The sequence below is a fragment of the Cricetulus griseus genome, chromosome 8 (assembly GCF_003668045.3).
Source record: "Cricetulus griseus strain 17A/GY chromosome 8, alternate assembly CriGri-PICRH-1.0, whole genome shotgun sequence".
Taxonomy (NCBI): Eukaryota; Metazoa; Chordata; class Mammalia; order Rodentia; family Cricetidae; genus Cricetulus; species Cricetulus griseus.
In genome coordinates, this window is record NC_048601.1 from 358,484 (window position 1) to 420,896 (window position 62,413).

The window sequence follows — 62,413 nt, forward strand, 5'->3', positions numbered from 1 at the left end:
TCTGAATAGGTGTCTATGGTGTGGTGTACATACTTTAATTTTCCAAATTCTACAAAATGGAATACATTCATTTGCCAGATTTCATTCCTTTGAGTATCCTTTGGGTTACTTCCTGCAGTAGTTGGCTGTATAAAGAACAAGTAGGACATTTTGTTATAATTTCATTGGCTTGTTAGCTAGTGATGGAAAAGTCTTTTTTCAAACCTTTGCTATTGACATGGTGTTTTCTTTATGAAATTCTGAGGCTTTAGCACATTTCCTAACAATAGTTGATCAATTTCATCATTACCTTGTGCTGAAGGGCCTGGAAGCCCTGTATGGGATCAGATGTGTGTTATATATATGGGATGATTCCTGTCCCTGATTATCTCTTGTAACTGAATAAACAATAAAATCAATTCTGTATCACCTGGTAAAGATTCAGTGATTTCAATATGTAAAACAACTCTATCTGCACATTATGAATCAGTAACTAAGTTGAGAGGTTCTTTATGATCCATTAACACCATGAGAATAGCACATAATTCTGACTTTTAGATAGTCTTATAAGGACTTCGATCCACTTTACTTAAATTTTCTGATTTGTAATCTGCCTTTCCTAATTTATTTGCATCAGTATAGACTGTAGGGGCTCCAGTTATTGGTGTTTCCCTTACAACATAAGGAAGGATCCAGTTAGTTTAAGTTGAATTCTCTTGCTTTTAGAATAATTGTTGACCTCTCCCAAAACACTACTACTAGCTCTTTGCCAGGGTTCACTTTTTTTTTTTTCAAGACAGGGTTTCTCTGTGTAGCTTTGGAGCCTATCCTCCTGGCACTAGCTTTGGAGACCAGGCTGGCCTCAAACTCACAGAGATCTGCCTGCCTCTGCCTCCTGAGTGCTGGGATTAAAGGCGAGCGCCACCAACGCCCGGCGCCAGGGTTCACTTTCTACCCATAATTTTTCAATTTCATCATTAGTAAAAGGTATTATAATTTATGTGGGATCTATTCCTTTAATTGACAAAGTCTCAATTTTCCTTTTAGAATCAACTCAGAGTTCTTTTCCACATAAGCTTTTAATTTTTTACTCAGGTTATGTGAAAAAAGATCCATTCTATGATAATATCTTCCCTCTGCATTAATTCCTGTAGGGGAATGCTTAGAGGGTAATTATGACTAGAATGCAGTTAAGCTTTGGAGCTATTCAATCCACATGTGCAATCTGTAACTCATCGTCCACTAATGCTAATTCTCTAGCAGCTTTGGCTGTTAATTTCCTGGGACTATTTAAGTCCATGTCACCAGATGAGGTTTTTTTAAAATTAATCAATTGATAAGATTATTCCAACAATGTGCTGAAGATAGGAAATGTCTCCTAACAATCTTTGAAAATCATTAAGAGTCTTCAATTAATCCCTCCTAATTTGCATGTTTTGGGGTCTAACATTTTGTAAACCTATTTTATAGCCTAAATGATTAATAGAATCTCCTCTTCTTATTTTTTTCAGGAGCAATTTGAAATCCCCAACAAGGCAAAATTTTCTTTACTTCTTCAAACATTCTTTCTAAATTATCTATATTTGAATCAGAAAATAAAATGTCATCCATGCAATGGTAAACTATAGATTGGGGAAATTGCTTATGTATTATTTCCAAGGCTGCCTCACAAAATACTGGCACAGGGTGGGGCTATGTAACATTCTCTGTGGGAGAACCTTCCACTGATTAAGAGCTAGTGACCAGCTGCTTTGCTTTTCTGATATCCAACTTGAAGTCTGTAAGCATTCTCCATTTTCCTGATTTCTTTTTAATAACAAATACTGGAGAATTCCCAGGACTGGTAGATTCTTCAATATATCCAGCACTTAGTTGTTCTGGAACCAGCTGTTTTGGAGCCTCTAGTTTCTCTGAAGTCATAGGCCATTGTTCCACCCAGACAGGATTGTCATGGTTAGGGCAGGGCTTTTGGTCCCGCTATGAGTTCAACACTAGTTTTGTTTTTTTGTGTTTTTGTACAACCTGAATGGTTGGTGTCTGTATTATATATTTCCTTATAACATTTTTTCATAAACATGAGTTGGTTTATGGTTTTTATTCTATAGGAATGTTAATCTGGGCATTCCATTGCTGCAATAGATCACCACCCCCTAGAATGATTGTTCATTAGTCACATATGGCCTCAGCCTTCCTCTTTGTTCTTCTGGCCCTATACATTCAACCCATATTGTGCTTTGTTTTAGCTGAGATAGGGTTCTAATCCCTAGAAATTGAACATCTACTTCCTGAAGAGGCAAACTTGGCTGCCAAGATTCTGGAGTGACAATGGTGGCATCTGCACCTGTGTCCAGTAATCCTTTGAGTATAACATTATTTAATTTTACTCTTAGTTTTGGCCTTTGGTCATTTATAGAAGTCTGCCAAGATACACATTTTCTGCTTCCTCCTTACATTTTTTATTCATCCTCCAAAGCTATTCTACCATCCAGAGCAGTATGATTTTTTACAATAGGTACTAGATTTTCTAATTGTTCTGGGGATGATTGTCCTCAACAGTGACTGGGAATGACTGGACCAATTTTGACGTGGGGGCCACTGAGAGACCCCCCAAGGCATTTCCAGATGGTAAAGGGTTGGTTGCATTGTTTGTCTCTTTTCAATCTACATTTGTTGGTCCAATATTGGCCTTTGCCCATCTTCTATACAATCCAGAAGGTTGGGGTCTTCTATTTGGGTTATTCTCAGAAGCATTATTTCTAGGAATTCCTTGTCTACAACTTCTTCTCAGATGTTCTATTCTACCGAAATTAAAACATTTAATATTTTGATGTCTCCTCATACCTTTGGAGATTACTTCTCCTACCCAAGTCACAGTGTTATAGTCAACAGACTCAACATTGGCTGTGTGCAAGAGCCATTCATCTATTGGTGCTGACCGGATCTTTAAGGGCCCAAGCACCTTTTTGCATTCTAAATTAGCCAAAAGCTAAAGATTCAACGAATACTCATCTTGTTTCTGAATCTGCTATCCCCATTTATACAGCTTTAGTCAATCTTTGCAAAAAGTCACTAAGGGGCTTTTTTGGGCCTTGTATAACCTTAGTATATAACTCAATTCTTTTCGCTGGTTCTTGAATCTCGTTCCAAGTATTCAAGGCTGCTGTACAGCATAGGGACAAAGGTATGGTCATTGTATGTAGCTTGAGTATCTGCATCAGCATAAAGGCCCTCACCTCACCGAAAATTTGATCTTGGGAAGAAGCCTCATATCCTTTGATTCTGCCTTGATGTTCAAGGGCCTTATCCTATTCCTGCCAATATTGATTTCCACTGCAGTTGTGGACCAAGTTCTAGAACAGCTGAGACTAATTGAAAACCAGTCATTTGGAGTTATTCTATGTCTTGTAGCCCATGCCTTTACTAATTGCCTCACATGATGAATGCATGCCATTAGAAACTGCTGCCACCTTAATACCTTTTAATCTTTCATATGTATAGGCTCCCATTTGCATTCTGTATAACCTCCTGAGTGTTCAGTATTTGCTGGCTTTTTAGTAATAATAGTAACAGGATATACCATAGCTGGTGATGATAGGGCCTTTGGTAAGTCATCAGTGACTGAAAGGTACTGACAATGCTAAATCTTTTTTATTCTCTTTAGTTTGTACCTTAACTCCTGGTGTATCAGTTTGTTTTTGTTTTTTTAGGAGGGTTGTGGGGATTCTTGCTTTTTTTTTTTTTGTTGTTTTCAAGACAGGGTTTCTCGGCCTAACAGTCCTGGATGTCTTGGGACTCACTTTGTAGACCAGGGTGGCCTTGAACTCACTGAGATCCACCTGCCTCTGCCTCCCAAGTGCTGGGACTAAAGGCATGAAACACCATCACCCGAACCCTGGTGTATCAGTTTTAAGAAGGTCTTCTATGGCCTATAATTTATGCACCACCTGAAGTGTAAAAACTTCCAATGATTTCATTAAATCAGTTTCTTATTCTCATCATTTACATATGATTCCAGAGATTTAATATTGTTATCCTTAGAGATTATATGTATGGCATGCAGATTGCCTTCCAAAAACAATTTTCTATCTTCATGGAATTAATTTGTTCTGTTAAGAGTTCATTACCATGTTCCATTTGGTGAATTATTTGTCAAATTATCCATTTTGCTAAGCTCTCATTACAAGTCTGTAAAGTGTGTATCATTTCTATAAGTTCCTCATTCTTAGTTCTATTATGAAACCATTTCTTTATGGATATATACATATTACCAAGCTAATAGCAATTATGGCTAAGAGTGTATAAGTCCCAAGTAGGTAGTGTACCTCTTTTAAAATTCCATCCCTTGTAGAAGCGAAAAGATTTTTAAATTCTGGGATGGTAATATTATCTGCCATTGTTGTAGCAGGAGTTAACAAATTGTAAGAAAAATGTGTTAGTTTATTTACTAGCTTAAAATGCAAAAATATCCAGTAATTCACCTCAAATTAAATCCTCAGAAAGTTGTCTGATAGTCTTAACTTTAAGTTGCAATGATGATGTTTGGCCAGCAAGTGTCGTAGGTATACCGCCAAAGCAAGTCCAAGGACACTGATGCTGTGATATGACTTGTTCCAATGTTGTTCAACCTTTGGATTCTAACCAAACTTAATGGCAACCTGCAGGTGCTGATTACCCATCACCAATCAGAACACAGCAGGCTAAAACCATGAGCAGCAGGTATGCAGCAGGCTGAAGCCATGGACAGGATTGGATGTGCTGGCTCTAGGAAATCTCTAAGTCTGGAAGAGTGTCTGTCCCTTAGTCTCAATTGAAGCTGTGTAAAACCACCCAATTCAAAGAAATGGGTTCTAGGGATAGTATAACCCACTGGCGCTGGGTGGAGGTAAGTAGCAGGGAGTCAAGCTTGGTCCTCTTGACTGAGTGAGCCCACAGCAGCTGGTGGCTGATGGTCCTGATGTCTCTCCACGGCAATAGAAACCCCAACTAAGGCAAGTATATTGTTAAGAAAATCTGACTTCATACAAATGTACCTTTTTGTTTGATTGAGACAGGATCTTACTCCTTAGTCCAGACTATTTTTGAATTAGCAGCAATCTTCCTGCCTCAGTCTTCCATTCAGTGTTTTTTCTTTCATGGAAAAAAGTACAAAAGCATTTTCAAATAATCATGTGTACTCCTTGCATAAAAAGCTAGTAAGTGGGTGCCTCCTCCAAGATTGGTGGCAATATGGAAGGTGAATGTACAAGAACTTTCTGCATAATTCTCTTAAAATCTTGTCTTTTTACCTTCAATGTACTTTCATGTTTCAATGTTTATATATACAACACTAGGGCTGAAAAAAGAAACAGGACTAGGGGGATAGTTAAGTGGCAGAGCACTTAAGATGCACGAGGTCTAGAATTCCATTTCCACCACTGGGAGAGGGAAGAATTTTCTAAAAATAACCAATGATCTCCTAGAGGTAAACATTGTGTATCCTTCATAGCAAAGGCCACCTTAGCCTCCCTGAGGGTGTGCCACCATGCCTAACTTATCCAAATGTGTCTATTAGTAAGGGTAAGAAAACAAAGAGAAATGGAACCATGAAGACTTCAACTGTAGTTCTTTAAAAAATAAATGTTTATTTCAAGTATGAAAAGTAATGTCAAGACATCTTCCAAAAATTCCATTCAGTTTAACAAAAGTATAAAACAAGACTTCTGAAAAAACCTATACAATAAAGTACAAAATACTTAGGAATATACTTTGACATTCACAGTGGGCATTTTCTGAAAAATAAGTTTTGCTAATGTGCTTAGGAAGCAAAAATATATTTACAGCTCCAGTCAAACAAATCTCAGCTGATGAACAGTTTATGTCAGGATGTCAGCATTTCGGAGTATGATTTGTGTTAAGTCACCTACATGTTTTTTTTTGGTTGCTGTTGTTTTGTTTTGGAGATGGTCTCACGTAGCCTAAACTAGCCTCAATGCTGCTGAAGACAAGCAATTCCTGATTCTCTTGTCTCCATGTGCCAAATGTTAGGATCACAGGTGTGCACCACTGTGTCAGCAAGACTTAAAACAGTAAATATGGTTCAACAATGCAGAAGATCACACATTTTGTAGTTCCCAGACAAATACAAACTATTTCTCTGCCTGCTCACCAGCAGCTAATCCAACATTTCAGTCACACAGTATCAATGAGAAACATAAGCTGTAACTGAACTCCTTGGCTGAGAATTCCAAATGTGAAAGTCCTGAGTTATTTCCAGCAAGGGAGCCTGAAAAGAAAGATGACTTCCTGGTGGTAAAAGCAAAACCACTCTATCCCGAAGCTACTTCACTGGACTGCTCCCCAGGCTCCTGCTTCTCTTCTCCAGGTACATCTTTTTGAAAGTCCGGAACATGACATTTGAGTCTTTTACTGGGTTTTGTAGAGTTTCAAATTCATCTGCACTGAAGCTTCTCTTAGAGAGTCTTGAGTCAGCCCGATCTAAGAAAATAAAACTGCTACTTAGTGTTCAATATAATAAACACAATGAAAAATGAGAAGGGAAATGTACAGTATCTGTGGGGGCAGAAAAATGAGCTATATAGCTGAAATGGCAGTAAATACCTATAATCACAGCATTCTCAAGGCTGAGGCAGGAGGATCTTCAGCTCAAGGCCAATCTGAGTTTCAAAGCAAGAGCTTGCCTCAAAAAACCAAAAAAGGAAATGGAGAGATGATTCAGTGGTGGCTGCCTTTAGTCCCAGCACTTGGGAGTTAGAGGCAGGTGGACCTCTAAGAAGAGGCCTGCTTCTACAAAGAGTTCCAAGTCAGTCAAGGCAACATAGTGAACCTTGTCTGGGGAGGAGTGGGGGCAAGAGAGAGACAAGTTTGATTCCCAGCACCTACATGGTTAGGGGATCCAATGTCCTTTTCTGGACTCTGAGGGCCTGCACCCACAAACACATAACCCTCTCCCCCCAAAACAAAACAAAGTGGAGAAAATACAGAAAGGTATCCAGATACATGATGCAATGCTGCACTAAGAAGGTGGACATAGGATGACCAAGGTCAGTATCAACTACATACAAGGTTCAAGGTCAGCCTGGGCTATATAAGACACCATCTTAAAAAAAAGAAGGAAGGAGGAAGGACAGAAAGAAGGAAGGGAGGGAAGTGAGCAATACAGAACTTGGCCAGTTCCAAACAGTGAATGGAAAAGAAATAACTTTAATATTCTACTCTGGCAAGATAGATAGCCTCAGAAAAGCCTGTACCTCCCCTTTTCATTTAACCCTTTAGTTCAATGTTCCACAGGCCTTGTTTCTTCTGCTTCCAGGCATTTAGAGCTGCTCTCTCTCACTTCAGGGTCCTCCTTCCCCTCTTCACTTTTAATCCTGCTTTAACCATTCCTCTATTGGGCTAGCACTGAGTATCAAATACAGAGCCTCGATAATGCAAGCCAAACACTCATTATTTCTATTACTCAATTTGTATATGCTTGCCTATATACATTTGAATCTCTATACTCACCTTTGTCAAATTTCCTCTTTAAAAAAAAAATACAATTTTAAAAATAGTACTAGTCCCAAGATCTATTCCCATCACCCATGTTGGTGGCTAAAAACTGCCTATAAATCCAGTTCCAGAGGATCTTACACCTCTGACAGCACTTATGTGCACAGACGTAGAGAGCCATACTTAGACACTAATTAAAAATAATAAATTGTTACACCAGGTATTGGTGGAACACTAATCCCAGCACTCAGAGCCAGGTGGATCTATGTGAGTTCCTGCCTAGTCTACAAAGCAAGTTCTAGGATAGCCAGGGCTACACAAAGAAAACTTTTTTTTTTTTTTTTTTTTTTTTTTTCCCAGACAAGGTTTCTCTGTATAACAACCCTAGCTTCCTGGAATTCAATTTGTAGAACAGGCTGGCTTTGAACTCACAGGGACCCACCTGCTTCTGCCTCCCAAATACTGGGATTAAAAGTATGTGTCTTTGCCTTTTAATCTAAGGAAAACTAAGATATAACTCCTGAGCTCTACTCTCTGAAATATATTCATTCCACTTTAAATTAAACAGATAATGAGGATCCAGATAATACAATTCTTGCCTACCATGCATGCACAGAGCCCTGGATTCTGCTCTTAGCAGCACATAAACCTTCAGCATGTGAGAGGTAGAAGCAAGAGGATCAGAAGTTCATGGTGAATACAAGGCCAGCCTACCAGATAGTTACTAGCCCAATCTCCAACACACTAAAAGCTACCAAGACAATTATTTACTCCACTATCCTCAATGGACTTGGAAGAGAGAGATCAGGTTCAAGTCCCTAATGTAGCAATGTAATAAATCAAATGACAAATGGGAATGTTCTTGATGACCTTGTTTAGGGAATTGAATGAGTGAGCCTGCAAATCACCAAATGGAGGTTGGGAGACATTATTGGAGGCCAATACAGCCTGCCACAGATCTTACACAATATTCTTATTTACATATCATTTGTAATGTCAAAATTGAGGTCAGCTCAGATCCAGAAAATTCAATACTTTATGTTCTGGTCCTACTCAGGTCAAAAATACAAAACTCCCTTCCCTAATCCAGTATGATAGTATTACTTTTCTATTAAAGGGAACTAGATCCTGGCCTCCCATTCCATACTGACAGAGAAAACAGAGCTCTTTCTTACCTTCAGAAACAAACACCAGGTGACTAAAAAAGAATACAAATAAAATCATGGACTGTGATAATACTATATCAATGTTACAGATAACCTGGTAAATGAAAAACAAAATAACAAAAGGAAACACATGGGGTTTTACCTGTTTGTTCACTTGATTCGGGCATCTTTGTCCTTGTTGGGATACATTTTAACCAGTCTTCTTTTGTAGTTTTTATTCCTGAAACTGTTTAAATACTTGTTTTCAGATATATCTTTACTCCTCTATTTTAGCACAATGGAAAACAATCCACCAAAGTCTTTCTAATACATCATAGGTTAAGAAATGCTTTTCACAGGGCAGATTCTTAGGGTTTTAATAAAATATGTGTCCAGAAAATGTCTGGAAAATTTGCCAGTACTAATTTATTAGAATCTAAAATAAAAGGGCAACAAACACAACAAATGTTGCTCAATGAACACTGATTCACCGTCGCCCCAACTCTAGCCCATCCCACTCACCCAATCCTAGGACTACACCTCTACAGTGCCTCACACATACACAAAAAACACTACCTAGGCCCTGTGGACTACATTTCTACCACATGGGAGACAAGAGGATCAGAGTTAAAAGGCCAACCTTGATGATATACAAATTTAACACCAGCCTGAACTGTGTGAAACTATCTCCTCCAACACCATACCCCCAAAAGAAAGTTATACTGAACCTTGCACAGGTGCTCGCTCCTTCTCAGGCCCAGGCCTTGGATCATCCCCTTTGTCAATGGAGCTTGTATTCTTCAATAGCACATCTGGACATAATTTAAACTCCAACATGGGCTTGTGTGTGTAGTCTTTTGTCATGGGTGCACATGCTGTACTCTTTTCTTTCTCTTTACTAAGCTTCTTGGATGCACTGTCCAATTTGGTGAGACAAATGCTTTCCTGTTCTGTGCATTTGAATGCAACTCGATTCAGGTACTGTTTCCTTTTTTCCTTTACCTGGAGCTGGCTGGACTTACTACTCATACTGGTCAATCTTTCTAATTTAGCTTTATCAATGTAAGATTTGTCTGGATGTGTCCTATAAAATTTCTCTTTACTATTTGACACACTGTATGGCCTAGTCTCCTCAGAACGGTGGGTCTTGAGATTTTTGCCATGGCTGGTGGAATTATGTTCTACTTCTTTTGAAGTCTCTGCACTGACACCCTGGCCCTCAATTAATTTTCCCAAACTAGGTGATGCAGAATGTTTACTGGACTTCATGGGTTCAGAGTCACATGGCACATTTTCTACACAGATGTTTTTGGAGGCATTATTTCCTATTACATGTTTGTCTTTTTTCCGCTGTAAATATTCCTGCACAGTTATAACTCTAGTACTCTTAGAGGAGCTTCCCTTTGAGTCTGAGGGCTCAGAATTTGTCACTATCTTTTCTTTAGCACAGGCTCTTTCATTTGGTTCAGTCAGAGTACTACATAATTTGAGTGTGCCTCCAGCATTTTTGTTCTGCTCTTGTTTTTCGTATTTCTTCTTTTTTATTTCCACATCTGAGATAAGCAAATGGTCCATTTTTCTTTTTTCAAAATATTTCAGTTTGGAGCTACCCGATTTGAATTTTAACTTTTTCTTTTCTGGTGATACTGACTGTACTAAAAAGGTATTCCTCCTGCGTGGATCTTTATTTGGCAAAAGCCATACATGTCCTTTTACTGGATCTGAGTCTTGGAATAGGTGTTTCTTCTGCAGGCTTCCCTGAGAATCTTGTTTAGAAAATGCTGGCATATTTTTATCAGAGTTGGAAGTTACCACATTAAATGTTTCAGGGGTTGGTATTTTACTGCTTTTTAAGGGATTTGGTTTGTCACATTTAGAAGAAAGATTTTTTATTTTTTGCTCTGTTTTCAGTGAGCTATCCTGTTTTGTTGTAGATTTATCTTTCTGGTAACATTTCATTGAAAAATGACCAGTTAATTCCTGTTCTACCCTTGGTGAGCTGCTGTTTTTTGTTTCAGATGTTTTTATCTTTTCACCATGTATGTCAGAAAAATGGCCTTTCTCAGATTCTTGGATCAGAGGACTTTTTGAGTTATTAGAAATAGGATTAATTTCAAAAATAGTGATTCCACTATTGCAGGCCTGCTCTCCTTGTTTGCAATTAGAGATTTCCAAAGAACACTGGTCTTTCTCTTTCTCTTCCATGGAACTGCACTGACACTGTGGCACACCTTCATAAACCATTGAGAGCCAGCCCAAGGCACAGCAATGGATTTTATCTTTCTCCAGATCCAACATTCCAGGGTTGTGACTTTCTTCTCTGGGGACCTGTGAATCACACAGGCTCTTTACTTCTGCAATGATTTTTGTATTCTCGGATTCTGCCAATTTGTCTACATCACATGGCTGATCCTCTTCAGGAAATAATTCTTTGATTTGTTCTGAGTTTAATACTGTAATTTTTATTTGGTCTGTGTTATCCCCAGACACATTACCAGTTTTACTACCAGTTTGATTTTCTAAGATTTCATGTGTCTTTTGTTGGCCCACATAAACTTCAGGCCTGGCAATAGTTTCAATGCCATAAGGAAACTCTTTTAGAAGTTCTAACAGCTGGTCATGTAGGTATGAGACAGGTTCATTTTCATCATTAATCTCATTTACTGTAGAAAGACTGTGTCCTGACTTACTGCTGGCTGTGTCAATTTCCTGAGGTTGAGGATCTTGCTGAACAGCAGCTGGTGAACATAATATGTCCTTAGTCATCTCTTTTTCACCAGGATTCTCCTTACTGCTTTCCTCTAGGATTTCTCCGTTTGCTTCAACATACTCATCAGATGTTGTCTCTAAAGGCTGCAGTGGCTCTGGCTGTTCAGTGACTTCATGAGGAACATCTGTACACTGCATACACTTGTCTTTCAGAAAACTTAAGTCTTTATTTTCAGCAACCTTATCTACTTGTTCTTCTTGTTGACTATTAATTACCTGCTGATCAGGTGAAGGTTTCTGGGGCTCATTTTGTACAGAGTTGAATATCTCTGCTATTTGGGAATTGTAAGATACATCACCTTCTGCAAGAGAACAGATACTTTCAATCTGTAATATAGGCCCACTCACAATGGTGCTGTCCCTAGGGTTAGGCAAAGCTTCAGCACCCTGGGGAGAGTGTTTCCCTAGGCTGCCATCAGCGATGTCTAGATCACTCTGTGTTGGTTTGTGCTGCTTTTCTTTATGCCCAGGCAGTGATAGCTCAGCTGATACAGTAGCACTTGCTACTGCTCTGATAACATCAAAGGGCAAACCAGCAGTTACTGTTGCATTTTCTGCCTGCTGGTTTTGTAAGCTACAAACACTGCCTTCCTTCACAACTGGATATACAGTTTCAGATACGACTTCAGGAGCTAACTCTTTCCCAGGTACAGTACTGACATCTGAAAGAATTAAAGGTGAAACCACAGCAATCTGAAGCTCTGTTCCTTTTCCAACAGCTACATCTGAAGAATCGTAAACTGGTGTGAGAACTGACAAGACTGTTTGTGACGAGGTGGTTATTTTCTGAGAATTTCTAACACCTGAACAAAAATTCTTCACATGAACTTCATTCATGGGATTTGAAGGGCCAACCGCTGTTGTACTAGTTCTTGATGCATTATATTGTTTTTCTTCTAAAGGTTTTGAAACATTTTCTTCTGTGGTTTTTGGAGGTTGGTTTTTCCAAAGAGAAAGGCATGTTGCTAGCAATTCCATGGAGCACTGATTGTCCCTTTTAGCAGACATTTCTTTTGCTGAAAATTCAGAATGCCGAGTTGGTTCAGTATAAGAAGTATTAGCTGTTTTACTGCAACCAGCTGCCATCAAAAGCTTTTTGTTGATTTTAATTTTTCTTGCAAGTTCTGAAAATTTCTTTTTAATTTCTACTAGTGATTTAATATCCCTCACCAGCTTTTCTTTTGTGACATTTGTGTCTAGTATTTGATTTGTACTTGGATTATAAGAATACTTTCTTTCTTCTTGATTATTTTGAACAAGAGTATGAACACCATCCCCAGAAGAGCCAGCAGAGTCATTGTAAGACTGTTTTGTATTAATTTTCAACTCACAGAATTTTCCTATTGTACTGACATTTTTACTAGTGCTCTGCCACTGCTGTTGAAAGACTTTGTAAGCATCTTTCTTTTTTTCAGACGAGTGCATTTCTGAACTCTGAGGAACTTCCACAGGCAAGTGTCTAGAAACAGACTGAGAATTTTGCACATGTTGGCTTCCATATCTACAGCTGTAAGGGGGGGGAGGGAGTCTTTTGCTGGTTTCTGCAGCATACTGATATGACGACACAGGTACAGGGCGCTTTGATGGTAAGGTCTGTGTAGAAGGTGGAAGCTGATTATTTTTAACTTGTAATGATGTAGATGACACAAAGTTTTGTTTCTGAACAGAAGTGTCTTGCACAAAGCTTTGTGGTAAATAAGGATATTGCTTTGGAGGTGGTCTGTAATCTGGATAAGTAAGTTCACTGGATGCACATTGTACCCAGCCAAGCTCACCTGCCATCGAGTGGTTAAGTCCCGGATTTCCTTGATAATTTCCTTGGTAAGTTACAGGGCCTCTTACAGAGTTTGAAGGAGTCATCTGTAGTTGCACAGAGTAGGTGTCTGATGTGACAAGATGACTCTGTGGTGCATGCATATATGGCATACTAGGCCCACCATCAGGTTTATGAGATATGGTTGCCTCTGTAAGAGAAGGCATAAAATTCCTCATTGTTGAATTCATCCAGGCATTTTGCACAACTCCAGAAGACACTGTTTGCAAATTGTGGTTTGGTTGTTGGGCTCCTTTAACATTTGTATATGTGACTCTTTCTACTGAGGTCTGTGAGGCCACAACTGTCCTATTATGCACATTAGAAACAGAGATCGGAGGATTTATGAAACTCCTGACGTTCAGAAGTGGCTGTGAAACTGAATTTGAATTAGTGGGATATATGCATGCTTCTTGGTTATGTGGGAGACAGCTGAAAGAACTTTGAGAAGTTGTGGAAGGCATTAAAAACTGCTGCAAAAGAGACGACTGGCTTTTAGAATATGGTGGGTTTGGGGCAGCATTCTCTGGTTTTGCATTCCAATTCATATTTGACCTGGTTTAGTAGTAGTGTTGCATAGTCTGTGGTTTTGAATGTCACAAATCTGCAAGAAATACAAATAAAGATCTTTTATTAAAGCTTTCCCCTTTAATCCCAGCACTCGGGAGGCAGAGGCAGGCGGATCTCTGTGAGTTCGAGGCTAGGCTGGTCTCCAGAACAAGTGCCAGGCTAGGCTCCAAAGCTATGAAACCCTGTCTCGGAAAAAAAAAAAAAAACAAAAAAACAGAAAAACAAAAAAACTTTCCTCATCATTCCCTGATTGTAGTTGTTAAGACAGTCTTTCTGGCCTAGAACTCCCTTTGTACCCTTTGTAGAACACACTGACTTCAAATTTGTGGTAATCACTCTGCTTACACAGAATTTCAAAGAATAGAAGCAAATTATGTCTACGGTAACTAATAATCTGTACCAAGATAGTAGTAACAGAAGCTGTAACAGTAATTGAGTCAATTGTCAAGATCAATGAAATGTGTAAAGATTCACTCCACAAGAAACAGCTGTCACCTGTTAAATTAAAGTGGCACTTAACTGCTTTTATTTACTATTATTTGAGGTGAGGATGATGGACTTAAAGAGACTTAAGCATGCTAAGCATTTACTCTACCCCTAAACTGTGTGTGTGTGTGTGTGTGTGTGTGTGTGTGTGTGTGTGTGTGAGAGAGAGAGAGAGAGAGAGAGAGAGAGAGAGAGAGAGAGATCTCCATGGCCTGTTACTCCTTATTTTAATACTTTATTCTTACTGTACATTCCCAACTTATAAATTCTATTGGTGTACACAATGTTATCTTGTTTTTTTGTAAAATTTCTAAGCATAAAGACTATAGAGTTTCATGCTCTATCCTCAACTACTCAAGAGGTTACACAGTATTGTGAAAATGTCTGGAAAATATAGAGACCCTATCTGAAGAATGAAACAAAATCTAAAACAGCTTTTGAGACAAACACAATCTACTGTATTTTGGGGTTTTTTTCTTATCATATACAGACAGGTTATTATTACATTTCACTAAAAATTATCTATCTGCACAGCATTCAACTTTATAGCTATGTCACCTGTGACATACCAATAACTTTATTTGAGCCAGGCCTGGTTGTACATGTCTATAATCCCAGCACTCAAAAAGCTGAAGCAGGAAGACATCAAGTTCAAGGCCTACCTCAAGTTCTGTGAAGCCCATCTCAAAATAAAAAGTTAAAACTGCAAGGGTCCAGATGGTCTACAGTTCCTTTCTCAAGCATGAACCCTGACTGAGTATGCTACATGACTTCAGAAAGCTACAGGCATGAGATAATGTCTAAGTCTAAGGAAGAATGTCCTCCAGTACACATAAGACCACAAGAACAGAGAAGTGTGGAAGAGGAACTTAGGGAATGGGACAAAGGGGACTTGCATTCAATTCTATCTTTAGTAGGTACCTAAACTGCTATAGAAACAGCTGTGGAAAAACAAAACTTACTCATTCTTGAAGCGAAGCCAGAGTCATAGTCTACCACTGCCCTCCTTTCCAGGACCCTGTGTTGTCTATGGCTGTGCTAGCCTAGCCAAAAGAACAAAAAAGAGAAAAATATTATTTGACCCTTGTCCCTGGTTAATAATAATAATAATAATAATAATAATAATAATAATAATAATAATATTACAAAGTCACTTGCAGTTCCTTGAATGACAGAAGTACCTGTCTTTTACTTTCTTTTGTTCACAGTTGAATATAAACTACTGAGATAAGAGGAAGAACTCAGTGCCATCTCAGGAAGCACTCAGTGGCAATGGCACACATTTTCAAAATCCACCCATAGCTTTAGAAACCATGAAGAACCAGAGTTTAACACTGCAAGTAACAGCACTGAGATTTGATACAAGTGCTCAGTGAGTAGTGTACTCTACCTAGAAACAGAATCCCCACCAACACCTTAAAAACAGCTGGCTGTTATCCATCACATCCTTTGGTTTTTAATGAGTATAGCAAAGAAGGGATTGTTATAAGACACCCCTTAAATTGTTACAAGTCACCAGAAATGCAGGACTCTCAGGACTGGGAACTGGGACAGTCTTGTGGAACCCAGCCCTTCATCAAGTAGAATTTGATGATACAGGACTGAAAGGGAAATCAGGATACCCAGAAGGCATTTGCATAAAACTAGAGAATAAGTTGGCAAAGAGACAATCACCGCTGTCACAAGTGTTGTGTAAATGTAAAAATACAGCATTAAAAACAGGCGGGTTGTGGGGAGGGACATACTAGAGTTGCTGACACAAAAATATCTTGCAAGGAATAGGCCATGGAGACAAACTTTGGGAGAAGTTTAATTCTGTACCTCCAGGCTATAAAGATGAGAACACTGGCTGAACACTATGTCACCCGGTAGTTTAGTACAAAATGTATCACTAGTCTAATACTACCCCAGTTCTGGACAGAGGTCCCCAAATACCTAGAGATTTGAGACAGGGTCTCACTATGTACCCTTATCTAACCTTAAACTTGTAGTGATCCTCCTGCCTCTCTACTTCTCAAGTGTTGTAATTACAAAGCATGTTCAACCATGGCCAACTAAAAACATAGCTATACTTGCTGATAACCCCATATTTGAGGTTGAAGGATGGAGACCACTGGATGTGGGAATTCTATGGCCGGTTAACCAATTTGAAATGGCCATGCCTAGCTTTTATATAGGTGCTGGGGATTTAAACTCAGGTCCTCTTGCTTATATATTAAGCACTCTTATCCATTATATATTTTATTTACTCCACATGAGCAAGTGGAGATTTGGATGAGAATGGTCTACACAGGCTCATGTATTTTAGTGGTTGGTCCCCACCTGATGGTACTTTTGAAAAAGATTAGGCAATGTGGCCTTGCAGGTGTGTCACTGGGAGTGTTGTTAACAGAGGTGGGCTTTGAGGTTTTAAAAGCCCACACCCTTCCCAGTTAGCTAGTGTTTATGGACCAAGATATAAGCTCTCAGCTACTGCTCCAGCACAACCTGTCTGCCTATTGCCATGCTCCCCACCATAATGGTCATGGACTCATTCTCTGAAACTGTAAGCTCTCAATAAACTGTTTCTTCTTTAAGTTGTCCTGGTCATGTTGTCTACACAGCAACAGAAAAGTAACTTAAGACAGAGCACAAGTAGGTTTTTTGAGTCAAAACATTGGGTTTTCTTAAACTGTAGCTACTGAAATACAATATTTAACATGTTCAGGGGCTTAGTATAATTTGACAGATGTTCTCAATGCATAATGGTTAAAGGCTAAATGAGACAGTAAGCCCTCCCACCTAATCCTAACAGTTCAACAGCAGCACACAAGAGACCCACCGACCTCAAGCAAGGTAGAAGGCAGATCCCCCAAATTTGACCACCACACTCATCTACACACAAAAGCAAACAAAATACAGAATCCTGCCTATCTGTAGGGGGTCCCTTCCTTATTTTCTGCCCTTCAGTTTGTAGTGGCCACTTTGTAGGAGTTTGTAGGAGTAACAAATGTTCTATTTATCTTTCTGTATCTGGTCTAGTTTACTTAAGATTGTTCCATATGTGGTGATATACTTATTTATTAAAGCTTGCCTGGGGTGGGGGGCACTGAAGAGTTAAGAGCACAGTCTGCCCTTCTAATGGTCCTGAGTTCAAGTCCCAGTGATCACATGATAGCTCACAGCCATCTATAATGAGATCTGGTACCTTCTGGCCTGCAGGCATACATGCAGACTTACTGTATACATAATAAATAAATCTTAAAAAAATAAAGCAGCCGGGCGTTGGTGGCGCACGCCTTCAATCTCAGCACTCGGAAGGCAGAGGCAGGCGGATCTCTGTGAGTTCGAGGCCAGCCTGGTCTTCAGAGTGAGTGCCAGGATAGGCTCCAAAGCTACACAGAGAAACCCTGTCTCGAAAAACTAAAAATAAATAAATAATATAAATAAATAAATAAATAAATAAAGCTTGCCTGAGTATTCAGAAAGCAGAGTCAGTCACGAGCCATAGAAGCCAGGAACACACCTTTAATTCCATCAGCCAGAAGTTAGGAGGTGGTGGTACACACCTTTAATCTTAGGACTCGGGTAGACAGATCTCTGAGAGTCCAAGGCCACCCTTGGACTCTCAGAGATTGAATCAGTCTGAAAGAGTAACAGATCACATGCCTTTAATTCCAGCACTAGAGGGGTATAAAAGATAGAAGCAGGGTCTTCATTATTGAGTAGGAGGCATTCATCCTTCAGCCACGCTAAGGAGAGGTTACAATCTGAGTCTTGGTGAGAGCTCATGGAGAGAGGATCAGCCCATTCAGTCTGAGCTAGTGGCTGGCTGCTTTCCTGATCTTCAGCTTGAAGCTTGAACCCCAATATCAGTCTCTGGGTATTTTATTTGTGTTACATCCATGTGCTAATAAAAATGATAGAATTACCTTTTCTTATGACTAAACAGCATCCTAATGTGTACATATCCTATATATTCCTATCTACTACTCATCGAACTTTTTCTTTTTTTATGTATTAAAAAAACTACATTCTTATACCAGCTGTTGGAAATTTTCTTACATTCTTCCTATAATTATAATTGGCTATAACTAAAGAAACAAAACTTAAAGTTAGTCTCTAGACAGGCAGTATTCCTTATTTTGTGGCTTTGCTTTTTTTGTTTGTTTGTTTGTTTGTTTTTTCTTTCTGTTGTTTGTTTCAATTTGGTTTACTTAAAAATGGCCCCCCAAAGCATGACAGTGAAAATGATGGTAATTCAAACAAGAAAAAAAAAATTGCTGTGAACCACTTCTCTAAGTAGGAACATGACTTTATTATTCTGTATATGTAAGAAAAATCCTAAGAGATCGGTGCATAGCTCAGCTTCGTAAAGCCCTTGTCCCATCCCCAATACCACAAAATAAGCTAGTAATCTCAGCAGAAGGATCAGAAGTTCAATGGTTTCCTTCCCTCCCTCTTTATCAAGCTGGATGCCAGCCTTGGAAACATTAAGCTCCTATCTCCAAAACAAAAATAAAAACAAAACACACATGTATAACCAGGTGTGATAGTGTGCACTTAGGAATTGAAAGGCTGAGGTAAGAGGACCACTTAAACCTCAGTGCTGAGATCAGTCTGGACAACACAGTAAGACACTATCTCAAATAACACAAAACTTAAACGTTTAAGTAGGCAAAAGTCTACCATTTAGTTTTCCAAGGAGATTGACTCTTACTTGGCATTAGTACTGTTAGTAGTAGTTTCCTATGAGAAACCTGAGAAGATGCTGGGGGGGGGGGAGTTATAAATAGCAAGCTGAGTTAAAGGAGGCTGAAGAGAGAATGAAGTGAATAGGAAAGGATTTTTCACTTGAAATTTTTACAAAGACCTTACTACACTGTTTTGATGGTTAATTTTAACAATCAACTTGATACAACCTAGAACCCGTCACCTGAGAAGAGTGAAATTGGGATATCTAGATCGAGCTGACCTATGGAGATGTCCCTGGGGTAGGTCTGAGCTTCATACTGTCTAAGAGAGCAAACTGAGCACGGGCATACAAGTACTCATTCTCTGCTCCTGACTGTGGATAGGACCTGCTGCTTCAAATTCCTGCTTCAACTTCTCCACAGTAACAGACTGTAATCTGGAATTGTGAGTCTTATAAACTCTTGCTCCCTTAATGCTCCTTTTGTTGAGCTGTTTTATTGTGGGGACTTGACAGCCGGCCCTATGGTACTGTGTTTCTGTCTGCCCAAAAATGAACTGCTCTATCCCAGTCACTACAGTGCTCAGACTCGAGTGATAATTTCCACAGGCTCCCTGTGATGACTAAAGAAAATTAATATGGAGCCAGGCATCATCCCTTTGACCTTTTGCTCTGGAATAACTGGGAGCTCCTGCAGGTGAGATAAGAAGAATAGAATAAGGGGCTGTGAGGTATTAACTGCTGCCTTTGCTTCTGTAAAACTTGAAATTGCTATGGGACGGGGATAAAATGGTCTTCATGTTACCATATAGAAGGAAAGAAACAACTGAGGGACATAAATCAGTTTTCCTGCTCAGCTGTGGATTCCACTGATAGCTGAGATGCACACCTTCTCCACGTCCGCCTTTAAAAATCCCATTCACCCCGCCTCCAAATAGCATGCTGCATTGGCTCTAAGGCTGCCATCCTTCTGCCAGCAGTAAGAATACATTCATTTAATCTAAATTTGGATTGAGTCCAAGTATTTGGCCTTCCCAGTGGATTTGAATGCCTCAACATTATCACAGCAATAGGAAGAAAACTAGGGCAGGTACTATTAATAGTCACACGAAAGGCATAAAAGTTCTAACTTGGGGAGCCCAAACTATACATGAGACACTGTCCAGTAGACACCAAATGTTTGCTAAGTGAATATTATCAGAAATCTCTGAACACCAAGAAACACCATTTTTTAAAAATATAATAAATTTAATCAACATTTTATGTGACAGAAAAAAAGCAGAAATGAATATTCAGAGAAAGTGCGCCTTTTTATGCTTATATTTAAATGAACAGCCATTTAGACATGTGACTAGATAGGGCTGGAAAGAGAGTTCAGCAGTTAAGAGCACTAGGTGGTCTTCTAGAGGACCCAAGTTCAATTCCCAGCACCCAAATGGTGATTCACAACCATCTGTACCTCTAGTCCCAAGAGATCTGATGCACATTTCTGGCCTCTTAGGGTACTAGGTACACACATGGTGCAGAGACATACATGTGAACAAAACATAATGCATAAGAGTAAATTAATTTAATTTTAAAAATAAGATAAAAAAGGTAATATCTAATGGAGGCAAGTCTGTCCAGCTAACTTCTACTTGGCCTCCTGTGGCTTTTTTTTTTCCTTTTCTTTTGAGACAGGGTTCCTCTGTATTGCTTTGGAGGTTGTCCTGGAACTCTCTCTATAGACCAGGGTGGCCTCAAACTCACAGAGATCTGCCAGCCTTTGCTTCCCGAGTGCTGGGATTAAAGGTGTGAGCCACCAACACCCAGCTAAAGATCACCTGGCTCAGTTTATTTCATTTTTTAAAATATTTACTTTTTATCTCATTTGCATTGGTGTTTTGCTTGCATGTATGTCTGTGTAAGGGCATCAGATACCCTGGAACTAGATTTACAGACAGTTGTGAGCTGCCATGTGGGTGCTGGGAATTGAACCTGGGTCCTCTGGAAGAGCAGTCAGTGCTCTTAACCACTGAGCCATCTCTCCAGCCCCTCCTGTGGCATTCTTTCCTCTTTGGTTTGGGGCAGGAACCCCTGTGTGAGAGCTGACAATCTACTGTCCTAATAGGTCAGAGAAACTCCTTATAGCCAATTCTTAAAAAGTAGAGGGTAGGATAGAATGGTATTCCCAGGATCTGTGGTTGGCTTCATGGAAGACGGGTTTAGAGACAGGAAAAAAAAAGTGGAGAGAGACCCACAAGGTGCTTTGGGTCCTAAGTCACCAAGAATGTTGACAGTGTAACACATCACAGGTATTCAATTTGTCAGTGATTTTTGTTTTCACTCCTTATCTGGGTCCTAGAACAAATCCCAAATCCCTACAGTGGCCCTTGCACATGCCCCCTTAACACCTGCTCCAAAACACTGAGCTTTCCCTGCACATACCACACATTTTCTGACTTGCCAGTCTCTGCTCCCTAACAAGCTTACATGTTACAAAAAGTGTAATTACCACAGTACACTGATAGGTTTAAAATGAAAGCCAGTTTTTCTATTAACACTCTAATTTGCAATAAAAGTACCAGAAAAAAATACAGAATTCCCAATAAAAATCAGCAAATTTACAAATGCCAACAATCCAAGGTAATGTCACTTTTCAGTAATTCCAAAAGTATTAAGATTTAGTCAATCTACAGTATCTCTGGCCTTCTATAAAGAAAGTCAATCTAAACAGGCTTCCTCTGGTAGTGTTTGGATAATCAATTTTCCTGAATTTCACATTATAACATAACTCTAGTCCATAATAACAGTCAACCTTTCAGAATCTTATTTTATGTACTAACAGCTGTAGGTGGGCAGAGGATGTAGAGGGTTACAGCTCTGAGGCCAAATTTGCCTGTGCTTCAAGATCCTGTCAAGAAAAACAACTGAACAAAGGAACAAAAGAATTGTGAACACTTTAACTACAACATCTTATTTAACATATTAACAAAGGTAAGCAGTTGGTACTGGCAGTAGCACACAGTTAATGTGGCTGGAACAGGTCTCTACATTAACTTGGTCATAATCAGACAAAACACAATCATATACAAACTGAAAATTTAACCAAAGATTAAAAGAGAAATTGTGTTGATACTGATTCTGTCATGTTTCTAGTCCCTAAACACTACAGCACAACAACCGTCTACATAGCACTTACTTTGTATTAGGAATATTAAATTACTTAGAAACGATGTGAAGTACACACAGGAGGATAATGCAGAAATTATACACAAAATACAAATGTATGCATCCTCTGGTTTCAGTACCTCAAGGAGTCTTGAAGCTGAGAATGGAGCTCAATGGTAGAACACAAAAGGCATGGTTTTACAATAGTTCACAAAAATGGGTAAGAATTGATCGGTCAAAATATGGGCTACTGAAAAGTCAACTTGGAAGTAGGCCATTCTTTTTTCTTTGTTTGTTTGGTTTTTTTGTTTGTTTGTTTGTTTTGAGGCAGGGTTTCTCTGTGTAGCTTTGGAGCCTATCCTTGCACTTTCTCTGGAGATCAGGCTGGCCTTGAACTCAGAGATCCGCCTGCCTCTGCCTCCCAGTGTTGGGATTAAAGGTTATGTGACCCCAACGCCTGGCCCTCTTTTTTTTTGGGGGGGGGGAGTAGGCCATTCTTATACCTGGGATAAAGGGCGGAGAATAAAGTCCTGTCAATAGAGCTAAGAAAGCAGAAGAACAATCTGTGGCTGTCTCTCCAAGTCTTATTCTTGTGGTGCTAAGAGTTCAGTGCCCTCACAATCCCCATAAGGTATGCAAGAAGTGATCTATGTTGGGTTGACCATTAATAAGAGCAAAGTATTACACATTATGGCAACTGTTATCTCACAAAGACATTTTAATGAATCCAACTACTGATGGGGGAAGTCTTTCTGTGTCTATGCTTGTCTTACTGGATGATATATAAAGCACTATTGGCCAATAGGGAAGCAAGATAGGTGGGACTAGGAGTCAAGGAGGATTCTGGGAAATGTAGTAAAGGAAGAGAGTCACCATGTGTTCCCGGGAAGAGACGCTTGAGGCTGGTGTCCTCATTAAGTCCTTATAAAATATATAGATTAATAGTTATGGTTGATACTTAAGACAGAGCTAGCAAATAAATCCTAGTCATTGGCCAGTCCAGTGTGTTATTTGGGGGCCCTGAAGTGGTGGCAGAATTCAGGCGGCTGGTGAAGAGTTATCATTACAAACTACAATACAAATTCCATTCAGAAGCATGGGCCACTCAATCACAGACCAGACAACATCTCAGTTAACAATACACCACATATGTATGAGGCTATGTAGTTTTACTCAATGTTGTATCCATTGTGGCTGCATTACTATCCTACCACAGAAATCAAACATTACAGAGAACACATACATATGATATCATTCTTAGAATTTTGTCCAGGGTCTTATTTATCCCAAGGAATATGATCCCCTAGAGAAGTAAAGACCTTTTAAAAAGATACTTATTATTTATGTTTGTACCTATACAATGTATGTGCAGATGCCCTCAGGTCACGAGGTCGGCGTGAGAGCCCACACAACTGGAGTTGCAGGAACTTGCAAAGCTGCCCAATATGGATGCTGGGAACTAAACTCAGGTCTTCTAGAAGAGCAGCAACTCCCTTAACTGATAAGCATCTCTGCAGCCCTGAAGAACTTTTTTCTTTTGAGAGAGGGTCTCACTCTGTAGCTGAGGCTAACCTCAAACTCAAAGAAGCCCTCTTGTTTAAGTGCTGGAATCCTCCCTAGAATAAGTACTAGGATCAAAGACATGCACCACCATGCCTAATAAGCTGGTGGTCTTAATTATTTATAAAGACTTAACAACTACTTCTAAGTATACATAGTAGGTTACTGTGTAGGAGATAGAGGCAAGAGACTCAGTTCAAGGCCACCTTGAGTTATCATTTCTCAAAAACAGAAAAAGACAGAGACAGGCACACAGACATAGTTAACTGAATTTGTTGGAATATAAAAAGTCTTAGAAGGAACAAGCTGATTGTACCTCTTGGGGTAGACAGAACTCCTTGCCTAGAACTGAATAATTCCTATTTCAGATGTTTCAAAGAGACATCGGATGAGATTGCTTTTTCTGTTATTTATAGGTCTCTACAGCCCACACTCCAGGGTCTACCCAGGTTATTCAGAACCTGTTCAGTTAGCTGCTTATAAGAACTTCAGCAGAGGCCTTTGAAGCCTAGATCTAACAAACTGAAGGCTGGAGTTAATGATGGGAAAAGTATCTTGATGGTCCCATCAGCCAGAGACCACCTTCTTGTCAGCATAGAAGGGTGTAACAGACCCAGTCATCTGTTCCAAGTCACAGCTGTAATCCAGAAGTCATATAGAGTACTTCTGCTTTGTTGGCACAAGGAGACCATGGGAAACCATGACTAATACAGCAAAGTTGGTATTTCCATTCATTACTAGGTTACAAAGGGTTTGGCAATCAGCAAGAACTTGGAGCATCTAATGAGTAACAGGATTAGCCCCCAGAATTTCCATTTTTCACTTCTTAGGATTTGCAGAACTGGGGCCAGCAAAACGTCTCAGGAGGCAAATGAGTTTGCTGCTAATCAAGGAGGATGACATTGAGTTCAATCCCAAGGACCATCATGGTAGGAGGAAAAAAAACAAACAAAACTCTAGCAAATTGTCCTCTCAGGTATTCAGGCGTGCACCCCACCTCTACACATAAAATGTAAATACAGGTTAAGATGATCTGCAGAATTAAGCTAGGGATAGTGGTACTGCCCATTTGCAATCCCAGCACTTGAAAGGCTGAAGCAGGAGCTTCACAAGTTTGAGATCAGCCTCGCTATATAGCAACTTCCAGGCCAGTGAGGAAAAGACAGAGGAGGATACAAAGGTAGGAGGCTGGGGTTGGAGAGAAGGAAAAGAAAAGATAGGAAGAAATGAAAACCTAAGTCACCCAATGACTAGGTAATTAGAATTAGATGGGCTGCATCCACATCTGTATGTGAAGATAACCAGTGTGGGAACACCCACTGCCTTATATAAACTACCCTAACCAACTTCTCGGAAAGACAAATTTTATGACCATCTTAATTACTATTTTGCTGTGAAGAAACATCATGACCATGGAAACTTAGAAAAGAAAGTATTTAACTAAGGCTTAATTACAATTTCAGAGGGTTAGTACACACCATGTCAGGAAACATGGAGGGCAAGATGATGCTGTGACAGAAGCTGAGAGCTACACCCTGATCCACAAGGGGAGGTGGGAGGGGTGGAGGGAGAGAGACTGACAGGGCCTGGCCCTTCACTTTTGAAACCTAAAAGCCCCTCCCCTGTCAGTGACACCTCCTCCAACAAGGCCACATCTCCTAATCCTTCTCAAATAGTACCACTCTCTGGTGACTAGGTATTCAAATCTATGAGCCTATGGGGGCAATTCTTATTTAAAACACCACTATGACAGAGTTGTCCATCTTCTCCTTGGACTATCTTTCTGAATAGTCACATTTTGCCAAAATACCTTGCCTCTTAATTTAATTGGCCTGTCTCTTGGGGTGGAGACAAAAAAAAAGAAAAAGAAAAGAAAAGAAAAAACATACCAGTTACTCAAGCTTCTCACAGCTAGCACACAATGGGAGTTCCTGAGAGTCCTTCCACCAGCCAACAATTTTGTTCCCATAAGGTTGTGGGGCTAGAAGGAATGGAAATTGCTAAAACTTGCTAAAACTTAAGCCACCCTAGTCACAGTATTTACCCACTGTTTAGGCATGTCTTGTGTGCCAGACTGTTTTGGGGGTCTGCTGAAAGGACAAGGGGAACTAGCTCTGTGCCTTGCCCAAGAGCAGACTTGGTAAAGGGCCATGGTTAAGGTTTCAGTTCCTAAGGAAATGACTTTCTCCCCCTGAAGAAGACAAGTCTCAAGGATGCTGAATGCTCAGTCAGTGATGCACCTGAGATATCCATGTCTCTTACACAACGTTGCTTGATTAGCTTCTGGCTGACTTCGCCCCATTGTATGATACCTTTCTCCTGACTCCCATTTCCGCCTGCAAATCATACATAAGATGATGTTCTTAATAAACTTGCTTGGCATAAAACATAACTTACACAACACCTCCAGACCTCAACTTTCCTATCTTCTTTATTTTTCATCACCTCATCCTCTCTCTTAGGAACTTGTCACTTAAGAAGTGACCTACTGGTCCAGGTCAAGTAGAATTTAAATATACAGACTTGTCAGGATTTATAGCAGTTCGTCTTTACTGGCACAGTGAACAGTAAATTTCAGTCACAATGTCTAGTCCAAGCTGGCCAACAACTCATTACATAGCAGAGTAACCTCATATTTGTGATCCATAGGCCTCAGTCTGAGAGCCCTGATATTACTGGCCTATGCCAACATGAGCAGTTTTTAAACACGAAAGGAAAGAAGGAAGGAAGGAAGGAAGGAAGGAAGGAAGGAAGGAAGGAAGGAGGGAAGGGTGTGTGTGTGTGTGTGTGTTGAGACAGGGTCTTACTACATAGCTCCGGATGGCCTAGAACTCACATTATAGACCAGGCTAGACTCAAACTTGGAGCTCTACAATCACTCTGCCTCCCAGGTGTTGGGATTAGAGGCATGTACTATCATGCCTTGCTCAACTATTTTATAATAATAAGCCAACTATTAGCAGGATTTAAAAAAAAAAACATAGAAACGCCACTATCTTATGGTGGGTTGAAAAATATTAATGTTAGTATCTAAGGATTGTTGCAGTTTAAGAAAAGCAGCACGTGAGAGTGAGCCACCATTCGACAGATTTCAAGCAGAGGGATTTTTATAAAGGAAAAAAGGATTGTAAAAAGGGGAAATGGGAGGAGGGAGACCAGTCTCCATGCACAGGAGCAACGAGAAAAGGAAGGGGGGCAGCAGCAGACAGACAGAAAAAGGGAGAGAAAGAGAGAAGGATGGCAGGTAGGCAGGACCCTTTTCAAAAGGGAACAGTGACTATGCGCAGGTGATGCTATCAATGGCAGCAGCTGAGGGCTGTACCCTGTCAGAGCTTCAAAGGCAGGCCAGGAAAATGCCTAAATACTAACAAGATATGCTGTCATTTCTAAATGAGTTGTGTTATTAATTTATCTGTGTATGAGCTTTTTACCTTCATGTAAGTGTGTGCATTGCCTAGATCATTAGATACCCTGTAACTGAAGTCACAGTCAGCTGTTAGCTACTGTCTGGGTGCTGGGAAACTAATAAAGGCTCTCTCCAACATAACAAGTACCATTAACTTCTGAGCCATTGCTCTGGCCCTGACTTGAATTATTTTTTAAAGGTCACAAATGGTTTTTGAGACCATGTGTCTCTGCTGTCTGCAGAAAGCACATCCATCCTGCTTTCAGAAAGCAAAGGCCTACTATGCAAAAGAAAGTTACCTATTTGAAAAATCAAAAGAAATCTGTTCTAAAAATTAAATTAAAAACTAAGTTTGAAGGCACATGTCTGTAATTCTACCACTTGGAAGATAGAGGCAAGGAGGATCAATCTGCACTATATAGTGAGTTTAAGGCCAGTCCAAGATACATGATACCTTGTTTCAAAAATAAATAACAAGTTTGACTAGGTCACAAATAAAAGATCAATCACAAGACCAGCCAAGTAGAATAGTGTATGCCTATATTCTTACCATTCTACTCTAAAGACAGAATCAAGAAGTTCATGAACTGAGGGAAGTCTGAGCTTATACAAGACATTGTGTCCAGAAAAGAAATGAAAGATAAAGAAAAAATGCATATCTATTAACTAATTAATCCAGAAACTAAAATAGGTTGTTCTATTTACAGTAACACTGAAGGCAATTTTGACAACTTTAAGGAACAAGGAATGGTGGCTCACACCTTTAATCCTATCACTCAGGAGGCAGGTAGTTCTTGGTGAGTTAGTGAACCACCTAGTTTACATTTTTGAGTTCAAGGATAGCCAGAGAATTCCATCTCAAAGAATCAAAACAGAGGGAGGGGAGAGGAAGGTAGGAAGGGAGGAAAGCACAACAAACAAATCTTGTAGAAGACCCAAATACCTAACAATCGTATCAGGCAGCTCATAATCACCTTTAACTCCATCTCCAGGGGAACTGACACCCTCTTCTGGACCCAAGGCACCTGCACTCAAGTGTACACACCCCCCTCCTAACACACTTTTAAAGCCTTACCTGGAATACTGAAAACTGAGACAACCAACCACCTGCATCAATTTAAATTCAGTTTAAATCACTAGCAAGACCAATCATAATTGCTCAAAACAAGTTATTTCACCTCTTCATTCCTCTTTAAAAAAAATAATAAATGGGGCTGGAGAAATGGTTCAGAGGTTAATTAAAAGAAGAGGCTATTCTTTGGAAGGTCCTGAGTTCAACTCCCACGCTGTGGCTGTGGCTGTGGCTGTGGCTGTGGCTCAAGAGCATCTGTAATGAGATCTGGTGCCCTCTTCTGGTCTGCAGGCATTCGTGCACTCAAAACACTGTATTCTTAATTAACAAATACATCTTTAAAAAAATAAACAAGTTCTTTCCTTTGAAGCAACATTTGATTTCTAATTGAACCTGTTTCCCTCAATTTATACATTTATACATATGAAAACAAAAACCTGAGTTTAGCCTCCTTTGTGATTTCTTGGTATAAGACCAGATAAGAACCCAAGGTAGAGAATAGCAGAGCTCAAAGATAATACTTACTTAGATATCTGTTTGATAGTTCTAATCTTACTTGAGATACTTATCTCACTAAGCCTGCTCGAACTACACCTTTCATTTACAACTTCATTTAGCATACAAGGAATTCTAAGCACTGCACAGGTGCCTCTAAAACAAAAAAAATCCGGAAGGTCTTAAGGTTTTTTAGTTTGCATTTAGTTTGCATTTCTATAGCCAGGGTTGGTACAAATTCTTGCTTTACCTCAAACTGCTTCCCAATGTCTTTACAGGAATTAGCTTCCAAAGAAATGGGAAGAGAAGCCTGCTAAAACAAAGATGCTTGAAGTTCACCATTACTAAACTTTAACAAGATAACAATTCCCTAAGCAGTTGATTTCCTAAAATCATGGCACTAATAATGTAAAGGAGAAGGAACTAACCAAATAGGTGATAGAAAGAAAGAAAGAAAGAAAGAACTAGGGAAAGACTACTGTACTCCAGGAATTCACTGGGTAACTTTGACTTCAAACAAGCTGTAAGCAGGGAATGCAAATCTAATCCCAGCATTCAGGAAGACCAGAAGGATAAAGAGATGAAGGCAGGTCATCTCCTGCTTGACAGCAAGTTCAAGGCCAGCCTAAGCTACGAGATGGGTTTAATATGTATTTTAACTTTAAATTACCAAATTGAACTGCCTATCAAACAATTCCATAATGTAAGTACTACTGTGATCCCATTTTATAGATGAGGAAGCTGAAGCAGGGAAGTAAAATTCTTCTGAGATTTTACAGAGAGTGATGGAACCAAGTGGTAGTGCCAAACTAAGAAGCTTTATAGTCACGGGATAGAAACACCCTTCCCCACCCCCAACCCCTTCCAGATCACTGAGTATAGGGGTTGAAAGACATGACTCAACAGTTAAGAGTACTTGTGGCCCTATAAGAGGACCTGGGTTCATGTCCCAACACCAACATGGTAGATACACAATTGCCTGTAATGTCAGTTCTAGGGGACCCACGCCCTCGCCTCCACACACCAAGTACTCTTACAAATGGGCACAACTTATGCTCATAAAACAAATTTTCAAAAAAAAATAAAAATAAAAGAAAAAGTCACTGGTACTACATTCCAACCACAAATTAAGAGCTAGCCTCTGCCTAGGTAACATTAATTCACCAACTAATATAACCTCTCCCAGGGTAGCAATCAGGCCCAGAGTTCCAACACTGCCCCCACAATCATCTCTCCCCTATTTTACTAAGGCATGAATAAAAAAGTAAGTAGTAAGTGCTTTTAGGCACCATGCCAACGATATTATTTAAGCTTTGTCATCAAATCCACTGTGTAAGGGTTTCATTTGGGGGAAGTTTGTTTTTAGTTTTCTAGATTATTTTCCAGACAGGATTTCTCTATAGCTCTGGCTAGATCTGCAGGTGAAGCTGACCTCGATATCAAAGAGATCTGCATGCCTTGGCCTCCCAAATGCTGGAACTAAAGGCATACCAGGCCAAGTTCTGTAGGTTTAGCCAGTGTTGATTCAACATTTTATTCCAAAATAAATTACTCCATGGTAAAATGTTAGTAGTTGTCCAGTAAAACCAGGACAGGCTTTTTAAGGTGCAGACTTACCTGTAAATACAATTTTATCTTTTAGTCTCTTCCACGAGGGGTACGGTACGTTCACACCTTTGATCCTAGGAAAAGCAAAAAAACGTTTTAAGATATAGGGCAAATCTACCTTAAAGTGATACTGAGAGCATACTAAGTTTACTGAATTAGTAATAGTTATGCTAAAAACAAAACCACTAAACTAGGGTAGTCTCAAAATAATCCCTGCCACCAGAACTCAAGTGTGCTCCTCCAGGTCCACTATTGTCCTATAATTCCAAAGCAAAAATACTTCGTTAGCAATTTTCGTTATTGGGTTGGTAAAAGAGAAACCTACTGGGGCTTAGGAAAGAGGCTACTAAGACCTTAGATTGTCAACAAGAAACAAACTTAAGATTTCTCCTTAAAAGTAACACATTTAGCAATTTAAATGCCCACGCAAGTTCTACTGCTGGCCTATTGGAACGCACGCCAAGCTCACACACTTCACCTGCTTTTTCATTTTTCTAGGAAAACACTCAAAGTACCACAAATGCAAACTGCTTCCGAGATGCTGCGGGCCGCGACGCTCACCCAGGCCTGGGCGGAGCGCAATGCAAAGCCGCTGGGTCGCAAGGGCGGGGGCGGTGCTGGGGCGCGCGGAAGACAAGCCAGAAAGAAACCGAAAAACAAAACAAAGCTCAGCTTCTCCTCCCGAGACAGGAAGGAACGTGAAGCTGCAACACGACCGCCCGCTACGTCAGGCCAACAACCGCAGACCGCGCGCCCGCCCCGCGCCGCGACCCCAGCGGGCTGCGGGCTTCCAGCGTCCCCTCGGTGGGGACGGAGGTGACCGAGAGCCAGACTGAGACCGGATCAGAGAACAAAAGCCGCAGACCTGCCGCCCCTCCGGCTGCTCACTCGCCTCTAGCACGGACCGAGGCCTCCGCCAAGCGCGCGCACACCGCGCCGAGCTCCGGTGGCGGCCTCCGTTTGGGCGGATCCAGCTGGCTCTGCGCTCCGCCCCCGAGCGTCTGCCCAGGCCCATGGTCCTAGTGCCGGGCAGATAAGCCTTCGGCTGAGCTTAGTGGAACATGCCTTCACATCCAGCATTTGGAAGTGAGAAGCAGGAAGATCTCTGTGAGTGAATGAGCCCAGCCTAGCTGGAACTGAAGGAACAGAACAAACTTCATTTTGAAAAAAAGGCACCGTTTTCATATGTGGTCCAGGGCTGATTCAGCTCTGGCAAAGGAGCTATAAACAGTTCTAAGAAAAACCACAAACTGCCTGCCCCAGTCAAAGAGACCATACCGGGTGGCCAGCCAATGACTACATCTGCTCTCCCCAGATGCCCTTGCGGGCAATTCTTGTAGCTGTGTTAGAATTATCCTAGTCCCCAGCCAATGAATTTAAAGGTCACAATCTTACCCAATCATGAAATGCCAAAGCATGTGCCGCCCTGCTTGCGATTTTTCCCTTTAAAAACCTCTTATCCTAAGAGCTTGGAGTCATTCTCCTTCACTGGCTGCATGGAAGTGTTTGGTTGACAGTCGAAGCTTGAGCTTGTAATCAATAAACCCCTGTGTGTTGCTGGGTGGTGGTGCACGCCTTTAATCCCAGCACCCGGGAGGCAGAAGCAGGCGGATCTCTGTGAGTTCGGGACCAGCCTGGTCTACAAGAGCTAGTTCCAGGATAGCCTCCAAAGTCACAGAGAAACCCTGTCTTGAAAAACCAAAAATAAATAAGTAAATAAACCCCTGTGTGTTTGCATCCAGCTTGTAATCAATGAACCCGTGTGTTTGCATCGGTTGCTGACTCTGTGGTGGTCTCAATTGTGGGTCTCTTGACTTGAGCTCAACAGAAATAGGTGGGATGGATAGATAGATATGTTAGACCCCCAAAAACTCAAGTATCCGGGGTCCCAGGCCAGGATGGCGGTCACCCCAATCACCAGGCGGATTCGAGAGCTTGCTGCAAACTGCACAAGGCTTTATTGTAATTTAACGAGCTATCCCCATGTTAGCTCGGGTCTTTCACCCACCCGCCATGGTGGATGGCCAGAAAAGACGGCTCCTAGGGGCTCCCGAAAGATCTTATAGGGCAGCGTAAGGAGAGTGTCTAGGGGTATGCACAGGCTCACGATTGGTGTGTCTCCAGCCTTGGAGGGCTTGCCCTGTGTTGATTGGTCAACTGGTTGTTATGGCCCATAGGCCCTCCCAGGGTGGTTGCTATGCTCTGTAGTCATTGCTGTGCGCTTGTCCGTAAAGCACACCCAGAGCCATAAAGCATAGCGCCACCAGCTAACTTCTGATTGGTTCCTTGTCACGAGACAGGCATTTGACTTTCTAGTGTCTGGGACAAGGTCATAGAAGCACATGTTTGGCCGTTATGGCTGCCAAAAGGGAAGCTGGTTCCTTCAGATAGATAGATAGATAGATGATAGGTAGACAATGCTGAAGGGCTCTAACAAGTCCATACATGGCAAACATGGCAGATTGATTGATAGATGATAGGTACATAATGCTGAAGAGCTCTAACAAGTCCACACAAGGCACACCAGTCCTGGGCCCTCCCCCTCTTGCTAAACCACTAGACTCCACACTATACTCATTTGGCCACTTCCTCATGCCTGACTCATTCCTGGGGCTGACCACCAAGGTCCAGCTATAAAAACTTGGTTAGACATGACCAATCAGGACTTATCAACTCATCCTATCATGGACTTCCCTATTTTTCTCCTTAAAAGCCACTCCTACTGAGCCATCTGCTGCTGTTTCTGCCTGATTCAGATTCAACTGAAAGAATGAAAGGGTTCTTGTCACATGCAATAGTAGTTCCTGTGCCTTTGAAACTTGGGTCTTGGCTATGCTGCTAATTAGCCATACAACCTGGGGGAAATCACTTGCTTTACTGTTACACCCAAAGTCTGGATCCCAAAACCAGACCAAATCTGATGCAAAAGCAAAAAGTCTTTTTTTTTTTTTTTTTTTTTTTTTTTTTGGTTTTCAAGACAGGGTTTCCCTGTGGCTTTAGAGGCTGTCCTGGAACCAGCTCTTGTAGACCAGGCTGGTCTCGAACTCACAGAAAGCAAAGAGTCTTTATTCCAAGTTAACTTGGGTTCCTGAGCAGTGCGGGGAGGGGGTTTCTGAAGTGTGTATAAGGAGCCTGTAACCAGGTAGGCAAAGGCCTGGCTGAAGAAAGAGATTAAAAGAAAGGGAGTACAGGCCCACTACCTGGCCATTGGAGATAAGAGTGAGAATGTGTGGAGTGTGGCAAAATGTGATTGGCAAGATTTAGCAAGCTATTTAAGGGACCAGCTCAGAACTGGGAATTTTAGAGTGTACCACGACTCTACGTCCTGGAGCTCTCCTCCACTAACCTGAAACAAACAGCCATCTAGCTGAAACCCCATACCATGACACTGGGCCCTCTGGAAACTGGACAGCCTGAATTCAGAGGAACAGAAGTCCAAGCCAGAACCTGCAGGCTGCTGCAGGAGAGGTATCCCCTGTTATGAGCCTATTGTCTGTGGTTCTTAGGATTGTTTGCTCATAGTTGTGTGTATAACTTTGAAGTGTGAAGTAAAACTTTTATATTCAAGAGCAACTTGCTGAGTCTGTCATTCTTCCCAGGTCAAAACCTGGTAAGGGCTCGAGACAGTGTGGAAGACTTGAGGAATTCCAAGCCTATAGGCTTGTGATTGGCTGCCCCCTGTGGGCTAAGGTCCAGAAAAGGTCATGGTACATATCTGAAGGGCTACTACTTCCCTAGGCTTAAGATGTATGGGGAGTCATCCCTTTAGACTATGTCCCTGGGCCAGAACGGTCATGACTCTAGACTAGAGGTTACTACTTCCCTAGGTTGAGATCCAGAAAGTCACGTCTCTAGACTAGAGGTTACTACTTCCCTACTCAGGGATTGATCGCTTTTTCCTGTTCAGGGATTGGTTGCTTTTGTTTTAAGGCAGAGATGAGTCTGATTTCAGGGCTAAAGTGTGTATCTTTCTCTGGTTCTTTTTAGCTTTTAGGCTCAAATTTTAGGGCCAGGGCAAATTTCTTTAACAGGTTCTGACTAAGGGCAAAGTGTGTTCTTTTGGCTCTGGTTTCAGAGTCGAGTTGTTTTTCTCTGGCTCTGGGTTCAGGGATAAAGTGTCCTTTCACTGGCTCAGGTCCCAAATCCAGGGCGTGTTTCTTTCACTGGCTTTGGGCTCAGAGCTGGGGTGCTTAGGGACTGTATCAGGGCTACAGGTCACAGATCTCCTGGGGCCTGGGTCTTTCTTTACTAGATTATGAGTTAGATACATGAATTAAATGCATATGCCTCTTCTGGACCAGCAGCTGCAACACAGTATAGTCCACTAGCTGGAGACATAACTGCAAGGTCAAAGAGGCAGGAAAAAACACCCTGACCCTGACTTGACCCCAAGCACAAGACAAACGCCAAAGGAAAACACCCTGTCCCCAGTTTGACCTGGAGCTCAGAGACTTGGAAATCCACACCTCCACACCCCCACATCCCCTACACCCCCACACACCCCTACCCCTCACCCACCACCCCCACCCCCGTGACTTGGCCTTAATGTTTCTGTCTTATAACTTTCCCACTAAGCTCACATCGCATGCTCCAAACAAAACAAAACAAACATATAAAGGCCTTCCCCTCCATCCAGCCCTTTGCTGTCCCTCCTGTTTAGAAGCAGAACCCATTCTGTTCTTCTCCCCAAGAAACTTCTTGTGTGAGGTTACATGTTTGATTACATGGTATTCCTTGGCTCCTAAAGGCCAAGATGCCCTTTTGCCGGAAAACCCTTACATTGCTGTTGTGACACTGATAGGCTCTCCTGGTGATCTGAGCCACACTGGGACCCTCCTTATCGTTCATCTCCAGTCCACCCACACAAACTCACCTTCCAGCTCACCATCTCTCAGGACTTCATCCACCAGGGGTAATTCAGTAAATTTCCCCTTTGGTCAGTTCCTGAGTCGGAGGACGTGACCACTGAGCATCTGGCACCACTCTGGTACTCTTGGAGATGGATGTACCCCCAAGCCACTGTCTTTACAGCTATGGCTGGCCCTCTTCATGGACCCCATTCCCCCCACCCTCGGAGCTGCAATCTTGCAACTTTCTGAGTCCTAACTGTGCTATTGTGACCCTTTTCTGTCTTGCTCCTTTTTTTGCCTTCCAGAGGAGCTGCCCATAATCCCACAGATTTTCTATGCTCTCATGGCTTTTATGATAGTTGTGTTAGTCAGGGTTCTCTAGAGTGACCGAACTTCTGAAATGAATCTCTCTCTCTCTCTCTCTCTCTGTCTCTGTCTCTGTCTCTCTCTCTCTCTCTCTCTCTCTCTCTCTCTCTCTTGCTCTCTCTCTCTGGCTCTCGCTCTCTCTCTCTCTCTCTCTCTCTCTCTCTCTCTGTGTGTGTGTGTGTGTGTGTGTCCACACACACACACACACACATACACACACACACACACACACACTCGCGTGCACAGGAATTTACTGGAATGACTTACAGCCTGCAATCCAACAATGGCTAGATAGGAATGGAAAGCCCAAGAATCTAGTAGCTGCTCAGTCCCACAAGGCTGGGTGTCTCAGCTGGTCAGATGGGATCTCAAAGAAGGAAGGGATGTGCTGATAAGGGAAGGGTGAGGGCGAGCAGGAGAAGAACATCCCTTCTTTCTTCCATTATCTTTATAGAGGCTTCCAATAGAAGGTGTGGCCTGGATTAAAGTTATGCCTTCCAACCTCAATGTCTGGATTAAAGTGTGTTTTCCTGATCACAAATGTGCCTTCTTTTTCTACATTACAGTTCATCCCAGATATAGTCAAGTTGACAACCAGACCATCACAATACTAATGTGACCTGTTTGTTTCCACATCCATTTCCAGTGGATGAGACCTCATTCCTTAGGTTGATTTTTGCCTTCTGGTAAACCTTCAGGCCACATTGAAAGCCCTAGTACCAAGTGCCACATGCCAAACGGTTAGCCCTGACCCCCGCTGAGTGAGGTGATGACCCACTAAATGGCTTGGTCCTCTTTTGGTCCTTCCTGAGTCCCAGGGACACCCTTGACTACAGGCTACTGCAACCCCCATCCCATGGAAATGGTGTCATTTCCTCTTGGGATGCCTCTTAGAAAACCTCCATCCTTCGGGGAGAAGGAATGGTGGTGAGGGGAGGGAGAGGGAGAGGGGAATTACATGTGAAACAAGCCTGTTCCCTAACTTGAATTAATAATAATAATAATAATAATAATAATAATAATAATAATAGAAAAAAAAAGAAAACCTCCATCTTCTACACCTGGCACTGGACCTGAAGGGCTCCAAAATTATTCACTTTTGTAACCAAATTTGACCTCAATATCCCTTAGATAGCCAATCAAAATGGCCACTTAACCATAGCCTAGATTCCAGTAATACTCAGATCTTTCAGATTGTGGAAATAGAGATCCCCCATTCCCTACATTCCAGCTATCTCTTATTTCTGCCCCAAGCCCTCTCTCTATTCTTCGTGTTCCTCCACCTAACTCCTCCCAGATATGAAGCACAAACCATTTCTGATCCAGCTGGCAGGCCTCCCCTTATTGACCTCAACCCTCAGCTCCTCTTCCTCCAGCCCTTCCAGTCCTCCCTTCTCCCTCTCTAGTAACAAGCCACCCTAGTCAACCCTTTCTGGCACCCACTTTTAACCCACTGGCAGCCTTCAGTACTCCTGCTACTCATTCCTACTCTGCTATGGGACCTCCTCAGGCACCTCTCACCTGGCCTAATAAAGCCCCAGTTCTCCATTTAGGGGAGGTTGCTTCATGGAAACTTTCTCATTAAGTGATCTCTCTCTCAAATACAAAAGAGGTTGGGAACTTATACAACTAATCCCTCCACTTTCATTAAAGAGTACCAATATATCATCCAACCTTACAACTTAACCTTCCATGACATTTACATGATTCTCACCAAAAACCTTCTCCAGAGGAGGGTAGTCAAGTCTGGGACCAACCAGGCTAGGGTACATGCAGATGAAATTCACCAAACTAATACTGCCTACCTAGTCAAGGCTGAGGTGGACTCCAGCCACCCCAAATGCAGCTATAATACTCCGGGGACATTCCAGCTAGGGATCAATGTATAAACTGCCTCCTGGCCAGTCTCTAAGGCTAACCCTTAAGGCAGTAAATTATGAAAAACCCCAAGAGGTCACCCAGGACAAAATGAAAACCTGCCTCAATCCCTAGGCCACTTTATAAAGGCACTCTTACAAATATACCACTCTGTATCCCAAAGCCCCCTGACAAGAAACAAGAAACTGCTCATGACCTACTCCCAGAGTTTCCTTGACATTAGGGCCAAACTTAAATGCCTAGAGAGGGGACTCCTGACTCCACTGGCAGAAGTCTTAGTGGTAGCCTTCAACGTGTACCATGGGAAAAATGAAAAGGCCCCAAAACAAAAATAACTGATATTGGCTAAGGCCTTTCAGTTGGCCATAGCAGCGGCCCAGGCTCCCTTTCTTCCCCAAAACTGAAAACCTCCAGGCCCTGCTTCAAATGCATCAAGAGGATTGCTGGGACTGGGCCTACTCTGGCACTTGCAAACCACCTCGACTATTTCTGTCTGACTTAGGGTTTCTATTGCTGAGAAGAAACACATGGCCACGACAATGCTCAGAAGAATACATTTAATTGGGGTTGGCTTACACTTCAGAGGTTTAGTCCATTATCATCATGGTGGGAAGTATGGTGGCACACAGGTAGACATGAAGCTGGAGAGGTAGCTGAGAGTTCTACATCCAGATAGGCAAGCACCAGGAAGAAAGAGTAACATTGGGCCTGGCTTGAGCATCTAAAACCTCAAAGCCCATCCCTTAATGAAACACTTCCTCCAGTAAATGCCACACCTACTCTAACAAGGCCACACCTCTAATAATGCCACTCCCTATGAGTCTATGGGGTCCATTTTCATTCAGACTGCCCAGTTCCCAAAAAGCCATCAAAAGGGACATGGGGCTGTTTACTGATCATGTCCTTCTCAGTGTGAGGATATCAGGCCCAGATTGCCTTCTAGCTGACCGCTTAGACCTGGCCATGGATGACTGAGGGGCCCCAATTCCCTTGACAATGACTACTGACATTTCCAACAGGCAGCCCTGGGTACTCAGTATCAGGGTGACCTGTCTCCTTCCTTCTGGACACCAAGGTCACCTACTTGGTCCTGATGGAGTCTTCGGGTCTTACCTCCCTTCTTATTCCCCTATTGATGGGGTAGAGGGGACAACCTTACCAACTTATCTGAAAGATTTTAGTTCACAGAGAGAGAAAGTTTCCCACAGGCCTTGGCCCGTTACAAGGAAGCTGGCCCCAACCAGAGGGCAGACAAACAATCCTTTTTGGGTCATACCTGGCCAAAAGACAATCGGGGACTTTCCAGGGTGCATTCTGTGGTTTTTCCTTTGTAGAAAAGCAGGTCACACCTGGGTGACCTCTCTAACATGAGATCATACTTTGTAATCAATCACTTTGTGTCCCTTGCCTGTGTGCTGCTCTGCAGTTTTTTTCTATATGAAGAGCTTGCACCCCATGCTGGGGTGTGCAGCTTTCCCGATATTGCTGACACCCGAATATGCATTCGTTCAATAAACTCTCTTGATTTTGCAGCTCTTGGTCTGGTTTCTGAGTCTCGGGGGCTCCTCGAGATCCTGAGGCTCTTAGGGGTCTGGGGTCTTTCAATCAAATTCCACCACTTAGTTATATCATTATGGGTATCCCCCTTCCACCCATTCCTTCCAAGTGGTACCAACCTGTCCCATCCCCTTGCTGGGAAAGAATATCCTAGCCTCTATTTCTTTCACTCCCCCCATCAGTTTGACCCCAGGCTCACTGGACATTCCCTTCCTCCTCCAAATAACACAATCTGACATACCTTGTCCCTTGCCAGCCTCCCAGGTACATCCCTGAGTGCTGGAGAACAGCTCTGGATAAGGACAGGGTCTGAAGATGGGTGGATGCAAGAACAGTGATGGGAGGAATCAGACACAAGACACTACTTCATTTCATTTTAGGAGAGATGGGCAGAGAGGAGGCACATCCCCTGCAGAGATGCAGGTCCAAGCAGGGGGTGTAAGGAGTAGGAGAAGGAAGGAAGTGAGCCAGGCCATGGTGGTCGGGAGAATCTTGCAGCCTGACTGACTACCAACCAGAGTGCTTCTATATCTATACAGAATTCAGTAAGCAGGGATAGATTCATGTTGTTCCAAAATATAGATCATATTCTTTTTGGTTTGGGGCATGTGTTTAACATTTTCTCTTATTCATCTTTTAGTCATCATTAATAAACCATGACACAACAGAGTTATCATTTCCAATCATTTTCCCTCAAGTTTTGAAATCATTGATAAAGTTATCATTTTTAGTCATTCCCACTCATTAACCCCATAACCCAAATTTTAAGAATCTAGAGGCATATGGCAGAGTGTTTTCAGGCTGGTAGCTTTGTGGCTACAAGGACATTAGACCAAAACAATCTTCAAGCAGTCCCAGGCATACTGCCATGTCCCAAGCAGCATATTATTAACTCTTAATAGTCAGAGTGCCCAAGAAATATCCTCAGGCCAAAGCTACTGCAGTTTTTAGTCAAATTGTGACATAACAAAATGTTTACATTGATATTTTCGTAAAATTTGTCTATATGTCTAATCCTGGCATTCTGTTGTTTCTTGGTCAGATTGGCTTGTTTCTTGGCTCTACATGTGCTAACTTTTCTAAAAAAAGGGAGACCCTGACATCTCACTTTTGTCATCTTTGTAAGGATTCAGGCATTACGCTGGCCTGCCCCTGTCACCTGGCAGAATGCACTCAGGCAGTACTCTGGTCAGCCCAGGGTTCCATGAGTACTAGCCTGCACGCAGGTACAAAGGACTCCTTTAAAAGACAGACCCCCACCCCCGCCCACTTACTCTCTCTTCTCTTGCTCTCTTACTCTCTTGCTCTTCACTCCCCATCTCTCCCTTTGTCTCTCTCTCTATGCCACACCCCTCTCACTCTTCCCCCCTTTTATTAAACTCCACGTGGTTAACGACTCTCTTGGTTCATGTTCCATTGAGATCATGGCATTAAATTTAAACAAAAGAAGAATAATCTTTTCACTCCATACTTTGCTCATCAATATAAGTTTGTGTGGGGCTGAAGTAACCTCAGCTAATCTTACTTTATTGCTGTATATGCCATGTAATTGCCTGAGTGTATACTGGGAAGAGGCTTGCAATCTGAACTGGGGCCAACTCCTCTAGCCCACCAAATCTTGTTGACCTTTTTAAGTTTACTTTGTTTTGAGTATCTTGTTCCCATGTAAGTACAGAGACAGATGTTTCAAAACTATTTCATAGTCTCGACGGGCGTTGGTGGCACACGCCTTTAATCCTAGCACTCGGGAGGCAGAGGCAGGCGGATCTCTGTGAGTTTGAGGCCAGCCTGGTCTCCAGAGCGAGTGCCAGGATAGGTTCCAAAGCTACACAGAGAAACCTTGTCTCGAAAAACCAAAAATAAATAAATAAATAAATAAATACCTATTTCATAGTCTCATAAAGAGACCTCTGGCTTCTTTATGTGTGTCATAACCTCCAAGGCATAAGGAAGACTTTCAAGTATTCAAGTAGATAAGGATGTCTCTAAAGCAGTGCGAGGGGTTGGGGGGGGGAGAGGAGATGGGGCATAGTATGTTCAGGACAATCCTGGGAAGCTTAGAACTCCTGGAAGAAGGCATAAATGACTCATAAAAATTTTCCATATTCCATTATCTTCAAATTGTACAAATATTAACAGTAACCCAAATATGCAATAGGTGGAGATCAAAAACAAAGGTGTCGTGGTGGCCATCACAAGTCTCAGGTTTGCTGGATCTTTGTCAAGAAGCTGTGCTGGCCTTATGACTTTTGCTGTTCCCATCAGATATGACTGTGACACCTGAGTATGGAATACCCAAAACCTATCTATGACCAAACATCATACTGCTCTCATCATCTAACAACAAAACGCTTTAACTGACATCCAGGGCAAAAAGCAAAATATCACCTGACCACTTGGATCTGGTTTTGTCTATCTGCTTTGTGTGTGCAGACGGGTCTGTGTTTTCTGGTGTGTCTGTAAGTATGTGTCAAATATAGAAGCCAAGACATAAATGAGTCAGGCTCAGTTGAATGTATGAATAATGGTGGCCATCACATGCTTTGTTTCTGACTGATCTCATTTGAGCATGTAAGCTTTCTGAGTTATATGTTTATAGGTTTGTTTTCTGTCTCTACCAGACCAGCCTCTCCACTAATGCTGCCTGCCATGACTGCTGTGATGACAAGGACCCAGAATTTATCTCTAGGCTTTCTGGTTACTGGATTCAGTTTAGCAGGGATTCAGATGTCTTTTGAGTGTGGTTAATATTAAAGTTGTTTCATGGTGTTCCACTGCATTGGAAAACTGGTTCTGGAGTTGGGTTGTAGCTTCCACTTCCTAGACCCAAGCATGTTTGTTTAAAAGTTTCCTCCAAAATCTCTGCCTTTGTCAGGCAAGATACCTGATTGTGACAGAGAAAGAGGAACAAAACAAGACAAAAAGATTTAAAGGAACTTGCTTTGCAATGACTACTCTATGTGGTAATTACTCACGTCTTTAGTAAATGGTTAGATGGAAAATGTGAAAGCTTAAGTGAGTTCTGAGGTTCTAAGAAAGTATGTGAGGATGAGAATGTTAGTATTTAAGGTATGTAAATGTAAGTTGTAAAGGTATAAAAGAGTAATCTAAGATAATGAAAAAATGTTTCTGATTTCTTCCTCTATTTTGAAGGTTGAGAGTTTTAATATCAATCAACAGCATTATGTTAAGCTGATAAAATACTAATATTATCAGTCACAAACTCAAGATTTTAAATTTCTTTTGGTTGTCGTCTAAGCATAGATATAAAGGTGCATCTCATCATGCTAAAAACATTTCTGGACAGAGGAAAAAAAGCAAGAGCTTTTGGTTAAAAAGCATGAACAAAGACTTGAAGGTATGGCATTTGTTGGCTGCTTTTTCTACAATATGGATTTCAATACAGATTAGAAACATTGGTAATACTAATATATGTAAGACCTTTGTCTCTTTTTTTCTAATTTTTAAAATATTTTTATAAATTTCTTAAGTACTTTTTTAAAGATTTTATTTATTATGTATACAACATTCTGCTTCCATGTATATCTGCACACCAGAAGAAGGCACCAGATCTCATAACGGATGGTTGTGAGACACCATGTGGTTGCTGGGAATTGAACTCAGGACCTCTGGAAGAGCAGTCGGTGCTCTTAACCTAAATATATGTATATAACAAATCAGGGCCCAGATAGGCTCAATGGCACAACACTTGTCTGTATTTTTTTCAAAGTCTAAATAATTTATTCAAAAAAGGCCTCACTTGGCACCAGACTAAGAAAAGAGGCCCCTCCCCGAGACCCTTAGGGTTTGTTCACAAATATGGGGCTCAGAGGGCAGTGGGGGAGGACACAGTGAGGTAAAGAGGGTTCTAAAGGCCATGCCTTCCCTAAGAGCAGAGCCTCAGTCCCTCTGGTGGCTGCTTCAGTGACCACCAGGGCCAGGCCAGAACTGTGGGGCACGGAGAAGAGCCAACAACAGGCGCTGGGACTCAAGACAACCCCTGCACTGTGCTGAATAGGACTAAGATGCACCTCTAAGACTTTGGGGGTTCAGCAGAGGCCCCCAGTCTTGATGACATCTCAGAGTCATCCACTGGGATTCCTGTAGTGTCAGGGTCAGGGTCCACCAGGCTCCCAGGGGCACCTTGCTCTGGCCCCACCTGGCTTTCTGGGTCCTCTGGCCCATTCTCATCCTTTTGGGCCTCAGGGCCCTCTGAAGGCGTAGGAGGCGGGGCATGGGCCTGCATGTCAGTGTGATGGTTACTGGCTACTCCATCACCCGCAGCCCTCTCCTCCATCGTTTTCCTCCGTTTTCTTACCTCATCAGTCACTCTAGCCCCATGGGTAACAGGGCAGGGCTGTTCAGCCTCCCTGGGTTTCTGGCTGACAGAACTGAGGGCACACCTGTCAAGGTTGAGGACAGTTCTTTCTACATCTGACTCCCCTGGGACCTGCTTCTGCCTGTTCCCCTCCAACTTCCTCTTCTTGCTCTCTTTTTGGGCTCAGTGACTCAGCCTCATCCTCAGGTCCTGGTCCTCATCCAGAGTTCCAGAATCCTGGGGCTTTGTGCTCAGCCATGAGGGATTCTCAGCTGTTCCACTGTCCCCACTCAGGTCCCTTCCAGATCCATAGGTCCAACCCTGGAAGGGCTTCCTGGAGCCCTCATCCTTATCTGCCTGCCCTAGTACCATCAGTGGCCGGGGTATACCATGAGGCCTGAGCCTCCACAGCTTGTCACGGAACCCCCAGACAAACAGGCAGTGAGGTCTAAAGTGCTCCCATGCAAAGTACACAAGCTCCCGGCACTGGTGTCTGCAACGCAGGGCGAACATGAAGTAGTCCAGGACACTCTGACACACGCTGGGCAATTGGTGCTGTACCAGTGTCTCCTCCAGAAAGAAGCGGACCAGCGGTGCCTGGTAGTGCTCTAAGCCCAGCTCTCCCAGTGAATTGAGGATGTGTAATACGCAGGCTGTTGTGCCTGTGACTGTTGAGGTTGTGGAAGCGTGGCTGGAAGTTCTGTGCACGGCAGACGGCACCGGTGTCCCAGTCCTCAAGTTGGATCCCATAAAAGCCCAGCATGAATTCATCATAGGCCCGGACAAGATGCTCTTTGACCTCCTCGGAGCTTTTAAATGCCTCAACCTCCTTGAGTGTGAGGGGCTTGGCATGCCGGTTCACTCCTGGTTCCCACAGAGGAAACAGCCACTGGATATAGGAGTGATTCTCTTCAAGGAGGTCATAGTTGTCTTTCCAGTTGTGAAGAATTTCCTCAATGAAAAGAACGTTTGGCTGGAAGCAGATCTCATTTTTGTAGAAGCTCGGGTTAGATATGTCGCCATTGCAGTCTTGATATGCCAAATCCGGATAGTGGTACCGATACCTTCGCATGTCCTGCATAGCTTGCCAGTTTCGGTACCGGGTCATCCTGGACTGGAACACGACTGGCCGTGTCTCCTTCGCGTCGCCATCCTTGTCGCCCTTATCATCTGACTGGCCGACCTCGTGGTCTTCCTCGCGCTCGTCCTCCCAGGTGGAATCGCAGTCCTGGTCGTTCATGCTCAAGAGGCAGGACCGGCTCTCCCTGGAAAGGAAAGTGAAAGAGGAGAACTTTTCTTTAATCCCAGCACTTGGAGGGCAGAAGCAGGCAGATCTCTGAGTTCAAGGCTTGCCTGGTATTCAAAGAGAGTTCCATGAAAGTCTCCAAACATATAGGGAACCCCTGGCTATCAGCAGGCTCTATCGTCTTCACCAGATCGCTGCTGTTGTTTCCCTTTGTCTCTTCTTATGAACAAAAATTCAGGTAAACTTCAGGGAATTGAGGGAGTCATAAGACTTGGATAGTGGTTTTCATTCAGTGGGATTAAAAATACACCCTAAAGATACAAGACTTATTAGCCAGTTTAAGAAACATTAAATACTTGTCTTTTCTCTGAAATAATGTAAGAGTTATTTGAACTGTGGGGGGCTTTCTCAAAAGGTTTCAGAGAAGAAGAAATTTAGTGTGCTGTCTAGAGATTGTTCTTGTGATACTATGGTGAAGAATGTGGCTGCCTTTTCCCTTGTCTGAAAAGTCTGCCTGAGGCTAAAGTGAAGAGTTTTGGATTGATTCCATTGGCAGAAGAAATCTCAAAACAGCCTAGTATAGACTCTGTCATGTGGTTATTAGTGTTAACTTTGAAGATTTATAATGAAAAGACCCAAGCTGAAGAAATAAAATAAATGTACAGAGGGTAAAAAAAATTGAGAAAAGAGGCACCAGGAAGTGGAATAGAGCTAAATCCTGGGTTCAAGAAGATAAACAGAATAAGAAATTGAATAAAGGGAATAGTGACCTCAGGGCAAGATATCACCCATCTGAGTTCCAATTTGTGAAAAGGAATTAAAGTTTATAACTGGGTATAGTGGTGAATGTCTTTAATCCCAGTACTCAGGAAGCCATAGTCTGGTGGATCTCTGAGTTTGAAGACAACCTTATTATAAGATGAGGAAATAAGATTATAATGTGAAGAAATAATATAGGCATCTTCTTGCAGATATACTAAAGTAATTTTAGGCTGTTTCTGTTCACAAGTGGTAGAGTCCTCTACTAGAGAGAGTGTTTGTATTCGGCCCTATTGCTATATAGAAAGGTAATCGTGGATCCAGACATAGCCAGAAGTCTTGCCCTAATTCTGGGCCAGAAGTGTTTTAAAAGCAATAGACCTTTCATTACATGTCTAACATGGAAGGAAGGATTTTGACTGGAACAGGGGTGTGAGTCTAGGCTCTCTGGTAGTCAAGGCAAGCATGGGAAGTAGAGCTTGGATCCTCCCTTAGGATTGGGATTAGGAGGAACATACCAGAATTGGGCCCAATGGGAGTTACCCTCTTGGGTGTGTACTTTTTCTGAATAGTAAATGAATTCCCTGGGTTCTTTCCAGTGGCATAGAGCCAAATTGCCCATGTTCTCCCTGTGACCCAATAGTGGGTAACAAACCAAATCCAGGCCTTTACATTAATGATCCTGGAGCTACTTCTTCCAGTATTAAAGATTGAAGGGGGGTTTCCCTTTCTATCTGGATATAGGGGTATTTGTGTCCCCAAGAGTGTTCTGTTTCACAATCCTAGGAAGCACAGTGATAATTACTATTTCTGTAACAGGAGAATAGACCATTGCAGAACTTGCATAGTACTGGAGGTCTTGAAGTTCCCTCTCCAGAGCAATAGAGCTACAACCCATCCTTAGACCCACCTTTTCACCCTAGCCCCCTAGGATGCAGGGTCATGAGGGTACAAAGGTCCACCCAGAGAGTGTGTTGGCCATCCAAAGTCAGGTTAAAGAGAATCTTTCCATTTTCTTTTTATCTCAGTTCCTAAATAGGGCCCATTTCCCAGGGAGGAGGAAGGAAATAAATATGACACCAACATTTAAGAGACTCAGATCAACCTTATCTTTAGATATCAGAGGTTCTAGTGGTGGTCCATTAGTGATTGTTCCCCATGGCTTCCTTCAGTTGGGAGTGATGCACCCAAGGGATGACCAGCTACTTTGACAGTGGTTGGGGTAGTGACAATGACTGGGTAGAGTCCCTTACAGATAGGTTCTGAGCTCTGGGCAGGGATTATCATTATACAAACCAAGTCTCCTGTATCCCAGGGTTTGGAGGGTCTCTAATATCCATTCTGTTGCCTGTCTACATTCCTCCTGAGTGGTAGAAGCTATGAGGAGGTCATCTACATACTGCAGCTGGATACTTTTTGGATACTCTATCTAAATCCCAATAGATATGCACTCAAAGCTTCTTCAAACAATGCTGCTGAATTTTTAAACACTTCTAGCAAACAAGTCCATGTTAGTTGACTAAGGACATCCACCCTCTGGGTCTGTACATTCAAAAGAAAATATGGGTTGGTTGACCATATCCAAAGATAGGCATAAAAAAGCATCCTTTGTACCTAGGATCATATAGATCCTCATTTCTGAGGACAACAGACTTGGGAGGTATCAGAACATGGCCAAATGAATGACACATGGTCAACAATGCCTTGGGGAACTGTGTGAGAGATGCCATAAAAAAGGAAGAGGTCCTTTTACCTCAAGTTCATTTTGTTCCTTGGATTCATGTTGTTCTCTGGATAGCCCTGGATTGTTCTTGGATGTGATTTTGTGCCTCCTGTATTAAACATTTACATTCAATTTGTAAGACATCTTTATTCTTGTTGGAAGTCAGTATATAACTATAGAACCCAATCTGGTCAATGTACCCTGAGTCTGGATATGGCCTTCTGCCTTGCTTAAATACTTTCCCAGATATAATCTATAGTATGTAGCAGGCAATTGTGATTAAATTGGTCTGTTCTGAGAAAGTTCTGGGAAAAGGCTGCTCTGTTAATATTCAGTATATGTTTACTGGTGTTTATTCACTGACCTGTCCAGCAGGTCCAGCTATTAAGGGTCTGAAGAGGTACTGCCTGAAAAGAATCATGGACAGGAGAAAAGAAGGAGACCAAGCAAGCATCAGTTTTGTCAAGGTCTCATTTATTGAAGGAGCAGTAAGGCTTATATAGGAGTGTGGCAAGGAGGGAGTGAGGAGAAAGGGAGGAGGGAGAGGGGAGCAAGCATGTAGCGGCCACTGGCGGTGGGGCTCCCGGGACGGGCCGCGGGCACCGAATGCAGTGACATGGAGGAGGAGGTGAGGAGGGAGGAGGGAGAAGGGAGCAGGGAGAGCTTCATTGTAGTTAGTACATCTGGTGTTTTGTGCAAGCGGCTATCTAAAGAATGTCTGTTGCCTGAGAACATCCTATGTTTCTTGTTCTCAGAGCTGCTTATCTCTTCCCGGAATAGAACAGCCAGTGGTGGCAGTTGCCAGGTGGCAAGTCCTTCAAGAGCCTGTAATTTTCCACTGCTCTGGATGGCCCCTTAACTTATAGCTCCCAACAATTTACATGCTTTTTCTAATCCTGTTTTTCTTAACCCAAGCAACCTTCTTTGGATTATTGCTTTCTTTGTTATATTCATGTATAAGTACACTGAAACTAAAGTAAGGTTGTCTACAGCAGTAGACTGTAGTCCCCCCCATTCTTTCAGGTCCTAAGATCCCAGGTTCAGCAGACAGCTCAGGCTGGAGAGATGGCTTAATGGTAGGAGCATCAGCTGTTCATCCTGGAGGACCAGACTTCATTCCCAGCATCCACATGACAGCCCACAACTGTCTGTAACTCCAGTTTTAAGGGATCCCACACCCTCACACAGACATATATTCAAGCAAAACCAATGCACATAAAATAAAAATAAATAAATCATTCTAAAAAACCCAGCTTACTCTATGATGTCTGCTCTCATAAATTACAGATCCTCTCTGTTCAGATTAAAGGCTAAACCAGTGAAGGTGATAGTACATACCAACAATCTGCTTTACCAGTGTTTTAGGGTAGCAGCTCAAAGATCACTCAGCAATACTGAAGTCCTAACAGAGTCTGTATTAAGCTGCCCAGATATTGCTTGGAAAGAAATTCTCACAGAGCAGCCTCAAATATATTTATATGAAGCTTTTTTGTTGTTTTTGTTCTGTTGTTTTGTTTGTTTGTTTGTTTGTTTTTAGACAGTTTCTCTGTGTAGCCCTAGCTGTTTGAAACTTCCTCTGTAGACCAGACTGTTAGACCCCAGGAAAGCTCAGGCTTCCAGGGTCTAGGCCCAGGACCATGGTCACCCCAATCACCAAGCGTATTCGAAAGCTTGCTGCAAACTGCATGAGGCTTTATTGTTGTTTAACGAGCTAGCCCCATGTTAGCTCGGGTCTTTCACCCACCCACTATGGCCGATGGCTAGCAAAGACAGCTCGAAGGGGCTGCAGAGAGATCTTGTAGGGCAGCGTAAGGGGAGTGTCTAGGGGTACGCACAGGCTCAGGATTGGTGTGCCTCCAGGCTTGGAGGCTTGCCCTGTGTTGATTGGCCAACTGGTTGTTATGGCCCATAGGCCCTCCCAGGGTGGTTGCTATGCTCTGTGAGTCATTGCTGTGCACTTGTCCGTAAAGCACACCCAGAGCCGTAAAGCATAGCACCACCAGCTAACTTCTGATTGGTTCCTTGCCACAAGGCAGGGATCTGACTTTATAGCAACTAGGACAATGTCAGACAAGCACGTATTCAGCTGTTATGGCTGCTACAGGGACAGGCATCTGACCTTAGTGACTAAGACAAGGTCAGACAAGCTGTTATGGCTGCCGAAATGAGGAGCTGGTCCCTTCACAGACTGGCCTCAAACTCAGGTACAAGGAAATTTTAAAGGCAAAGAATTAAAAAAAATCATCCTGGTTGGCAGTTGCAGGAAGGAGTAAAGCAAACAATTTAACACAATGATTCTCAACCTTGCTAATCCTGCAGCCCTTTAATACAGTCCCTCATGTTGTGCTCAGATCTTGGGGACCCACTGAAAGATCACCATGGAAAGCTGGCCCATGGTGGCACACACCTTTAATTCCAGCACTGGGGAGGCAGAAACAGGCAGATCTCTGTGAGATAAAGGCCAGCTGGTCTACTGAGCAAGCTCCAGCATAGCCTCCAAAGCTATAGAGAAAGCCTGTCTCAAAAAAAAAAAAAAAAAAAGACCACCAAGGAGAATGAATCATATACAAAAGCAAAGAGAACTTATTCAGGCTGGCATTAAGGTTCTCTACAACCATGAGAGTGAAAGACCCCCAGACCCCTAAGGGCCTCAGGATCTCGAGGAGCCCCCCAGACTCAGAAACCAGACCAAGAGCTGCAAAAGCAAGAGGGTTTATTGAACAAATGTGCATTCAGGTGTCAGCAATATCGGGAAAGCTACACACCCCAGCATGGGGTGCAAGCTACTTATATAGGAAAAAAACGCAGATTAGCATACAGGCAAGGGGCACAAAGTGATTGATTACAAAGTATGATCTCATGTTAGAGAGGTCACCCAGGTGTGACCTGCTTTTCTACAAAGGAAAAACCACAGAATGTACCCTGAAAAGTCCTTGAATGTCTGTTGGCCAGCCAGGTGTGACCCAAAGAGGGTTGTCTTGGCGATTGCCCCCGTCTAAACCATAGGATGCCCGGGGTTGGTGCCAGCTTCCTTGTAATGGGCTAAGGCCTGTGGGAAACTTTTTCTCTCAGCAAACTAAAATCTTTCATTGTAACACGTCTTTGTGGTGCTTCAGTTGGATCCAGCTGACTTGCCTGGTTTGTACCTGAGGGGGAGTGTGGATTGAGAAACAGCAGGTAAAGATGCTAAGAAAAAGACAGACACAGAATAGAATCAGGAGGGCAATCCAGGAAATACTGGATACCCCAAATTTGTTCTTCAACATTCTTAAGTACCACAGCCAAAAGGGGACATGACAAAAGACTTCTTTATCATGTATAAGGAACAAACAGACTTTCTTCCCTTAATCCTCCAAACATTTGGTAACCACACTTTAGACTCAATTTCCTGTTATCCAGCCTTGAGGGTCAAGAGTAATCATGCCTCAGACCAAGTCTGTTGTTATTTAGATAAGAAATCCGGCCGGGCGTTGGTGGCACACGCCTTTAATCCCAGCACTTGGGAGGCAGAAGCAGGCAGATCTCTGTGAGTTCGAGACCAGCCTGGTCTACAAGAGCAGGTTCCAGAACAGTCTCCAAAGCCACAGAGAAACCCTGTCTCAAAAAACCAAAAAAAAAAAGAAAAGAAAAGAAATCCGGTACCAAGATCAAAACATCCTTCAGTAGCCACTCCTTAGACCTTTAGGTCTTTTGACTTTAACCTTGGAAGACTAAGGACAGTTTTGAACTCTCTGACCTTGAGTCAAGATGAAGTGGAGCCATCTTTATGGGCCCTGACAGAGAACTATCTCAAAGCAACTGCAACAACAAAAGCTCTATTAGATTCTATCCTTCAATATCTTAATATTTAACCTTAGGACTTTTTATCTGCCAGGCATGTTGGCACATGCCTTAGTCATAGCACTCAGGAGGCAGAGGCAGGTAGATCTCTTTGAGTTTGAGGCCAGCTTGGTCTACATAGTGAGTTCCAGGACAGCTAGAAATACGTAGAAAGACCCTGTCTCAAAAAAAAACAAACAAAATAAGCTGGTCGGTGGCAGCATATCCCTTTAATCCCAGCATTCAGAAAGCAGAGGCTGGCAGATCTCTGTGAATTCAAGGCTAGCCGGGTCTACAGATTAAGTTCCAAGACAGGCAAGGATAAACAAAAAAATAAATAAATAAAAAATAAAAAACTTTACTATTTTCTAAGTTTACAAACCATGCTTTAGAAAAGTACATGATAGAATTTTTTATAGTAAGAAATCACATTAGATCCTTGTACAGGAGTGAAAGACTTAAAAGTTAGCAAAGAAATAAAATAAAGCCCAGATAAAGAAACTCCCCAAATGGAATGTAGGGTGGCCTGACCCAGAACCTAACCAAGGCCACTATGACTTGGTTCCTGGAATTTACCAGCCACCAGCAATTATTCCCTTACAAGGCCATAAGATAACTGGATACCAAGAATTTCCAGATGGCCACCATCCCCCGGGGGAGCTCATGAAGGAAACAAATTGTCCCACCGGCCAAGACCAAGACATCAACAGTTGACAAATAGGGTCCTTATGAAACAAAGAGATAGCAGCAACTGCCATTTACTTAGGCAAGATTGATTGAGGCCTGGGGGTTTTACAACCCGTGGAACAGGAGGCCATCTGATTCCCAGCCCTCCCCTCAAGACAAAGGGCCTCCTAGGAACCCATGACTCTGGTCACGTACTCAACTATCAGAGGGTCTCAGCCACTCCCTAAGCTTGTGGTTTTTGCCTTTAAAAATGCCTGTGCCTGGAAATCGGCACTTCTCTCTAACCAATCCTAGTGCTGAGGATGCCGGTTTGTACAAACGTTCACCATTCATTAAAGCCTCTTGCATGTTGCATCAACTGGATTGGGTATTGAGTTCTTGGGCGACAATCCAGGTTGGAGATTCCTCAATCTGAGGGTCTTTCAGGAGCACATATGAGCAATACCAGCACTTCAAGAGGCTGGGATAGAAAGAAAAATTAAGTTTTTTTGTTTTTGGGTTCTTTTGATTTTTTTGTTTGTTTGTTTTTTGTTTTGTTTTTGTTTTTCGAGACAGGGTTTCTCTGTGAGCTTTGGAGCCTATCCTGGAATTCGCTCTGGAGACCAGGCTGGCCTCGAACTCACAGAGATCCACTTGCCTCTGCCTCCCGAGTGCTGGGATTAAAGGCATGCATTGTACCCTGTACTATTTTCTCCACCAACTATTCCTCCTCGTCTTCTTTTTTGTGGGGGCGGAGGGGAGTGCAGGATATCACTATATATCCCTGGATGGCCTTAGCTTGCTATGTAGACCAAGCTTGTCTCACAGAGGTCCCTTGCCTCCGTTCCATGCCCAGATTCTTGTAGTCATAGTCATTTTGAAAATAGAGATTACATTCCTCAAGGCTCCCTTGCAGCTAGCTATGGATTGCCAGATTATATAAGAACAAACCATTGCATACAAATTATACCTAAAGACAGGGGTTATCCTGAAATTCTATTTTCTCCATTCATCTAGTTGGAATATAACATGCTAGTAGCCTGATTTAGGCCACACTGAGAAGATAACTACTTGGCAAGGGAATTGGTTGGGAAAAGGGATGCTATTCAGACAGCCTGTAAAGTTTTCATCAAGGGCAAAGCTAAATTCAAGGGTACCTGTGATTGAGGTAACTCTGCCCTTGTTGGGTCTGTGGAAAACTGCAGGGCAATCTAAGAGCCAGGAAGAAAACTCCTTTCTGAGCTTTGGGGGGGAAGTATGTCATGAGCCCTGAGATGACCTCTAAAGCTGACAAAGCCCACCACTCCAAGTAATTCTACTCTCCCTTTAAGTATAGCAGGCTATAAAATGAAGATGTTCTCTTTTCTCCACAGAAGAAACCGAAAGAATCTGTGTGAATCTCTGCCTGGGTAGTCATTGCTCTTCTCTTTCAGGATTCCAAATTTTAGCTTTTGTTGTGTTGGACAAGACAGCTTTATATCATAAACTTGATTGGCATTTTGGTCCAGTTCACAGGTCTCTGCTTAGAATAAATGTTTTTGAATGAATAAAATGAACTATATAAGATTATAAAAAGAAATTAGTTCAATAAGAAAGTTAGAAAAAAGTATTTTAAAAACAAAGAGACACGTACTCTAGTAATATAAATTTACACTTCTTTTCCCAACTCTCCCAGGGGTACTAAAGATTAAACCCAGGGACTTTAGGAAGTTTGGAAAGTGCTTGGCCTGTTTCCTGGAAGCACAGTAAGATGTAGTAGAAAATTTAATAATGACTATGATTTAGAAAGTGATAAACAAGCCAGGAAATAGTGGCACATGCCTTTAATCTCAATCCTCAGGCGGCAAAGGCATACGGATCTCTATAAGTTCAAGGCCAGGCTGGTCTATAAAGCAAGTTCCAGGGCAAGCTCCAAAGCTACAGAGAAACCTTGTCTCAACCAAAAAGAAAAAAAGGAAGTGATAAATGACATTTCAAAATTATACATATCAATTCTGTTGTAAAATGAATATGTGTTTTTATGATGACAAGGTTATCATATTAATACTGTTATTCTTTTGCTGCAGTGACAGGCAATGAAACATGAACCATGAGTCAGAAAACCCACATGGAGTTTATTGAAGGGAAAGGGAAGAAGAGAAGGGAGGTGTTGGCCAACCAGGAGCAGAGAGAAAGAGAGAAGCAGAGAAGAGGAGTAGAGAAGGGAGATCGAGAGAGGAGGAAGAGAGAGAGAGGGGGGAGAGAGAGGGAGAGTGGGAGAGGGAGAGAGAGAGGAGGGGGCAAAAGGAAAGAAGGGGAGAGAAAAGAGAGAAGGGAGAAAAGTGAGAGAGTGAAAGGAGAGGGACAAATGGAGAGAGAGCACATGGAGGTGCTTGCTTACAAGGGAAGCTTGCACATGCGTTCTGAGTCCTTACACAGCTGCATAACATGTGATGTAGCCATGACATAGCCATGCAACACAGGGCCCTTTGAGGTGCCTAAGTATCTGCCTGAATGCCATATTCGTGTCCCACCCATTGTCAGGGGGTGGGGTCAGCATAATGCCGGGTTCCAACAAATACTACATTATTACTATGGGTTTGTTGCTAGCACATTTTAGGAAAAAACTTTTGTGAAAATAAAGGTATAATTATCTTCTCATCTGAACATAATGATCTTTCTACCCCATATCCTAGTGTCCATGTATTTGGAAGGTAGAATTTTGGCCCCTGTGACTATCATTTCCTGTTGTTATTCTGTGATTTTCATTTCTCTTTTTAATTATTACTTTTATTTTTTTGAGATTATAATAGAATTACATCATGTCTCCCTTCCCTTTCCTCCCAGTCCTCCCACATAGCCATCCTAGCTCTCTTTTAAAAAAAAAAAAAATTACATGAACATATGTATGTGTCTTATATATTCCCAAATATATAAATGCAACTTGTTCAGTCTGTATAATGTTACTTATATGTATATTTTCAGAACTGACCATCTGGTATCAGATAAGCTCCTTCTTTAGAGGAGACAGACTATTTCTCCCACTCTAGCGTTCCTTAGTTGCCTGTAGTTCTTTGTGTAGGGTTGAGACCTCAGGTACCCTCCCCTACTCCACCCCTATCCCATCCACATTAACATGTCTATTATTGTTGTCCTTGTTCAGTTCATGTTGAAACAGTACTTTATGGGTATAGTGCATGACATCCCTAGGAGACACAATTTCATAGCAAACTGTTACAAAAAGAAATTTATTAGATGAATGGTGAGAACTACATTTATCTGAGAGAATAAGGACAAATATTATGTAGTTCGAGGTGATGCTGGTTTGGTAAAGCAGTAGTTGTGGGTTCATGACTTTATGAGTCCTGGGTAGTTGGCTTGGTTTCTGCTACCAGACAAGATTTCTCTCTTGTTGAGAAGGTCTTCTTGAGTCCAATTAGAGAGCTGTTAGTTTCTGCCAAGGTATACATACCACTATTACAGCCTTAGAGTTTTGTGCCACGCTGGTCATTGGTGTGGTTCATAGGCAGCATAACTGGGTAGGATGGTTGTTTTCTTCCTTCCTTTGGAAGCTTGCATGATGCCTTCTAGTCCCATGAAACCTAGTTGTCAGGGAAGAGGCTCCAAATCAGTTCCAGCTCTGGATCCTGCGTCTGAAGTGCTGTCAGGAGCCAGCCCTGGTTAGATATAAAAGTCCCCTTTACAGAGGCTTGGCGACCTCCATGCTAAACCGCCAATTAGTCAAGCACCCCACCCCTTAGGTTAGTGTTCGAGATAACCACAGGAGGTTCCGGGACACCTGCCCTGGCCTGAGAGCAATTAACACCCATTCCTCCCCCACTTCCTCTTTCTCTACTTCCTCCTTTCTCTTTAAAAACTCCTTGTTTGCATTTAATAAAGTAGACCTTGACAAGAAAACTGCTTGGTCTTGCTTTTCTTTCCCATCCATTATTTTCAGGCTTAGTCCACCTTGGACCCATGAATTACCGGAGCCCCAGTGGGCCAGGGTAGGTGGCACCCAAACGTGCGACTCTTCGCCGAACGAAGACCCCCGCCCCCCCAGGAAACCACGGCAGTGCATGCCATCTAGGAAGTCTCACTCGCCGAATTGCAACAGACGTTGGTCTGGGAACATCCTCACCGCTCATGAGTGACTGATTTCCTGGTAAGTCCCCCCTCATTCCATTCCATAATAATGGGCCAAAAGTTGTCTAAGGAGGTCAATGTTAGACCCCCCGACAACTCAAGTATCTGGGGTCTCAGGCCAGGTTCGCGGTCACCCCAATCACCAGGCAGATTCGAGAGCTTGCTGCAAACTGCACGAGGCTTTATTGTAATTTAACGAACTAACCCCATGTTAGCTCGGGTCTTTCACCCACCCGCCATGGCTGACGGCTAGAAAAAGACGGCTCCTTGGGTCTCCCAAAAGATCTTATAGGGCAGCGTAAGGGGAGTGTCTAGGGGTACGCACAGGCTTACGCACAGGCTCATGATTGGTGTGCCTCCAGGCTTGGAGGACTTGCCCTGTGTTGATTGGTCAACTGGTTGTTATGGCTCATAGGCCCTCCCAGGGTGGTTGCTATGCTCTCTACGTCATTGCTGTGCGCTTGTCCGTAAAGCACACCCAGGGTCGTAAAGCATAGCGCCACCAGCTAACTTCTGATTGGTTCCTTGTCACAAGACAGGCATCTGACCTCTAAGTGACTAAGGTTCCTTGTCACGAGACAGGCATCTGACCTCTACGTGACCAAGGCAGGTTTATGGCAAGCACGTGTTCGGCTGTTATGGCTGCCAAAAGGAAGCTGGTTCCTTCAGTCAAGACTTCCTTTCGGGAAAGAGGAGTTCGAGTAAAATGTAAGGACTTGATTCAGTTTTTTGCCTTTTTGTCAAGAACATGTCCATGGGTCATTTTGGAAGGCTCAGACATTCATCCCCTAACTTGGATAAAGGTCGGAGAGGACCTTAATAGATTGCTCATAGAAAAGGGACCTGAGGCAGTTCCCTTACAGACTTTTAGTTACGGGGCCTTGAGCCTCATTCCCCTAAAAACCTTAAAAATTACCTTGTCTTTAGTTCAAACCCAAAACCAGAAACCGATCACCTAAGTCCCTCAGATGAGGAGGACCTAGAAGGGGCGGCTGCTTATCACAACACCGACTGGACTCCCTTCATGGGCTTTATGGCCCCTACAGGTCTCCGCCCTACCCCTCGGCCTCCTCTGCCCAGATAGTAGAACTCTTGGCTATAATTAAAGCCTAGACTGCTCCCTTATCCTCCCATCTACAGGTGCCACTCCATTCTTTTCCACTCTTAAGCACCTGATTTTAACCCGAACATCCCCTTTATTGGTCACATTCGTGTACATTCTGGGGTTGCCTATCTTGGGCAAATGATGCTGTTGATCAAGCCACCCAAAATGGCTCAAACGGGCCCCCCTCTTTCTGACCCCATATCCTTAGGCCCACAAGCCCATGCCACCCATCATCTCAATGCCCATTCCCTACGCCTTCAGTTTGGCATTACCAGAGAACAAGCTAGAGAGATAGTCTACTCTTGCAAAGGCTGTTTTACTCTCCTGCCGGAGCCCCACCTTGGGGTTAACCCCCAAGGTCTGCTCCCCGGACAGCTTTGGCAAATGGATGTCACCCACTTCTCCCAATTTGGGAAATTAAAATACATACATGTGACTATTGACACTTACAGTGGTTTCATTTATGCCATGCTCCAGGCGGGCGAGGCCACCAAAAATGTCATAAATCATGTTCTTTCCTGCCTAACGGCCCTACCCCAACCCAAGACTATTAAAACAGATAACGGCCCTGGATATACCAGTCTAGCCTTCAAGCAATTTTGTTCTCATTTAAATATCAGGCACATTACTGGTATTTCCTACAACCCCAGGGCCAGGGGATTGTTGAAAGAACTCACCAAACACTTTAAAACATGCTGTTTAAATTGTATTCAGGAGGAGGAGTTCTATACCCCACTAAAGGCAATCATAAGAACCTACCCAATCATGCATTGTTTGTGCTAAATTTTCTCACATATGATGCTACAGGAAAATCAGCCAAGGATCACCTCTGGCATCCATCAACAGTTCAAAATTATGCTCAGGACTTATGGAAAGATCCCCTAACTCATAAATGGCATGGACCAGACCCGGTCCTCATTTGGGGAAAAGGACATTCATGTATTTTTGATACTCAGGCCAATAATGCTAGATGGTTGCCTGAACTCCTTTTAAAACTATATAATCCACCCATGGAAGCCCCTGAGAAGTCTTCTAATTCTTCTTAATTTTAGATAAAAGATGCTGTCTTTTTGGCTACTCGTGTGTTTCTCACCTCCGATTGCCGTTGCTGCTGCAAGCCCTTATCAGATCTACAACTACACCTGGATGATCATCAACCAAGCCAGTGATGTTGCCAATGCCTCTACATACATTGGACCTCAGCCCTCTTATTCCCCCCTGATAGTAGATCTTTGTGCCTTGGCTATGGGAGCCGACCCTCTCTGGGGAACTCCCTCCCATTTTATGCCACAACCTAGACCTGTTAATACCTCCACACGGTATGCAACCACCCCTAATTGCTATAATCAGTTCACTAGACCTTATCTTACAATGGCACCTATATATGTCTGTCATGGCTCTCACAGAGATTGCTCTCTAGAGGCTCACTGTGGATTTGAGAATGATTACTTCTGTGCCTCTTGGGGGTGTGAGACCACCGGGGATACATACTGGAAACCCTCCTCCAGTTGGGACCTTATTACAGTTAAGAGACTAAACGCCCCATCCCAACAACTTAATTCAGGACCAACCCGCCTTAATTCCTGATGTGGCTCCCATTGGTGTAATCCCCTACAAATTACCTTTAACGATAAGGGGAAATCATCCTCCCTTTGGCAAGGGAGAGGTGTCCAATGGGGCATTTGCCTCTACATTTCAGGCAGTGACACTGCACTTACCTTTAAGATCCAGCTGCTAATAAACCTTCCTTTCACCGAGAAGGTAGCCATCGGACCCAACCCAGAGTTACATCCTAATAAGGGCACCAAGGGCAAACTTCCTCCACAGATACCCCCTGCCAATAGCTCCATGGCACATCTCTCTACTGTGCTTCAGCTGACCATTCCTCCAGGCCCTCCTTCCTCTGCTAACCTTACACTTTCACTAGTTAATTCTACTGTTTAAGCCATCCACCAGGCCAACCGGTCCCTTATAGAGGACTGTTGGGTCTGCTATTCTGCCGCCCCTCCCTTTTATGTGGGCCTTGCAGGTTTTGGGGATCTACACCCCACTAATGATACCTCCTCCCTACGCTGGAATCCGACTGATTGCCAAGGACTAACACTTGGACAAGTGTTAGGTTTATGCCTATACCTTCTTGGGCCAAAAATGCTTCCCCCAGCCCCCTTTTTTAAATTTGCAATCAAACCCTTATAGTTAATTCCTCTTTTCTTTATATCTCAACTTTTAATAATTCTTATCTCTCCTGCTCCTCAGGATTAACCACTTACATTGTTACCTCGATATTTTTGTCTAAAAGAGATTATTGTGTCCTGGTTCAATTATTGCCCCGTCTAACCATCCATGATCCAGACACCTTTTTGAATTTCTGGGACCGAGGCGCTGCCCTCCAGTCCAGATCCAAAAGGGAGCCCATTACTGCTATCACCTTGGCCGTTATCTTAGGCCTGGGGGCCATGGGAACAGGAACTGGCATAGCCTAGTTAGTCACCTCCAATAGACAATATGCACAATTAAGTGCTGCAGTTGATAGAGATGTACAGGAACTACAGAGGGGACTGAAAAATCTTAAAGACTCTGTTGTCTCCCTCTCTGAGGTTGTATTACAAAACAGGAGAGGCCTTGATCTCCTTTTCCTACAGCAGGGGGGCCTGTGTGCTGCCCTTAAGGAAGAATGTTGTTTTTATGCAGATAAAATGGGCCTAGTCGAAGATAGCATAAAAAAGGTTCAGGATAGCCTAGAGAAACGTAAGAGACAAAGAGAACAAGCCGGATCATGGTACAAAAATTGGTTCTCCACCTCTCCATGGCTTTCCACTTTGTTATCTTCCATCCTGGTCCTATGGTTGGACTTCTCCTATTAATTTCCTTTGGGCCTTGGGCTTTTCAAAGACTAACCAGACTCATTAAGTCTCAGATTGACACCATCCTCGAAAAACCGGTTTTGGTCCTTTATCATTGCCTGGACGCACTAGATCCTGAGCTACCTGACCATAATGAAAACCCGACAATCCTCCTAAAGGACTGGATTTTTCAGGCCTTGAACATCAAACCTCTTGATTTCCTTGGCCTTGGAGACATCAATGACGGAATTATCGTGATGCCGCAGGCCAGATGCCAACCCATCTCACGGCCTGTAGTGCCCTCCATGCTGGGATTAGCGTGATGCCCACTCCACGTGCTCTGGAGCTGCTCAACTTATGAAAGGTCCCCGGCGTGCTGGGGGTGGATTCACCTCATGTAGCCTAAGACAGAGGTTCTACCCCTCACTGTCATATAAATGACAATATCATAAACATAGGGTCCTGGCTGCAGATGCCCATCATGTAGCCTAAGGCAGACGCTCCATTCTATTATACATAGAAGGGGGAGATGTCAGGAGCCAGCCCTGGTTAGATATAAAAGTCCCCTTTACAGAGGCTTGGCGACCTCCAAGCTAAACCGCCAATTAGTCAAGCACCCCACCCCTTAGGTTAGTGTTCGAGATAACCACAGGAGGTTCCGGGACACCTGCCCTGGCCTGAGAGCAATTAACACCCATTCCTCCCCCACTTCCTCTTTCTCTACTTCCTCCTTTCTCTTTAAAAACTCCTTGTTTGCATTTAATAAAGTAGACCTTGACAAGAAAACTGCTTGGTCTTGCTTTTCTTTCCCACCCATTATTTTCAGGCTTAGTCCACCTTGGACCCATGAATTACTGGAGCCCCATGTATAGTGCCTGCACTACAACACTTCCACAGTATAGGGTGAGGGGCTTGAGGATTTAAATAAAAACAAGACAGCAGATCTTTCTTGCAGGGAGAGAATGCTCTCTATTCCAACAAGAGTGGGGCTTATATATCAGTCAGCAGGGATGATGGAAAACTACCCAGATAACAAGTTCAGGTTCCCAGGCCCATCAGGCAATCCTGAATGGATGAACAACAGGACAACAGGAACTTGCACTCAGGCCTTCAAGGAAGGAAGAAAACAGGATGTACCTGCTAGGTAAGCTCCTAGTCACAAGCTGGTCAGCAGACCCCTATGGGGGAAGGGCCCAACAAATCCCCCTTTTATATGTACATATAAAATGAGCATCTGTCTTAAGTCGCCCAGGACATCAATATCTGCTTTACCTGTCATTGAAAAACCTGCCCAGGCCCCACAGATCCTCTGTCTTAGGTTAGCAGACGTCCCCTAAGTCTTACCCGTCATTGACTGCTCACTTGTCCTGCAGGCCCAGCCATACCTACGCTGAGGGGTTATCTGCTGCCAAGAAAAGCATGATTTGCTTAGTTTAAAAATGGCGCTGGGTTTGCCACCATCCTATGTGGCAAAGGCAGACTAGGGCTAAATCGGCACTGCCCAGGGCTATAATTCTGAGGGCCAGCAGCCTACTCCATTCCTTAGTTAAGTGGCCTGTCAGCTGCAGTCCCTTTAAGAGGGAGTCTCCCGAAAGGGGAGGCACCCTGGTCTTAATAATTAGAGTAGCCAATTGAGTTGTGTGAAGATTTAAAGTGCCCAATCGTACTAAAGAATTGATATTATTCTGGGAATTTAAGGCAGAGGCAACCTTCCCTGAGAGCTTATCCAGCATGCCTGCTGTGTGAAAGATAGTGATGTCAGAAGCTGTAGCTGCAGTGACAGTGGCTGCTGTGATGTGAGGACGAGCCGGTTCTCTCCCAAGTGTTCCACTGGTGTAGGCATAGTACCAGGAACTTGAACCACCAAGGCTGGACTCTCACCACTCCAACAGCTTCTCAAATGGCATTCCTGGAGGGAACAAATAAGCACTTCTCCCAAGGGAGTGTTATCATATGATAGAAGAACACATATTGAAAATTCTCTGACAGCTGCCTTTCCCAGGCTCAGGTTGGAGCTGACCATCACTGTCCACACCTGACTCCAAAGACCCACCAGGACAGGTTGGCTCCTCACAAAAGCCCAATGGGTCTTTTGATGACTGAAGTGTATCAGCAGGAACAGGGCGCACACAACGCTCCGGGACCCAAATTGGGGACTGACTATCATGTGGGAAGATGCAAACAGACCCTCGGGCCCACACCAAAACTCGATCTGGCCCTTTCCAAAGGCCCGAGGGAAGATCTCTCCATTTAACCAGAGGTTTTTGCTGTTCAGAGGACCACCAATGACGGTCTGCTGCAGAGTTACCAGAAGCGTCCACAATTAAAAAATTTAAGATATAAAGGATAAGTGATAGAGTAGAGTGAGGGGAACCAAGGTGAACCTCCAGGTCCCCGTTCTTTACTTTAACCAAATAGGGTTTCAAAGTGTGATGGGTGTGCTCCACAATAGCCTGTCCTTGGGGGTTGTAAGGAATACCAGTCTTTAGAGTAATCTCAAAGTCTTGACAAAAATGATTGAAACCTCTGCTGACATAAGCGGGGCCATTATCAGTCTTAATTTGTTTTGGGACCCCCATGTAAGCAAATGTCTGTAGACAGTGGCTCTTAACATCTTTTACCTTTTCGCCAGAATGGACAGAGGCAAATATTAGACAGGAAAAAGTATCTACAGAAACATGGACAAATTGTAATTTACCAAAAGATGGCACATGCGTTACATCCATCTGCCACATGTGATTGGGTAAAAGTCCTTGAGGATTAACTCCCAAGTGAGACACAGAAAGAAATTTTACACAAAGAGGGCAACCCTTAACTATTTGAACAGCTTGTTCCTTAGTTATCCCAGTATGAAAGCGCTTATGTAAGGATTGTGCTCTAGTGAGCTATTGTGAAACTGAAATGATTTAAGTATACCTGTCAGCCATGCGATTTCCTTCCCTGAG

The 62,413-nt window shown here is 42.7% G+C and overlaps 2 protein-coding genes across 7 annotated transcripts; both read right to left on the reverse strand.

The window, feature by feature from the left end:
* Positions 1-5,575: 5,575 nt before the first annotated feature.
* Resf1 (retroelement silencing factor 1) lies at positions 5,576-31,330 on the reverse strand. 6 transcript variants are annotated; one of them, XM_027430027.2, is made up of 6 exons: positions 31,079-31,330; positions 30,223-30,287; positions 15,213-15,293; positions 9,341-13,798; positions 8,776-8,859; positions 5,576-6,453 (listed from the first exon to the last, which is right to left on the reverse strand). In XM_027430027.2, the coding sequence occupies exons 4-6, from the start codon at positions 13,740-13,742 to the stop codon at positions 6,296-6,298; spliced, it is 4,644 nt and encodes a 1,547-aa protein (XP_027285828.1). In that variant the 5' UTR covers positions 13,743-13,798; positions 15,213-15,293; positions 30,223-30,287; positions 31,079-31,330; the 3' UTR covers positions 5,576-6,295. The 6 variants fall into 6 exon arrangements, with proteins under 6 accessions (XP_027285828.1, XP_027285830.1, XP_027285829.1 ...); XM_027430029.2 differs by lacking the exon at positions 31,079-31,330 and adding an exon at positions 30,729-31,040; XM_027430028.2 differs by lacking the exon at positions 31,079-31,330 and adding an exon at positions 30,692-31,040.
* An 11,567-nt stretch (positions 31,331-42,897) lies between these two features.
* LOC100761796 (opioid growth factor receptor-like) lies at positions 42,898-44,422 on the reverse strand. Its single transcript, XM_035448710.1, is given in 2 exon segments — positions 42,898-43,822; positions 43,824-44,422. Coding segments are annotated over 2 exon segments (1,524 nt in total).
* Between the last annotated feature and the right edge of the window lie 17,991 nt (positions 44,423-62,413).

Excerpts from the sequence above, each read along its gene's own strand:
- Resf1 (XM_027430031.2), bottom strand. The coding sequence starts at position 13,742 with ATGAATTGGAATGCAAAACCAGAGAATGCTGCCCCAAACCCACCATAT. Across the intron at positions 8,860-9,340 it reads GGAGCGAGCACCTGTGCAAG|TTTCAGGAATAAAAACTACA; the intron begins GTTCAGTATAAC and ends GTATTTAAACAG. Across the intron at positions 6,454-8,775 it reads CGAATCAAGTGAACAAACAG|ATCGGGCTGACTCAAGACTC; the intron begins GTAAAACCCCAT and ends TTATTTTCTTAG.